The sequence below is a fragment of the Pseudonaja textilis genome, chromosome 6 (genome assembly GCF_049901715.1).
Source record: "Pseudonaja textilis isolate UNSWEBS1 chromosome 6, rPseTex1.2, whole genome shotgun sequence".
NCBI classification, from domain to species: Eukaryota; Metazoa; Chordata; class Lepidosauria; order Squamata; family Elapidae; genus Pseudonaja; species Pseudonaja textilis.
Window position 1 is genome coordinate 42496242 of NC_141995.1, and position 72089 is coordinate 42568330.

At 35.6% G+C, this 72089-nt stretch overlaps 2 protein-coding genes and 1 long non-coding RNA gene across 7 annotated transcripts; 2 read left to right on the forward strand and 1 right to left on the reverse strand.

Moving 5' to 3' along the window:
- Positions 1 to 1467: 1467 nt before the first annotated feature.
- CEP44 (centrosomal protein 44) lies at positions 1468 to 12929 on the reverse strand. 5 transcript variants are annotated; one of them, XM_026699685.2, is made up of 11 exons: positions 12597 to 12929; positions 10633 to 10763; positions 8852 to 8999; positions 8299 to 8445; positions 7582 to 7689; positions 6276 to 6428; positions 5344 to 5553; positions 4186 to 4258; positions 3225 to 3346; positions 3074 to 3111; positions 1468 to 2294 (listed from the first exon to the last, which is right to left on the reverse strand). In XM_026699685.2, the coding sequence occupies exons 2-11, from the start codon at positions 10719 to 10721 to the stop codon at positions 2219 to 2221; spliced, it is 1164 nt and encodes a 387-aa protein (XP_026555470.1). In that variant the 5' UTR covers positions 10722 to 10763; positions 12597 to 12929; the 3' UTR covers positions 1468 to 2218. The 5 variants fall into 5 exon arrangements, with proteins under 5 accessions (XP_026555470.1, XP_026555471.1, XP_087792535.1 ...); XM_026699686.2 differs by having other exon boundaries at positions 8852 to 8922; positions 12597 to 12873; XM_087936409.1 differs by having other exon boundaries at positions 5344 to 5541; positions 12597 to 12873.
- Positions 12930 to 12972: 43 nt separating this feature from the next.
- On the forward strand, positions 12973 to 34173 carry FBXO8 (F-box protein 8). The gene is made up of 6 exons (XM_026699687.2): positions 12973 to 13237; positions 23141 to 23474; positions 28834 to 28960; positions 30307 to 30425; positions 30999 to 31195; positions 31829 to 34173. Exons 2-6 carry the CDS (start codon positions 23149 to 23151, stop codon positions 32014 to 32016), a joined length of 957 nt encoding a protein of 318 aa, XP_026555472.1. The 5' UTR covers positions 12973 to 13237; positions 23141 to 23148; the 3' UTR covers positions 32017 to 34173.
- A 10779-nt stretch (positions 34174 to 44952) lies between these two features.
- Positions 44953 to 47986, forward strand: LOC148125459 (uncharacterized). Its single transcript, XR_015744147.1, has 2 exons — positions 44953 to 46562; positions 47284 to 47986. It is a non-coding gene; the product is annotated as an uncharacterized LOC148125459 (long non-coding RNA).
- The last annotated feature ends 24103 nt before the right edge of the window (positions 47987 to 72089 follow it).

Here is a 72089-nt window from a genome sequence, read left to right on the forward strand (position 1 = left end):
TTCTCTTCTTTAGACTAGCCAGGCCCAAAATCTGCAGCCGTTCTTCATATAGCTTAGTCTCCAGGCCTTTCATCATCTTATCTGCTCTTCTCTGAACTTTTTCCAAAGTCTCAAAATCTTTTTTGTAGTATGGTGACCAAACTTGTTTGCAGTATTCCAGGTGTGGTCTTCTGGAGTTTATTATAACATTATATAAAATAATACATACATACATACATACATACATACATACATACATACATATATAAAAATAATAATATACAATAACTTTATATAATAACTTTATTATAGCCCAGAGGGATTTACAGTTTTGTCATTTCTGTGAAAATGTTATTATTACATTAGCAGAAGCTGATAAATGGCAGAGGAATAAAAAGAGCTGCAAAAATCATAGTAATATGTGTTAAAAAACTTTCTAGCTATTATAGCTATCCATTAGATCGTGGGTGGACGGATACTGAAGAGTGGAGTCTCAAGGGAACTGCAACCATGGGTGGCATTCTACCAGTTTGCACTGGTTTGGTTGAACCGGTTGTTACGATTCCCAGTAGTTCAGAGAACGGGTAAAATGGGCCCCTGTCCTGTCTCTTCTTAAAAACAGATGCATGTTTCTTCTGCCCAAATTTGGTACACTTCTACAAAATGTCTCCACAGATTTGAAAATCATGATACAAAACTGTGAAGTATGTTGACATGTTTTATTAGAGGCTAAGAATAAAAAATGCAATAATTAGTTCCTCATAATTATATCTGTTATTATTTCTCAGTTCTGCAACTATGATTCTTTGGGGCTTATCCCTTTGATTGCTTATGAATTTTAAGAACAATTCCTTCTGATTCAAGACTAAATACAGGTAATCCTCAACTTACGACCTCAATTGAGCTCCAAATTTCTGTTGTTAAACAAAACATTTTTAGGCAAGTTTGCCCCATTTTACAACTGCTTGGAGGGTGTTCTGGGTTAATGGTATAATTTTCAGACAAATGGGGCAGTATATGATTTTATTCCAGTGGAGAATCACTTGCAAAACCCCTCAGTACATCCAGTTCCTTAGCTTGCAAAATAGGTGTTTGGCATTTAACATTTAATATTTATTAATATTGTTTAAAAGGTCTTTGATTTGAGGGATATCCCTATTACATTTAATGTAAACAGGGAAGAAAAAAGCCATGCCATAATCCTTGGTGGATGAGCTGAATTGTTAAAGCATATAGTGCCAAAATTCATCTATGCTAATCAGCATTACGTTTGAACATAAATGAGATCTATCCACAGTGAAAAGTTACGCTTTCTGATATTAGTGCTCAATGTTAACAGCATCATTATATAAGGAAAATAAATATCAATTAAATGATTTAAATAATTTTAAAAGACCATCAATGATAAATGTGATATTTAAAGATTTTTCCATGTTAACATATGGAAGTACGATTAATATAATGAAAAACTTCCCAATGTAACACGAGTGTGAAACAACTTAAAGACGTTAATTCCTTTCCCCAATCCCTTGGGTATTTCTCACCCAAATAAATCGCATTTACAACTGTTTTACATCAATTTTAATCTCCAAAGCATTATTTATATGGCTTCAAATCATGTAATTTTTATATACCAATTCAATGGTCTCCATCTGTTCTGCTGATCTTAAAATGTGTTAGATTATCTAGCACTAAAATATTCAAGACATTTGCTAGTCAAAATTCAAAATCTTATTTATTTGAATAACTTTTTATCAAAATATATTTTACTTTATCACACACAATGAAAGCTGAAATATATTGCTGCTCTTATCACAGATAAATATTAAAATAGATCTGCATGTATTTAATGTATGTTAAAAACAATATATATGTGTGTATGTGTAAAAATATGTGTGCACACTTTACTAATGGCATATACATATTTTCCTTAGGCACAATATGCAAGCCCCAGCTAAAATATTTCCAACAAAGTATAAAATATGAGCCTGTTCATTGAGCCTGTTCTTTAAAATTATATGCCATTTAACCTGATGTCAGCAAAGTTTGTTACAAAAATGGACTGTGGGTAAATTAATGTTGCCACATATTGAGTTATTTGTAATATACATATCAATGGCACACACATATATAAAATATATATTTTTAAAAAGGAACAGTTTAAATAATTTCAATCCCAAACACAACAAAAAACGATCCAAAGAATTCTAAAAAAAATCATGGACACACATAATCAATTTCAGTTCTCAGGTTGAGTAGAATACTCTGAAGAGGTGTTACGTGAAATCTTCAACAATTCTGAAGTTTCCTCAACCCTTAAGACATAAAATACGTAAACAAAGTTAAATGACTCTTCCAAATAATAAAAATAGTAGCAATTTTTTATCTATATTAAACATTGGTAAATTTATAGATATGATTGAATAGACATATTCATTAGTTAAATGAGTTAATTTTCCAAATCATTAGCACTTTAAATTTTTATCTAAAATATAAATAAATAAATAATATAAATATAGCAGTGTTTTACTGAAAAAAGTAATCTTGGATTAAGTAGTAATCTGGTTTGAAAAAGCAGTGATGTTTTGTTGGAAGATAACTCATTTCCAGAAAAACAGTTTTGCAAATCAATACTTTAAACTTTATCATTAAAGCATCTCATATTGTCTTCCAAAAATAAAAATATGTCTCATTTTTGTTTTTAGAAAACAATATGTGATGCTTTAATAATAAAGAACTTTAGTTTGATTTATTGTCTAATACAATTTTAAGCAAATACTACCTCAAGGGAGTATGGCAAACGCATGTGCAGCTCATTCATAATTTGATGAGGAAAAGGAGTTTCAGTTAAAGTGGAATATCCACTAAATCTGAGTAGTGTGTACAAGTAAAACTGAAATGAGATTTTCTTTGAGCATTTGTATGCATTTATGCATATGTAAAATAGCAAATAGAAGTTTTTGCCTGCACATAATGAAAGATTCTGTTCACTTCATCTGATATTAAATCAGGGTCCATTAAATTGTTTTCCATATTCTGTATCTACATTTGAAATTTTATTTGCTAAAAAATAATACTGGATCTTCTTACTTACATTTTGCTTATTCTTTCCATTTTTTGAATTGTTGTTTCCTACAATTTAAAAGCAAGAATTTTAACTTCGTACACTTGCATTACCAAAGACAAATATAACCACAGATTTTCTATAGCTCTGCCAAAATATATATGTGCCAGTTTTAATTTACCTTTGAAATCTCTGACACATCATCATCAACAGCCAGGACTTCGGGAGATGGATCTGCAGATAACAACGAACTATATCCAGATGACTGATGAGGATTGTCTGGCAATTCTACTTTCTCTTTATCTGTGAATAAACTCACTTTTTAAAGATCAGCTTTGCCTTTACACATTTTAATCATATAGTCTGATTTACAGAATATATTCATAAAAGAAGCTGATACAAACTTGTAAAGCAATATTCTCAGGTACATTCAGAAGTGAATAGTAAAATATTACAGTACTTATAATAAATGCAACCTGATAAATTACTTTACTACCAACATAAACTTTTTCTACAGAGTTCAAAGAAATACAATTTATAAGATGTAAATTTTTCTGCTTATGTTAAGAAAGTTTTTGAGGTAGCTACAAGTTGTTTTTTTTTTAAAAAAGCTCTATATGGGAATGCCAATCTTTTTATATTGAGAAAATAATAGTTAATTCTGTTTAAAGGGAGAAAGTGAATTTTATTATACTTCAAAAAAATTTCAACTGCCACATACTAAAATTAATTTATAAGTTGATACTTCTACAGAAGTACTGTAACTTACTATCAAAATATAATGCTTTAGAGAATAGGAAAATTCTATTTTTAGTAAAAAATATTAAACAATACAATTGAAACCACAGATTAAATTTGTTCCCGATTCAGACTCTTTATCTGAAAGAATGTAAGAGAACATATTTGCCAGCAATTTTTATTTTTATTTCTTAAAATCTTATTTAAAACATTGAAATAACTAAAATATAAATAGCAAGTTAACTTGCTAAATAGCAATAAGACTGTATTTAAAAATTTACTACACTATATGCTATAATAACTAAAATTCAGTTTGACTACATTTCCATGCAACATAACATATTTAAACAGATAGCATTTTAGAAAAATAAAAGAGACTGAGAAAAATTGCAACAAGTACTTACCAGAAGATAGAGTTGTGTTTCTGGTAGAAGAATCTTCTTCACATACATTATTTAATTTTGTAGACAAATCAGCCTGAAATTGAAAAATATTTTACCATTAATAACTCATGAATTATTCTGTAAAACTAGTTATTTTGAAGTTTTCAGACTTACGTCTGCAATAATGTTATATTATAATCATTTTATAACATATTAGTAGCATACTTAATAGTCTTCACTTCCAAAAATTATTATTCAAGAATCAAAATCTTAGGAATAAAAATCCAATCTTCCTGTTTTACTGCAGTTACAGTATCACAATTCATGAATTGGCATTATGCGATTAACATAATTTTGAAACCCTGAATTCAAACACTATCTAACCTGAGATAAAGTGATATTTATGTAGATCATGTTTCAAATTGGAATACATCAAATATAGTAACAACTGCATAGCTTACTGCTTATGTCTCATTATCAAAAATTAAGTACTATGCTATTGACATTTGATAGTATAACATTTATGGATTAGATCTACTTTTTCTATGGTACAAAAGAGTTATTGGAATATTTTGGGTATAAACTCAAAATCCTTGCATTAAAAAAAAAAACTAATTAAATCCCCAATGTACTTTCAAACACTAAGAGAGCCAGAAGGGTAAAAATGGCTAAGATGGTAGACTATGAGCAGGAAGACAGCTTCTAATTCTCTGTCAGGCACAGCTGAGAGTCATTTTCTTTTAGTAGTATCAGACTCTGACCAGCCGACTGATAAACTATCTCTTGCAAAACCAATCACACCCTGAAACCATGCAGGCCAAACACTAAGAAAAGCAAAAATGATCCTATCATAAACATGAAAATAATGCCTCGTTATACATTCTCTAGTTCAAATCTACAATTTTAACATAATGCTTTGAGAAGCAGAAGCCTGAATGTCATTTTAGCACAGCATTAGAAATGTGAACAAATTACTTAAAATAGAAAAATTTCAAATAATACAGAAAACTGATAGCTAACACAGTAGTATTCCACACATTAACAATTAGGTTCATTAATATGAAGTAATAGTAAATGTATAAATAAAATTTGGAATGGATAACCCTTAAAAATAAAAATGTAATATAAAATATTAGATTACTATATTTCTAATACAGGAAAGTTCATAATAAAACATACTGTTTTGGAATGAAGTAACAGTTGTGTTTCAAGGAGGAGGACACGGCTCAAAAGATTATTCCACTCATTCTCTTCTATAACAATTTTCCCTTGCAGTTTTTTTTCTAAAGTCTGTAACTTTTCGTCCACATTGCTCAATGAATGAAACTTTTGCTGCAGTTCAACAAGTTGACTTTTCAAGTCTTCTAATTCATTGTCCTTCTTTAAAACCTGAAAATAACATTTTTTTCATTCACTATAGTCAAAGCACAAATTTAGATTTTTACTAATTATATGAAACATGTAAATCCCCTCACATGAAATCAGAAAGCATATCCACAGTGCTGGTTCATTCACTAGAACCTGTGCACTAGCACTCACACCACAAAACAAGTATAAATAACAACCGGTGAAAGTTCTAATAATTCACATAGAACCTGTTGCCAGTTCACATTTTATTTTAGATCTCCTCTATAGAAGCAAGCAGGATAGTTGGCAAAACATTCATTACCTGACATATTTGAAAGATATAAGACAAACATTCATTACCTGACATAGTTTGAAAGACATAAATGATAGAAAATATTATCTTTTCACTGATCCTATGGCTGAGTTACATTTGAGTGCAACTGGATTTCCACAGGACAAAAGTGGAGCGAGGCGGGAGGGGAAGGTGATTAATTTTGTCATCTTTCATTTTTTCCTACACCATAAGATTACCTTGTCAAAGCAGCAATATTTATAGAACTCTAGAAGCAATTTTTTTTATATTTATTTATTAGACATAATCAATTTGTTCAGTTCAATATAGTAATGTAAAAGCTTTTTATCTAAATAGCTTCATATTAATGTTTATTCAATTATGATTTGTCTCCTATTACTACTACAAATATTGGTTTTCAAACATCATTTTAACAAGCAGGAATTGCCTAAGAAAATAAGAATGGTCTTACCTCTACATCTATATTATCCGAAACATCAGTGTCATAGTCCAAAACTTCAACTTTATTTACAACGTAATCTTTCACTTCCTGCAATGTTTCACTGATGAAATCTTCAGGGATATGCACGCTAGTCACACCTTCATGACGTTCTATTTGAGGTTTCTTTGCATGTAAAAGACCCCACCCAAAGTAACAGTAAAGAATATATTGAACAAAATTACTGATTCAATTAAAAAGCACTTTGATTTAATGTATCTATGGAATATATTTGCACTGATATTCACAACAAATGCTTTCTTTAATATTACACAGACAGGTAATCTCAAGCCTGAAGGACAAGATGGGGCCAGGTCACTTCCTCTGTTTGATTTAACATCAATCCCATTTGTATAGTTGTGAGAATCATTTTAAATTCAGGTTCATACATCCATAAATTTCAGAGTATGTGGTTAGTGATGTTAATATTATTTGTTAATATGCTTTCTTAAGAAAATTTATTTTTATTTTTAAAAACTCATTCATAATTGAGAAATCCACTACAACCAAATATCTTATCCTGTTCATATTAGGGTTTGAAAAACAGTCAACAAACGGTGCGCTAATAAAAGAGTATATTTTTAAAAAATATCAATTGTAATTGTTTTTTTTAATCTCTATCTCTGCTGTATATTAATCAGAGTAGAGTGGAATAGAAATGTTAATTCTCCTAGGCAGCAATCTTTGTATGACTGTCTAATTCAATGAGAAATAATCCATTAGCAGGCTGTTAATATAAGAGATGAGATGACAGAATTGTCTGATTCAGTGGTTTGGGGGAAAAATAAATAGATCTTCATTCTATGACCTCAATCATTGATTGATATACTGAAGGATTCTTTACACAGACTTCTTAAACAGATTAAGATGCAACATAGAACAGATCTATATTATGAACAGCCACTGATAATCCACCACTAATCATCATATATTGTCTGGGTTTTTTTAAATTTTTATCATTATTGTTTTTAATGTTTTTGTTTGTAATTCTGCTCTGTGACTGTAATAAAAATTAATGATTATATTATGAATAATTGAAAGTCATCTTACAGTACGAGGATGGAAAGTTAAAAAGAAATTATATAATCAGTTTAGTAAGATGTCATAAACCAGTTCACATCCTCCCTGAACATTATTAATAACAAAGCTACTTATGCTGAAAACAAATAAAACATATAAAAATAGTATCTGGGAACACCAAAATATCCATAAGGATAAATATTTTAAAATGTCATGAAAAATAATTAATACTTATAGTAAAAATATTGAATATTCCTACCTGCTGCAAATCCATAGTACTGATAGCTACAGTAACAGACGGATTGGAAAAACCTGTGTGGGATAGAGATTTAACCACATGGGCTTTCTTTTCTGATTGGGATTTTATCTATAAAATATAGAAAGTCAATATCCAGAGTTATGCTAAGAACTGCATTATATGCAAAACAGAGTATGTTTATTACATCAGTCTACTAAAATTCAGGATCTTAAAAGTACATGATGGATGGTACATAATTCATACCAATCATATCAATACACTAGTGGAATGCCACAGGTCAGCAGATAGTATGGGAGGAAGGACAACGCTCTCCAAAAACTGTTCTGAGAAAATGACATATTCTGACAATTTTGGGGGAACCTATATGTATACATGGAAACTTTGACATACAGAGCTATTAATGCAATTAATTTAGTAATTATTAAAACTATTGCAATTTTAACTGCAAGACACATGTAGGAAAAGAAATGAAAGAGTGAAATAAATAAAATTGTAATTTTCCAAACATCAGAAAGAAAAAACCCTCTAAATTATAGTGTGTTTAGTAAGTGGCATATAAATTAAAAGATAGGCAATGATTTAATTATTATAAACATTAATAAAAATGTGAATTATTAAACAGTTCAATATTAACTAGCTTTTTCTTAAAAATGCTAACATTTTTTTATATTAACTAGTTTTTTCCTTTAAATTGCTAACAAAATTAATTTTCAATACCTTATTCATGTTACTGAATTCTTTGTGCCTTTTATAAATGTAACTAATAATATCACAAACAATCTGTATTTTTCTTTCTGCAAAGCCATATTGAAGGAACTGCTGTTTTGACAGGACTGGTTTGTACTGAAATTGATCACGAAGAAGCTGCAGAGAATAGATTTTTAAAAAAAGGAATTTATTTTCATAATAACAGTACTTATATGTCTGCTCAGCTACAGTGGCCTACTTCTTTCCCTGACCCTTTCTCTGGATGCAGAGGAATTGCTCTAACCCTCACTTTCTCTGAACAAAAAAATGACCACTTTTCTTTGAGCATAAAGAATAAATAACCCAATATTTTAGGTCACACTTTGCGGAAGAAGGCATCGTCTTTGTAGAAATGTTAGCTAGAGGACAGCATATAGAAATTCAAAGTTAATGGTCTTATAACACTATGCCATAATGCAGTAAAATTTAAACCAATGTTTAAATTGCAAGGTATAATGACGCTTTTACTTCTTCATTACTATTAATGGTAACATTATCAGATTAGCATATTTAAGATATATACCTTATACATAGCATCAACAAAACGTGAATCATTCTTTGCTGTAAGTTCCATCCCTGAATCCATTACAAGTTCTGCAATATATGTTGAGAATGATGTGAAACAGTAGCTAATGATTGGTAAATATACAGATGGATCACCCTTTGCCAACCTGTAACATGGAAAAAACTAGATATTACTGATAATTCGAAACCTTTACATCCCCCTTTATCACAGTAGTTTTATTTCTATATTTCTGAAACACTATCAGGAGACCATGGCTACATTTAATTAAGACTATTATATAAATAGTTTTCTGAATCATTAATCTACATTTTTGGGAATGAGTGCATTATTACTGTTTAACATGTAAAAACAACAAAAATTGAAACAGGGTTGTTTCTTAAGTCTTTCCCAAAAGAAGACTGGATTTACTTTTTAACTTTAGACAAATCATTTACTGCCTAGGTAAGATATACTAAGTTTTATTAAAAGGTTGCAAAAAGTGATTTTTATATGGAGAGATATGTTGCAACAATAAATCACTGTGCACTTGATATGGGCTGTCACCTGTTTTAAATATTGTATTCTGAATTTCACTGAAGTTTAGGATCTTAAACAAAATGTAGGAATCTGTTTAAACAACAATAATCACCAGTTTCAAATAATCTAGCAGTTAATGTAATCTTAGCTAAATACTTATTGAAAAATAAATGTTACGGCATGGAAACAAATTATCTATTTTATTATGATTCATTTATAAGTGAATGGGATGACAAATCTGCTAGAACAATTTTTTTCACTTTACAAAACACAGAATTCCTTAGACTCTATCAAATAACATTTTATTTCTAAATTATTTATTTTTTAAATTATAATTAAAATTATATTTTAATTATTATTTTAATTAATTATTTTTCTAATTATAAGCCACTAGAGCAGACAAATTGCCTAATAATTGTAACATTATTTTTGTTAAAAGAATACAGACATTCTCCTGTACCAGAATGGGACAACTTGGCGCAGCCAACTTGGTATGGGCAGTGCGCCACCAAGTCTCTTCTCCCAACTCATTGCTTCTTAAGTCATTGCAGGATAACTCAACACGGCCAATTCACTGCAGAGACAACTCACCAGGGAGAGCCAGGTGAGTGAACAAGCAGCCAATCAGAGTGCAGAGCAGCAACGGCTGGGGGCTTCCATTTTTCATACACCACTACCATTGCTGCACCAAGCTCCAAGCTGTTTTGAGTTTGGCCTATTCAAGGATAGCAGGCAAGCGGCAGAGACTGGATGTATCCCAATTTCATATCCCTGCCACCACTGAGGGCCATTTGGCAGCAATGGTGGTGTTTTGGCTATTTGGGGGAGTGGGCAGGGCAGGTAATTTTTTTTTGCACAAGGTTTCCATTAAATCAGATTCTCTGGAAACCTAAAACAAAGAGTAATACAGATGATATAATTTTTTCATTAAACAATGAATGTATCCAAAAGCTCATTTTCATGTCCATAGAATGATGCAGCAAAACATCTTCCCATCATTTAATTTTAGATCAATATCACATAAATAATATTACTTCTTACATCCAGAAAATTCAAGAAAGGAAAATCTTAAACAAATCACATGCTCCCATTTTAGTTTGTTTTGATCAGAACAGACTGCTTTGCAACATTCAGATAATACTGTACATTTATTTAAAAACAAAGAATAGAATGGTTGTTTGCTGACCAGAAAAATTCAATAGGCGATTCACCAACAAGCCATGTTTATACTACAAATTGGCTACTAATATGCTTCCACTTACCCCATATAATCCACATCACTAGGATAATTTATAACCCGGAGTTTTTGTTCTATCTTATGCAAGTTTCCTTTTAGGTCTCCTGTAGCCATGGTATAATTATTCTTTTAATTATAATACATGCTCACTGTGGCCTAGAAAGCAGAATAATTTTATATTACAAACTTTATGTATTTACTCATTCATTCATCTATCAGGTTCAATTAACATTAAATACAACACATTCTTAAAAACAATATAAGTAAAATAACAATAGAATGTATAATTCTGGAAAACACTGTTCCATGACATGTGGGACATTACAGAAAATAGTTCTTTCTGTTCCCATTTTTTTCATTTCAGAACTTTACTTCACAAAGTTTTGCATAAGGGACAATAAAATCAGACAGGATAGTTCTATTTACAGAAGGTAGTTCTGAAGTCAAGCCATGTAAAAATTAAAAGCATCACTTTTAATTGCACCCTTAAGAATACTGAGAATTACTTCAGTGTCTCTAACATTGGAATCGTACAATTTTAGCTGTTCTCACTTTCATTATGTTGGCTATTTAATATGGCACTTAATAGGCTTTGAGTCGTCTTCAAAGACAGCCCCTTGTAAAGTGAATACTCCCAGTGACCGACAAGGCAAGCCACTAATAAACAAACAAACCCCACTCCTTTTTGACACTGATGATGTTACCTAGTTTGGTAATGAAATGTCTGCAAGAAAGCATCAAAGTTCAGAGAGCACTAAGGACCCCAAAGAATGAAAGTGCTCTAACTAGGGCTTCCACTTGTTCGTCTTTCACAATCATGACTCCAAGAGTATCCCAAATCACAGATCTGCTTCTCCAGGGGAAATGCCATCCTATCCAAAGTTAACAGAGAGATAGATATCCAACTGTATCCTCCAGCCTGGCCAAGGATGGAGATGTAAAATAAAGAAATCAGAAAACCAACCCAAAACCAAAGGTGCTTTTTCAGGAGGCAACTGGACTTTTCTGTTTTTTCTTTGAAGACGTTTCTCTTCTCACCCAAGAAGCTTCTTCCAGCTGAAGAAACTTCTTGGATGAGAAGAGAAACATCTTCAAAGAAAAAAACAAGAAAGTCCAGTTGCCTCCTGAAAAAGCACCTTTGGGACAACCATGACCTCGGTGACTAAGAATCTCTACAGACTTTCAACCCAAAACCAGCATGCAAGTTCTCCCAACAAGCTTATGTAAACAGAGGAGAGTAGACTGAATCCTAGGGCATCCCACAAGACACAGCCAACCAGTCTGACCGCCTATTCCCCACCTCTACCAGAACCACCCACTTAGGAAAGAGCGGAAACAATGCCACAGTGTAGTTGATGCCAGTTCTTACGGTATGGCCTCACTGTCTAAGAGTGCTACTGCTGCAAAGACCAAATGGATAAGAGAAGCACTCCTTTCCCACTCTCCAAGTTCTGACAGTTATCCCCAAGGAAAACCCTCCAACTACAGCAATGCTGTTAATTTTAAACCCATGCTGGGTTGACTGTTTTCACTGCTTATTTTAAAAGTGGGGAAGCTTTGGATTCAGTTGCCAGTAGGAAAAAAAGACCAAAGTTGGATAACGAAATTCCAAATAGTTTGGTTCCCACAAAATTTCATGGAAGAGATCCCACACTTGGCGGGAAGATGAAAGAAAGAGCGGGATAAGTTAAGACTCTATTCGCTTCTTTCCATTTACTTGCCCGGGGGAAGCAACAACCTACAGTCAACCACTTTTCATTCTCCCAACGCTTTAATTTGCGGAGTCCTTGGTCCTCCCTAAGCTTGACTGTTTTCTTGCAGACGTTTCATTACCCAAACTAGGTATCATCGTCAGTGCTAGCAGGGAAAAACCCCACGATCCTTACTACCACGATGTAACCTAGTTTGGATAATAAAACATCTGCAAGAAAACAGTCAAGCTTAGGGAGCACCAAGGAGCCCTAATTTCAACTCTTGATCGGTACTTACATTTGCACTGGCGACCTTCTGGAGGACTGGCCAAGGAGGACGTTGGAAAGCGCCCGGGGATACCTTCAGTCCGGCCGCTTCGATCGAAAGAAGGCTTTAACCCGCCTTGCCCTGGCGCGCCGGGTTGCGCCTTCACCTCCAAGCCGAGCGGCAGTTTAAGCACTCCCGCGGGCAGCCAAAACTAGTTTTAGTTTCGGGTCCACAGACTCCTGACCCCTTTATTCCAGCGCCTGTTTAAAAATGCTCTCCCCAGCAGAGGCTCCTCCAGGGGCGTCTCAAAAGGGTAAAACAACGTCGCTCTTCGCGATCGCTTCAGTTGCGCCGATCGAAAGTGCCGATGCGGATCTACAGAGAACTTTCCCCGCCCCGCAAGATCCGATGCGTCACTTCCGGTAAAAACAGATGCGGCGGCCGTTGCTCTAGTAGCCGCCAGGAGATCGAAAGTGAGTCTGCGGGTGCGGGCGGGCGTGGAAGAGGTGACGGCTCCTGTTTGTGCGCATGGAACCGGAAGCCCGCTGGGAAGCTGGTTTGCTCCAAAGGCTGGCAGAAGCTGCGTGACGCCGCGCTCCCTCGCTTCGAAGGCTCGTACCCGACTGGAAGCCGAGTCGTCGCGGCGGCGGTTGGGACCTCAGCTCGTACAGGTAATGTGGGTCAATATCCAGCCCCCTGGGGGCTTTTTGTTACTGCCGACCTCGGCTAGATCATATTCCTCAACTAAAGGTGGCACTGTCTGTTGCTTTTGCTTCCACTCCTGTAGGAAATTAAAGAGCTTTTGTAAACAGGTGCAAGATGCTGTTCGTTTCTCAGCGCTAGTGTGAGTGTGACAGGCTACATTTCCTAATTGTGAGATGTTGGCTTTTAAAGTAGTTTCCACATTACAGTTTCCACTGATATATGTCCTTCATCTATTCCGTGTGGACCATGGCAATTGCAACTTGGAACGTAAGAGGCATAAAAGATGGGAAGTAAAATGGGTGAAGTGAAAGAAAAACAGATGCATGTTTGGAAACGGTGATTTAAAACAAAAAATAAATAAATCAGTGTACGAATATGTTCAAAGCAAGACTGGCTCGCAAGGATAGAAAGAAATTGCAAAAGAGACAATGAAGTTGGAATAAGCAACATTTAGTTAAGTTTGCTTTTATTTCATGCTGCTAATTTGCTTTGCTTTTTATTTTAGTTATATGCCATTTAATAATTACTTCCAGACATTTTATTTTAAAATTTGCTTTTGAAAGCCATTTTTTAAAGCAAAATGCTTCAAAAGTATTTGAAGGGGCACTCTAGCAAAAGTTTTTGAAAGAATTCTAAGAGTGTAGGCAAAAGACAATATCCTTTTATTACAAATGGGATTTCTAGCTTTTTAATACTGTATATCAAGATTACTTTGAGATTCATACACTTCTGTAATGGTGTATTTTTGTAAATCCCATAAATAATTTCATCATCACAAATTTAAGACCATATAAGTGATCTTTTTCTGGTATTACTGATCATTCATAAAATCTGAATAGTTCTTCAGTCTTGGAAAATTAAATATTGCAGTATAAAATATACACAACATAGATTTTTAAAATAACCATTCTGAATGAAAAATATATGAGAAAACTGATGAAAAATTTCTACCAATATTGTTTTCCTATTATGGTATGTAGCTGGTATAGTATAAATACAAAATATTTCTCTTACCTTTTGTGTACTGCCTTTGTTCTCTGAAATTGTGCATTTAGGAATAAGAGATATATGAACTTAAATAGTTAGAAAAATGTTTGGTTAAGATGTTGGACTGAGTTTGTGAATATTACTTGATGACTTTAGACCAGCTATTCTGTCTCCAAAGTCTACAGGACAGGGTTGTTTTAAAAACAAGAAAGTAGTATTCCTGAATAACAGGCAGGATATACATTTAATTATTTTTATTAAATGAAATATAGTTCCCTTCTTCCAATAGGAAGAACTTGCATGTTCTTTAATCAAATTTATAGCTTGATTTTAAAATTGTTTATATACTCATATCTGTAGCTGCTTAGCTTATTATTTCTGCTAATTATCTGACTTCACTACCCATTAGTATGGGTGTTCAGAGAAAGTTCCTCTTACTATTAGAACCTATATCATTGGGGCTTCATCTGAAATATAACCGTTAGCGATATTCTCCCAAACCATTATATTTTGCATATAATGATATTGCAGATAGAATAAAAAAGACAAGGATTTTTTATGTTGTTCTTTCACACCTGGATAATCTTATATGTACTTTTGGCATCTTCAACTGAAGAAAGATAAACTATGTTCATTTCAATGTTGCTTCCCTTTCAATCATAGTAAGCTAATGTTCTGATGACTATTTAATTTCAATAGTATAGTTCAGCACCAATTTTGCAAAGTGTGGCTACCACTAGTACTCATGAATGTGTTTATTCAAAATAAAGCTGCATAGTAACTGAGTATTAAATTAATACAAATTAATTTATTAAATTAAAATTAAAATGCTGTTGATGCTACTGTGGAATCTTTTTAGTTTCTTTTTAGATATGTAATATAACCCAGCTACACTTTGCTTGTTAGTTGTCTAAAATATAGAATCCCCATATTTATAATGTTTTTGGCTATTTGATAAGGAATGGTTTTTCGAAATAAGGATGCCAACTTTATTGCAAAGTCTCAACTATCCACTTCTACCTAACTTATAAATGTTTCTCAGATAACTTGTAAGCTAAGTTGTGTAGTTTTTTATTTTTTCCTGAAATAATTTTTCTCTGAAATAATGATGCTTTTACAATAATGAAATAATATATTTACCATAATAGATTTTTCCAACTGTTACCATAACAATTCTCTAAATGTGTATATGTTGCACATTGGAGTGGATCAGTGGTTTGAAATTAGGAACTGTACAAGCTTTTCTATCTATACAAGATTCAGTAAAATAAAGAGGTTTCGTCATCACTTTTATAAATACATATTGTTGTTAAAATGTGATGCCTAACTGCCTAATATACAAGGTGACTGATTTAGATTTCAAGGAGGACAGTTTTTAATTGCACTCTTATGCCCTAGCAGAATTTTTTTAAAGGCAGTTGGGTATCTCAGTTCTTGGTTTTAAAGCAAACAAAAGGGTTTTTTTAGGTTTTAGTAAATATTTAACTGGAAATGGTTCTAATTTTCTTAGAATAGTTAAGTTGATTAATCAAAATTTATGGTATCTTTTCAATTAAGATATTTAAATTAAATTATTAAAGTAAGAACTTACAGCCTAATATACACTGCTTTAGTTTTGTCAATGCAATTTGATCATTCAGGCAATTCAGTATGAGTTTGCTAGGAAATCAGTCCTGTTTATAAGTAACTTTCAAAGCTTTGTATTTCATAATATGTACTGATTCACCCCTTCTTCTGGGCACAATTTTTTTTTTGCACATTGCCTTTCAGGGATCCACGCATGGACATACGAAACACATTTTTTTCTACTACCAGCTTCCTACATCTGTCCAAAAGTTGTGTATATGGAGAAAAAAATGGACTAATGGATAAATGTTCAGAGTAGCTTTTCTGGTACATACCATAGTTGTGCATATATGTTTCTTTTGCAGTAATAGGCAAAATAAAAAATATTAGGTCTACATATTACTATTTTAATCTAATATGAATGTGATGAAATTTTGAAATTGAGTTACGTCTCTGGGCTCACAGTAAAATATAACAATCTGCAAAAGAAAATCAGAATGAACTGAGAAGATATATTTTCTATTTGTTTCCTGAAACTGAAGAAATCAATTTATATTCACACTAAATATAGATGCAAAATGACATGATTTATAATAGATCTGTAAAGTACATTTCAAATTTTCCAACATCTTTTCTAATGCTTCAAAGTACTTGTAAATGTTACATCTATATTGTAGACCTATAGTTATTATAAGTAGAAATGTGTTGTTCTGCAGCAGTATTCTCTCTATTTTAATCTATGGATAAATAGTCATAGCTTTAATGTACACTGTTTCAAATATAAAACAAATGTTTCATGTTGAAAATTTCCTATTTGAACCATTTTGGAATGTTTCAAGCTTCAAAACATTTCCAAAATGATTAAAACAACATTTTAAATAAAACATAACATTTCATACTCTAAAAGGACCGTTTTCCATTCAAAATGTTTTCTGTGACAATAGTGAAAACCTACTTCTTAGTTCACTTAGCACCTGAGATACATGCAAAGTATATTAGCAATCAAGAAATCTGTCATAATTTCATTAACATATGGATCCACTCTTTCCTGAACAAAGATTATTCAGCACTATACACTCTGCACAAGAATAGAAGTTATAGAATTCACAAATTGTGAAACATGAAAAATATTGAAAGGTTGTGGAGAGTGACAAAGACTTATTTTCTGTCTCATGAATGCTATTTTTAACTGTTAAAGTCAGATTCCTCATGCTGTTTCTCAATAATTTTGGTAATGACTGGACTGTTGATCTAACTTCATCTTCTGGTACTAAAAGTGCTTGTAAGTAAAGAATATATTATAAATTATCCTGAATGCTGACATCTCTATTCATAGCGTTTCAGTTTATTTCTTTGATTTTCCTTTTATCTCCCTTGAGTTGATTACTAACTGTGCTTACTTTAGCACAGGGGTCACCAACCTTTTGGACCTCAGGAACCACCAAACTCATACTTTTAAATCTGGAGGACAACTAATATGAATTTTTTAAAAAAGATAATATATTTAATATAAAATTTTTATATTAAATGTAAATGTACTGTTTAAAATATATATATATATATTTATTCGTAAATTTTCATGGGTACAGGTATGTAGGTCTAGGTGTGTTCGGGTCTTTAGCTGTGTAAGATTAATCTTATACTGGAAAAGACCCGAACACACCTAGACCTACACATACATACATACATACATACGTAGGTCTAGGTGTGTTCGGGTCTTTTCTGAATACTATATATAGTATTCAGCTTTGTTCGGGTATTTTCCCACGTCATTATAGTTGTGCTTTTAAAGTCGTAGCAACGTTTCGGCAGAATTGCTACAACTTTAAAAGCACAACTATAACGATGTGGGAAAATACCTGAACAAAGCTGAATACCATACATGTAAGTACCCACGAAAACTTAAGAAAACATATACACACACACATACACACACACACACAGTATATTGCTTATTTAATTAGAACAAAAAATATAACAAGAAAAGCAGAGCCCCCCCTCAGATGTGGTCTCCTGTCATTTCATATCTCCCCCAAGTCAGAGGAAACCTCTTCCTCCTTTGCCAGGTGTGGCTGCCTGCCTGGAGTTGGGGGAGGGATGGAAGGCTGGGCTGGAAGCCTCCCCCCACCCTGGGTCTTTAACACCTGGCTTGCTTCTCCACTACTGCCGCCTCCTCCTCCTCCAGCACCTCCTTCTCCGGATAGAGCAATTACGAACTAACCGAGCAGCTACACTGATACCACAGCTGCTCTCTTTCCTGTGGTAAGACTTGGCGTGTGGAGAAAGGAGCTGGCAGCTGCTACTTGGTGGTCCCGCAGGCGAGGCAAAGTCATCCCGGTCCCAGTTAAGACATACCAGTCACAAATCCAGAGCCCAAGCCGAGAGGGGTAGCTTTCCCTGCTGGGAAGAGCAGCGGGCATGGGCACGGGCGTGCACGGTTCAGCACAGTGGGCAACCTCCACTTTAGGCTGATGATCCACATGCTGAAGACCAGATGGCTGTCAGGAAGGTGGGGCAACTGGGTGATACAGTGGATGGACTCATAAGCGTGGGAGATCGTGGCATAGGCCTGGCCTCGAGGTGGTGGGGGTGAGGGGAAAGGATTCTCTGAATTGGTGTCACCTCTGCGCATCGAGGAGGTTGAGCAGCTGCCAGCGATGCCCTGAAAGGAAGATATTGCAAGGTGGAGGCCTCCCGCCCAGAAGCTTCTCTTCCTCCTCGACAGAAGCGCCCCTCTGGCCCCCAATAAGCATCCTTCCCGCTGAGCATGTGAGTGCTTCTGGCGAGGAGGAAGAGGGGGTTGAGCCTCCCCCTCTCAACATCTTCACCTGAAGGCAGCTGCTTCCTGCAGCTCATGAAGTCCACACTCTTCCCACTGCTGCTCAGCCTCCTCGATGCACTGAGGCAGGACGCAGCAGCCATGACACGGGAAACTGCAGGATTGCCCCGCCTCAGCATGCTGCGGCCCACCAAAATTTTCTCGCGGCCCACCGGTTGGCAACTGCTGCTTTAGCATACCAATTCAAGGTTTAAACCTCTTTCTGAATACAGAGATTGTTTGAAAGATCTTCCTTGTTTTTCCATGTCTGTTTTCATGTTCTATTTCTTCACATATGTTTTTGTAATACTGTTTCTTGTTTCTTCTAATAGCCTCTAAAACAATTTGCTAAGTTTCTTTCTGAGAGTTTGTTTTTCTTAACCTTGGCTTGTCTCCTCTTTGCTGTTTGTTGTTCGCTTTCTCCTCCTCCTCCTCCTCCTCCTCTTCCTCCTCCTCATCCCGCTTCTCTCTCTCTCTGTTCCTTTTTGGCAATCTCTTTTCACATTTATCTTTCTTTAAATCCTTTCCATAATTCCTTGTTTCTTCTGTCAATAAAGTTCAGGATTCACTAGAATGCATAAAGATACTTAGAATCTTTGCTGGAAATGTGAACAACATGAAGAGACTTTTTGTCATTTTGATGGACATGTAAAAAAAGCCAAAATATTTTGAATACAAATACATACATTAATTCAGAAGATTTTAAAGATAAAAGTACAACTCAAACTATATACTTTCCTTTAGGGACTAATGGACAAGCAACTAGAAGATAAGTCACAGAACTTTGTTTTCTATATAATGACTGCAGTGAGAGCATTATATATTCCACAGTGGAATTGTTTGACATTATCCATAGGATTTTAATTATATCCTCTTTAATTAGAGAAAAACAATATTTTTATAATTGAATGGATAACCCTTTTTATAAACTTTTTGCATAAAAAACACACTTATAATTTTTGGTGTTGGTGAATAGAAAAAACTGGAGAAAGTGAGACGTTTTTGTAATTATAGAGTAACAATTTTGTAATTGTATTTGTATTTGCTACAAAAGAAATTAGAAGCTTCTTCCTACTTTGTTGTTCTTTCTGAGCTTTTCTTTTTTCTTTACTGCTCCTTTTTTGTTTGCATTAGTTTTTATGTGTTTTATAAAATCATTTTTTTAAAAGATCAATTATTGGAGTGCAGAAATTTATAAATCAGTTTCCTGCTTCATTTCAGCTTCCTTAGCTATACAATGCAACTACATTTTAGTCTTTCATATTTACAACTTTGACCTTCCAGTCTTCAATCACAAGCAGCACTTGCTTGCATGTTCTGTCATTTTCAAATTGGATGTGATCATAAAACCCACCAACCTCCTCTTCTTCTGCATCAGTGATTGGAACATAATCTTGAATGTCTATTTGGTTATTGATTATATTGTAGCCAAGTATTGTTATTGCTATGCCATTATAAAAGTAACACTCATTTCTTTGTTTTTCATGTCCTGAGTAATAAACAGTCTGATATTCTGAATGAAAATGTCCCATCCCAGTCCATCTCAATTCACTGATTGTTCTGATGGTAATTTGTAGTCATTTCATTTCATCTTTCATTGTGCCGAGCTTTCATGTACACATGCTTCTTATCAGTAGTGGGATTCAGCCGTTTCACACCAGTTCAGTACAACCAGTAGTTAATTTTTTTGTTGAGTTTGGTGAACAGGTTAGACATGTTCCAGAAAATCTGTGTTTTTCAGAACATGTCTGTTTTTGTTCAACTTCCTTCCAGGAAGGGAAAAAACCCTTCCCCAAAAGTCCAAGAGAGGACTGATGGAAACCTTTGATCACATCAGTCAGGTGAAAACTGTCTTACTTTACAGCAGGTGGTGGGGCAATACAGGGCCTGCGCATAAGGTGACAACCCAGGGCCAAAGCACCAGAGGGTCAGGGAGGGTGAGCATCCAGCCTGCAGCATCCATTTGGCCCCTTCCTGGCCAGAGCTGGAATGCCGCTGCATTTAAGTGCTGGCCTCCCTTCCTGTGGGCCTGGGCAACTGCTAGAGAGGGACGGGCCCCCAAGCATTTCTTTGATGCCCTTGCTTCCCCCAAGCATTTCTTTGCCAATCCATCGCGGTTTTTTGTCGCATTGCTTGCTGTCATGTGTAGGGAAAGAAAAATTTGTGGGACTAAAAAAAGGGTTCAATCAATCAATTCAACTTCTTGCAAAAAAAAAAAATCTCGCGGAGTTGGAATTGACTGAACTTTTTTTTATTCCCGGAAACTTGTTTTCCCTGCACACATTGACACTGTTGCGGGAGGCTTGTCCTGCATATGCGGCGGAGCCAGAGGATGGGGATCGGCCACGCTTCCCACAACAGCCAACCTGACCCTGGACGAACCAGTTGTTAAATTATTTGAATCCCACCACTGCTTTCTGTGTTCCTTCTGTAATTCTATCTTTGGAGCTTTGGATTTTGTTTTCCTGATGGCAGCATCAGCAACTAGACATCTCAAAGGCTTAAATCTAGCCATGTCATAAACACTATTAGTACTGAACATAAACATTAATTAGTACTCAATAGTAAATTGAATGTTATCTGACCTGAGAGACTTATCATCCAGCATTATATCATGAATCATTTTGTATTTTTTAGTCATGTTTTTTTTGTAAAAATGTAAGAGTCATTTAACATTGCATTCTTTTACGCAATATGAATTGATGTCTTTATTAATGTGATGAAAGTGATCATCTGCCTCTGACATCTTCCTATATCTCTGCTGTCAACAGTACAGGGACCTGTTTGCTTAACTGGGCAGCTGAAATGACCTTCACACCTTGGATATCCCTGCTAGGAATATATACTCTTGGCATATACACTTAAACTATTGTAGATCTCGTAATATAGTATCTTTATAACAAGGAACTGCTATGACTTTCTTTTTAAAAAATTACAAGGAAAACTAACGTGAAATTGTTTGATAAATTTTTTACATTTAATATATTGATAATGTATTTATTAATGAAATCCATGTGGCTGCCCATCTCACAGAAAGTGACTATATAGATGCAGATTTATAGGTTAAATAATTGTTTCTGAAATAAAGTGTATAAAGTTATGTCAGGACTAAACAAGATAATTCATTGAAGAAAAAGGTAGGTACAATAACTGAAATATTTTGATTTTTTGGGCCAATACATATATTGTCAGAATATAATAAAAAATAAAAAGCAGAAAATCAATGTAATAAAACCTTCAAAAATCAAAGATAAAATTCAAGATAAGTGTCTACAACTTTCATTAGAGATGAAGGCTCATTGAAATAAAACTACTTTAAGATGTTTGGAACCTTGTGCTGAGATCCACCTGTTCTTCTTAGGGGGTGGGGGGTGGAATACTTTTCTATACAATAAAGGCTACCTTATGGCTCACAGCCTTTTTACCTGCCACTTCTCCTTTAGATGTTCAAACAATTGAGTCTGGCATGGTTTTGCCTGATATATCCTAGTGCTGTGCTAGGTAGGTCTTTAACAGTAATGAATGACCAGTATGTTGAATTGGGCTCAGAAACCTGCCGGTAGCCAATACAATTATTTTATCATAGCTGTAATTCTATCCAGGTAAGATTAATCTTCTAAAAGTCTTGCTACTCTTAATTTCTGAATAGGTTAAAACAAAAGCCCCACATAGAGTTTATTACAGTAATCCATTTGGGTGGAGAATAGGGCATGGGTTACAGACATCAGGACATCCATGTCTAGGTGGATCATAAACTGATATGTTGGTTAAAGCCAAGGAAAAAACAACAAGAGCCAATAAATAAGTTCCACAAATCATAGATTCCCATCTTTGTAGTGAGTAACTACTAGGAGTGCTATTATTGAAGTCCCCAAACATTTACTAATGATTCCATCTTGATAGAAATTTATCTGGTTTTGTTTTGCCTCACCCAGATTCCCATAGGCACTGTCTAGTTTCATGGGGTTTTTTCACTTAGAATCTCACATTCTTTATGAATCTATATCTCAAATATTTATCTGAATTATTTTTATAGCTGTGTCTGTAGTGGAAAGAGAAACCCAGTAACATTTCCTCCTAGTTCATGGATAGAAGAATTGTTTTACTGAGGAAATTGATTGAATCCAAAATGCACTTCTAGTAGATTTTGATGATGTCATATGAATCACTTCAAGTTGTTTAGAAAATAGTGAATCATGTTTTTAAAACACTAGTTTACATTTAATTAATATTATGAAATTTTTTTTTCTTTATCTTTAATATTTGCAGTTGATCATAGCTATAGATAAAATATTAAATTTGTTAACCTCATATTTCTCTAGCTTTGTAATACTTTGCATAGAATCACCAAATCCTGTCCATTAATATATGTTCAATAGAATTCAATATAATTAAATATATATCTACAAACTTTTTTACTGTTATGATTAACAAATCCTGTTGTTCTTTTTAATGAAGTAATTTGTATGTCTTTTTCCCTTTTGTTTACAACCTACAGGCTTGCAGATGGGTCAAGGGTTGTGGAGAGTGGCAAGAAACCAGCAATTACAACAGGAATACGGAGGACAAAGCTGTCTTTCCAGGGAAAATGGTAGAAGGATGACTGTTAATAATGTTCCAAATACTAATCACCGGAAACATGCCCAAGGAGGAATTGACATTTACCACCTGTTGAAAACTCGGAAGTCAAAAGAACAAGAAGGATTCATCAACCTAGAAATGTTACCTCCTGAACTTAGTTTTACCATTTTGTCATACCTGAATGCAACAGATCTCTGTCTGGCTTCATGTGTGTGGCAGGATCTTGCTAATGATGAGCTTCTGTGGCAGGGGTAAGGTAACAAGGCGGAAAAGGCAATTAAAATAAAAATTTATTGTGTGTGCTTTAAAAAAATCAGGTGAAAAATTACTATGAACAATCATGTGAAAAAGAAAGGACACCCTCTTCGAGTTTCATGATGTAATGATAACTGATGACTGGTATGTCTTGTGTTGTTTGCCAGGGTAGATAAAAATTGGATGATTAAAAAAAGTTGGATTTTTTTAAATTTTATTTTTGTTTAATTTTTATCAAATGTATTTTAATAAAATGCTTTTGGAATAAAAGTCTATCTAAAGATAGTTTTCTATTTAAGATATATTAATAGTTTAGTTTATTCAGCATGAAATGGAGCTTAGTTATGTAGCATGAGGCTATATACTGTATTCTGCAATATTTACATTTTTTGTAAACTCATTCATTGAATCCAAGCTCTGCAAGTAATATGCATTGCATTGATGCATTTCCACAAAGCAGAGATGACAGTTACTCTTTAAAAATTATGATTTAAATTGAATTGAATTGATTTAAATCAAATCCACCCTGGGTATTGCGCACCTAAGGTTGTATTTATCTACATTTAAGAACTACTAAGGACCAGATTATTTTTACTAGGTCCTGATATAACTCAAAGAGGGTGTAATTTCTTTTTCACATGACTATAGTTCGTTAATTATGCCAATATTTTGGCTTTGAAAATGTCAAAATGTAATGAAAAAGTCTAAAAATAATGGGATTCAGTAGCCATTAATAAAAATATGAACTTGAATCATAAAGCAAATCATCTTATAATGTAGGGGCTTTCAATTTCTTCCAGCTCTTTTCCACTATTAAAAAAAATTGTTTCCACTACTAAAAGTTTTGTCTAAAATAATGTACGTAGTAGTTTGTGAATGACAACAAGATGTTTGTTCAAGGCCTTAATGCTTTTATCAGTATCCAATTGTGTCTTCTTTCAAAACAATTAAGTATAATATTAACAAGTACCATTCAATTACTCAATAAAACATAGGAAATAATCTTACTCACTTTAAGCAGTAAAAATGTGCAAATCAGCATTTCAGGAAAAAAATTGAAGAAAATTCTAATTCCAGTTGATACTGATTGATTATATAAATCACTGAGCTTTGGAATTAATAAGAGTTTTATGTTTTTGTTTAACATTAATAGGAAGAAACAGTAATTTCTCTAATTTTTTATTTTTTAATTTGACAATCAAATAGATTTCTTTGAATCACTCAGTGTAGGATGTTTTAAAAAGCATTTTTTAAATCTATACACCATGATGCAGGAACTATTTGTGTTCTGTCCTCACTACATGTTAGTCTGTGTGCAGCTCGACATGGAAGTAAACCCATCTATCCTCCAATGAAACAGACAGTGTGGTAGATCTGAATGCTTTATTGAAAGAACATGATATGGTGAAACTAGGGAAAATAGGAATACATGCAATAAGAACCAAATACAAGATAGTATTGGGTTAGTGCTGAACTTAATAATTAATAAATACAAGCAATCTTATCTCATCAGTGTATGGAATGTCCTTGGGTGACTATGTGCCACAGATTAAGATAGATTCTTCTTTGTGCTTCTGCCTTCTCCAAATGCTAAAGGAAATGGAGTCAGCCTTCCTAGTGGGCACTAGTTTTGAGAGTGCAGGGTAATGGGATGGGGTCAGCTTCAAACAATATACTTGGTATTTGTCTCTTTGGCCGCTAGATGGGTCTAGAACACAACAGTGTATAAAGATGGTATGTGGGCATATTTGTTCCTCCGGCCACTAGATGGGACTAGAGAGCAACAAAAGTATATAAAAGTTAATGCTGGGGCATATCAACTTGTAATATACTTTTATTCTATTGAATATATAGCATAGGTATATAATGTACTTTGCATTTATTTATTTTATCCCACTTGTATTGTTTTTATAAATAACTTAGGATAGCAAACATATTTAATAATCCTTCCTCCTCTCAACAACAACCAGTTCTATGTCTGCTGATGTTTTTGCCCACCCGCCTGCCGGGGCTCTTACCTGACCTTTATTTCCTGCGGTTTCAACTTCAGCTGCCATGCGAGGCACAGCTGCAGTTAAACAGGAAAAAAGTACTTTTTCAAGGGCTGCTTCTCGGCACGCAACGCTGCTTAGCTGTCCAGGCACCAGGCTGATGATGATTTACAGGTGTGTGCTCAGCTTCCAGGGAAGCACATCGTAAATCACCGAACCTCATAAATCACCGAAACGTTAGTTAACCCTTTCAGATCCCACCCCTGGCTGAGAAAGAGCATCCCAAAGTCACCCAGCCAGCTTTTATGACGAGACTAGATCTTACATTCTCCTGGTTTCTAAAGTAGTACTTTACTTTATTGTCATTGCATCTTGTACAACAAAATTAAATGCCATCTTCGGTGTACATTGTAACTATAAAAATAAACACAAACACACATTCTTCACATTCTATTCAATTGAATTGAAAACCCCTGATACTGCATTAATATGCACTATACAGTAGAATTCAATATAGTTACTGCTCTGGGATAGAAGTTATTTTTCAGCCTATTTCTAGGCAAACATCTTAATTTAAATTTATGTTAAATTTAGTTTCCTTTAATCAGAATTTGTGGAAATGAAACATGTTATAATAATTTTTAAAAAACTATAAAAATAACAACTTTGGACAATCTATCAGCCTCTAAAAATTCATGTTTGAATGAAAAGCACAAATGCAGATAAAAATAGGTATCTTGTAAAGCACCTCTTAGTTCAGTTGGGTTAGTGCCAAGATGCTCTTAGTTATTAAAAACAGTAAATATATAGAATTCAGTGCCTAATAAAATAAATCAAAATCATTCATAGTCACCAATATCACATTCCTGCATATATCCACTATATGTGATACAATAATTTATTGACTTCATTGATTGTTATTACTAGGTAAATGTATGTTATGCTTATACCCTATAGCATTATATTCTATATCTATGGCTACAGTAAATGGTTCTTTTATTTGTAACCCTGTATTTCCCTCCTATGTAACACTTACTCAGAAACACACGGGATCACATTCTTTCTCTGTACAATGATTGATTTACTGAAATGTAAGCTGCTTTCTAATATCTGGTAGGTTTATTACTTTTACAAGTCAGATTAAGGTGAACTGATTTTTAGATTTACTTACTTAGGTAATTTGAAATATTAATGCAGTTATTATATAAATACAAGCACTAGATAGCACCATTCATTTGTCTTTTTATCCAGCACAGACTATCCCAATGCTTACCTTCATGTTCAGACTTCTGGGTGTGAATTTAGAGTTGTTGCATATTTGCTAGGCTTTTTCGGCCAATACTGCATCTCTTGTTCACTACCCAAAGTTTAGAACAATTTTGGAAGATTACAACAGCATTATGCTAATCTGAATTTCAACTTTTATTGTTCTAATTAGGGAAATCTCTTTCTCTATCAAGACAGGAATAATAACATCCTCTTAATTTTTTCCTTATCTCTTTTATGTTTTATATATTCTGAGATATGTCTAAACTGCTTTGTTTTTAGAAAAGCAGCAAAATGTGATAGCTATATTGCTATTTATAAGATGGTGATATAAGAGATATATAATAGTAATTACATATTGCTAGTATATTATGTGATAGTCACATTTCATTTTATACACACACACACACATACACACATATATAAATATAAATTTTGTTTGTGTGTGTGTAATACACACACCTTTTCTGACAATGACACTTAATAAAATTAAAACAGTGAAACATAATATAAAAGATGATGATGATGGTGATGATGATGATACATAAAGGTATCTGTACTACAGAAGCATTATATGAGGGAGGGTTTCTCAACATTTGTATTACATCTTTTCCTACAGTAGCATCTTATCCCCAATACTTTTTGACATCTGCATAAAGCTTCTGTATAGAAGGGCCAAATACCGTATTATAAGAAATCCGATTGAAGTGTTCTGTATCTGTATTTCTGTTGCATCAGAATCAGATGAAGCTTTTTGTGCCTTGGTGCTTTACATTCTATCTGCATGTCCTAAAAATCTAAATGAGATTAAATTAATTAAAATTGAAAGTAGATAAGTCTCAAGTTTAGATAATTAGTACTTTTTCACTGTGGCTGACCCTCTAATGGATTATCTTAATAGTACTTAAAAAGCCTAACAGAGAATGTGTCTCCACCCACAACTGTTGACAGTGGCTTTCTCTGAGAGGCAAAGAATTTTTTCCCCAAAGGAATGATGTAGTGAGTCACAAGGCAGCCGACACAGACAGGTTCTAGCTTGTATGTCGAATCCTAAAGAAATGATTAGTACCTAGATAAAATTTTCGGTCAAAATGCGTTGATCAGCAAATCCAATGAGTTTCAAAACAGTTGAGTACCAAGGTACCACTTTGTTCCCCCCGCCCCCTTTCCAGATACAAGTGCCAAAATTTGCACTCACTAGAGCTCTACATATTATACTAACTATGAAAAAGCTTGTGGTTTTATTTCTGCTTCTGTTTCCACTTTGAGCTATGTGGTCAGGGTTCTGCATTAAATCACAACTCTGGGCATTTAACCCCATATTAAGCCCTTATTTCACTTGGCAGAAGACTCTTAGACACAACCTAGCTACTTTATAATACTTATGCCAGACAAGCCTGAAGATTACAGTGGTTGTTTTTTCTATTGCCCCATCTGTGTTTCTGTATGTCTGTCGATCCATCCATTCTGCACAGTTTAAACTGTAGTCCCTTTTCTTTGTAATTTAATGAATGCTTGAAGACCCTGACAATTAAAAAAAACCTTATGGAATATCTTATTAATGAGATGAGATTGGCATATATAATCAGACTGTTACAACTTCCTTTCCTTCCATTCAGGCATTTTATTTTGCACGCATTTCTTAATTCTTGCATATTGAGCTGCTGGTCTTTTTCTATAATTTCAAATCTGAAATCCGAAAAAGATATTTGAAATAAAACATCATAGTTAGTTTTATACTTGTACAAATAGAAGGTATTGAAATTACTTGGTTTGTGTAAATCTTAATATTTGTGTGCAGTAGCATTCCTTTCTGTGTGTGTGTGTGTCACACAATCAACTCTTTTGACTCGTGGAGGAGTCATTATATATAATACCATTGCTTGTCAGGGAAAAGAAAACATAAAACACATTCCTCAAATTACTATCTTAGAAAAGTACTATTAAAGTCTATTGGTTACATTGTTTGAGAATTTTACATACTGCATTTTAGAATATTTTGTAAGGCAATTACTTGATGGTAATATTCAGGAAATGGATCCAATCCTAAAATCTTATGTTACATTTTTATAGCTAACAGACTTTTTTTACATTGTAGACTGTGCAAATCCACTTGGGGTCACTGTTCCATATACAATAAGAATCCACCTCTTGGGTTTTCTTTTAGAAAACTGTATATGCAATTAGATGAAGGCAGCCTCACTTTTAATGCCAATCCTGAAGAGGTAAGTAAAATTCATATATCATTGATACTATTAGATATAGTGATGATGCTATTGTTTATTTTTCAACTGTTTTACAAACCCAAAATTATCCCAGAAGTGATAACCTAAGGAAAATATGTCTCTTGAAGAACAAAAATGGCATATAACTTTTTAAATAAATTTGATTAAAATCCAAACAAATATAACTGAAATTTAGTGGGTTTATGTGCATAAAGAGACTTTGAATTAATGTTATTTTGTGACAGATCATTATTGAAAGACCTGCAGTGCATGAAATGCAAAGTCTGAGAATTTCTTGGTGATTATGTTGATAGAAGAAGAAAAAAAGTACCTAAAAATCAAAAGAGAGTAAAACAAAACCTCAAAATAATGCTTGAAGAATTTAATTTGCATTGTATGACATAAAGAATAAATATGGTTGAATTATACACACACACAAACACACACACACACACACACACACAGACATACACGAGTCATAATTTCCATATGGAACATAGCCAATAAGTTGTAAAACATTTGAAATGTGAATCCCTTACTCTAGCTCAGGGGCAGGAATCATACAGAAATATCCAATACAGTAATGCAACAGTTACAAAATTTGAAAACAACAATAGAAAAAATATGAACATTTGTGTGGTAGTTATATTTCAAAACATATTTTTTAAAAATTATTTTTATCTGAAAAATTACATAGCCATACCTTTTTAATAGAATTATGAGGTTCATGAAAATTTAAAGGTTTTTTTGTTAATTGAAATAAACATCAAAGTTTATAGAAAGTAAATATTTCTATAATAAGGAAATGATAAAAGAACTAGACAAATAACATTGTATGACACTTTCTAATGAGCGATTTCTATGCACGCAGGTTTTACATTGAGAATAGGTTTTGTAGTTTCAAGACATGTACATGTATTTATAACAGAATTTGAGCATATACATGCAAAATCACCCATTTATTAGAGAATGACTTTACACAACAAAACATTAAAATGACTATCATAAATTACATTGATAAGATACATATTTTGGCAATTTCTTTTCTAGAAGGCCAAATTAGGAAATTATATGTGGATCCATAGGCATCATAAATATGCAGCCTTGTGTCACAATTTAAAAGAATAGAATTATTTGTGGAAAGATTCTGTTCCCCTGCTGCTTTAGCATATATAAATCTTAACTATAATTAGACTAACGCATGTTTTATTTACATGTCAATTAGATTCAACATGTTGAAATCTATCTCATAAGATAGAATTACTCTGTAATTGTTAAGATTTGTTCCATATGAAATACTCTGGGTATTTAAAAATATAATGTTCCATATAAAATCTCTCTCCCAGGGAGTTAACTACTTTATGTCCAAGGGAATATTGGATGATTCACCAAAGGAAATAGCTAAGTTTATCTTCTGTACAAGAACTTTAAATTGGAAGAAACTGAGAATATATCTTGATGAAAGGTAACTTGATTATAAAATGAGAAACATCACATTCCCTTGTATATATGGGGATTTCTTATTAAAACATTATGAAATAACGAGATACTGTTACTTATTTCTGTATTACTTCATCAGCACCTTCATTAATCAAGAATTATACTCTCCGCATTGTGGATAAATCTACTGTCTGTTGAATCCCCAAAGGAATTTAAATGGGAGACACCTGATTATGCCTATCTGTATCTGAAATCATATTCTCTCTCTCTCCCTTTCCCTCCCTCCCTCCTCTATCTATCTATCTATCTATCTATCTATCTATCTATCTATCTATCTATCTATCAGTATTCCTTAGCATCTTTTCAACTATTGTATTAACTCTTAAGTTAGACAAGGATTATAATACTGTTCTGCTATTCATATGTTCACATTGTATTAAATTAATGACTGATTACATACAATTTGTCTAGTTTAATAGTTTCTGTCATGTATAACAGTGAAAGCAAATACTTTGAAAAGCACAGCCAGAAAAAACAGAATATTTTACAATGTATCTAAAATATAAGCAGTTTAAAGTATTTTTCTCCTTTAAATTAGGCGAGATGTTTTAGATGATCTTGTGACACTACACAACTTCAGAAATCAGTTCTTGCCAAATGCACTGAGAGAATTTTTCAAGCACATTCATGCCCCCGAGGAGCGTGGTGAATATCTTGAAACTCTCATTACAAAGTTTTCACACCGATTTTGTGCTTGTAACCCTGACCTGATGAGAGAGCTTGGCCTTAGCCCAGGTAAGGAGGAGCAGCATGTATCTATTTTACTTGATGGGTTGACATGCCATGTTGTATTATAAAATTTAAAAGTTTAACATATGTGATATTCGTGTTTAAATCTAATAGAGTAGAGTTGAATTGAGTTCTGTATTGGCCAAGACACACAAGGAGTTTATTTCCGGTGCATAAGCTCTCAATGTACATAACAGCACTGAGTTGAGCAAAAGCCTTAGGCTTCTATGTTGTACATTCTTGTTGTAAAGCTTGAAAGAATTATTAATTGACATATGTCTTATAGATACTTATTAAAAACCAGAGAAAATTGATTCAGTGTCCATATTGCTGTAAAAAAGGGAAGGAAGACAGACAGACAGAATTTTGATATAATATACTAGAATGATAGTATGTTATCCCTACATGTGACTTTCCCAAGGAAATATGGCTAAAATTTAAATACATTTTAACCTTATTTAGTAATGCAGTTCTTTTGCTTTTATACAGTATTCTTTTTTTTATTTTACAAATAAAGAACATGAATTCCTAGAGTCTTGTCCTAAAGAATTTAAATCCTTTTACTGTAAAATATTGTGCAGGTTTCTTAAATTGTAAGCAGGCTTCACAAAATATTTTCTTATTCTTTTTTATGCTTAGATGCTGTTTATGTATTATGTTACTCTTTGATCCTGCTTTCCATTGATCTTACTAGCCCTCATGTGAAGAATAAAATGTCAAAGAGAGAATTTATCCGAAACACACGTCGTGCTGCTCAGAACATTAGTGAAGATTTTGTTGGGCACCTGTATGACAATATCTACCTTATAGGCCACGTGGCTGCCTAAAAAGCACAGTTTGTTAAGACTTACCATTTGTTGTTAGAAGAAGTCAGCAACTGAAGGAATTTTATCTGTTGTAGATACTGTATAAGGGTTAAATTAGTGCTGGTTATTCTAACCTCTTTCTGCAATCAAAATGTACACAAGCAACTTTTTTAGCAATTTACTATGGAAGCTGAAGAATTTTTTGCAAATTTTTTTTAAACTTTGCTTACAGTTTGCACAGAACTTTGCAATTAGTCTGACATATTACCATTTCTGAATGTTAAACTGACATTATAGTTTTAAACTGACAAGATGGTGGACTTGTGCAGTTGATTTGCTTGAACACTTTAACCAGTTCATTTTTTTAAAAAAAATGTAATATGTACATACTGTATTTGACTAAAGAGATTTATAACCATAATTATTTTATTGTAAAATATTTTAAATAAAATTGTTTTTTCCTCTTTTCTTCCTACTAGAAGATATATTGGATAATTTATTTCTTCACATAGTGAGATGGTGCACGCTCTTTAAAAGTTTACTTCACAGATGCATAACCAGTTATAAACTATAATATTCTATGGGTTTGGGCACCTATGGTTCTTTTTTGTTGTTGAACTATGATTCCCACAATCTTCCCCATTGGTCGAGTGGGGCTGTCAGGCATTATAGTACAGCAGCACTTAGAGAGTTACAGGTTCCCCACCCTGATTCATAACCACCAAACTGGAAGACAGGGTATCAGTCTATCCTTGTGCCTCAATATCTAGTGCCTAAAATATTTAAAAGTCAAGGTTGGATGCTTTTATTATTGTTAATGTCTAGGTATGCTTTCTAACAATCAAGGTTTGGCAAGATTTATTTGCTTGCGTTAATCATGCTCGTTTTGTCGTATCTAGAGCAGAAAACGTTCTTTGTGAATTAGATTAAGAGACTGGGATACAAAGGATCTATCTGCACAAGCCTTCCCACCTCTTTCAGCCTGTTCTTCCTGCTCCCATGATATCCCCAATGTGCACTGTAGGTATAATTTTCCCTTTTTTTTTCCCCCACTAGAATTTTCTCCTGCCAATCCTATAATTTTTTGTCTAACAGGCAGTGAAACTTGGCTATGCTCTAATTCAGCACTTGCAATACAAGAAGTGGCCTGAGCAGACATGGCTAAAGCAGAGCCTTTTGAATGAATAGTGGGGGAAATGTAGCACTGACCCCAACATTGTTTCACTATCAGGTATATTTGGGTCTGTTTCTATAGACCCACAGAAATGGTAATTTATAAGACCATGGAATGCCTTCTGATATTTTTTCTATATAAATAACATATTGTCCTTGTTTAAATTGCTGAATTGGTATATGATTGGATTAAGACACCTTTTATTTGAATGGGGGGAGTATCATTTAAAAGCTGATAGGAGTAAAGTTAATTGTGGACTATAGACTATCTGCATTGGCTTCAACTATCTGTCAAAAAAAATCTCGCAGTCCAGATGTAAAGAAGTGTATAATATAGCCAATGTTCAAAGTGAAACAACGTAAAGCTAGTGGTAGAATCCGGTGTTGGGCACCACGATTTCTCTGTCTCTTCTGCATCTCCTCTCATCGTATCAGGGGACTAAGTAAAATTTTCTAAAACCGTGAATCAAAGTTGAAGTGCACAACTGGATTCCAGCCATAGTTCCTAAGTCCAAAACTATATATATTTTTCAAAGCAAGTTGAATTTAATTATCAGTAACTTTTGAAGAAGGTTAACTTGGACATTTCTCAAAGTTTAAGAAATACTTAAGAAAATCTGATAACTAATATGTTGAGTTGAAAGTGGTTAAGAACTTGTGCTTTAAATGATGGATTTGAAATGCGATGTAATAATGACTTTAACTGTGCTTGATAAAGTTACTTAATTATCACAATTATTTTTCCAATTACTAGAATGTCTATATTTTGTTTTCCATTTTGAATTCTGCATATTTGTTGACAAATCTGAAATTGGTATTACTCTTCAGCTGACATAATTATGTTTTGAAAAAAATCAAAATTGCACTGCAAATATTGGGGGGTTTGGGGTTTATTTGGTTAACTTTCTTGTGAAATGCAAATGAAGGTTAAAATGCAGATTAGTGAATTATAACTCATTTCTTATATATTATTGTTACTTTAAATAAACATTTCACTGAATAAAATTTAGAGTCAGTTATCAGTTTTTTTGTTTTTATACTTTTCTAAATATCATTAAGAAAGGCTGTACCATTAGTACTTGTAAATAATCAACTACCACCTAATTTTATAAATATTTACTCAGAAGTTAGTTTTTCCTAACCTTTCCTAACCTTTTCTGGGTAAATATGCCTAGAATTGCTTCTTTAAATGGATGGGTTTCAGTATGAAAATAAAGATTATATTTTAAATGTTCAGATAAAAAGTAGACACATCTTTTGAAAGGCATACAGGAGCTTTGTTATGTATAAGAGATAAAGTATCAACTGCTCGGGGTGTTTTTTCCCCCCTGAAACTATAGAACATGGATTGGCCATTCTGAAGATTTGAATGACCCAGATTCTTAACACAAGAACATGAAATTTGCCTGTATCCCTGTACAATTTATAATGAACCATCATATTTAAATGGACAACTGGAAAGAGCCACATTCATTTCAGCCCACTTATCCATCAGCTTTGTAGATGTGATGTGGCCCGGGTGAGAGCAAGGTGGCTGGGTAGTAGAAATAGGGCAGAGTGTGTTTTGGTGGTGGATGAAAGGACCAACCTGGCTTGCATCACCATACCTGATTGGGTGCAGAGAGAGGGATTCTCTTCAGTCCTATACCCCCTCTGATGGTTCAGCTGCAACTTCAAAATAGAGGTGGGGGAGTGGCTATTGTCATCCAGGAGTCTTGGTGTCTTTTGAGACTCTGCCGCAGATATGAGACAATGTGAAGTTGGACTGGAGGATCAGCTGGAATTGCTGCTTACCTGCCTTCCTCCCTGAAGTGTAGTAGCATTCCTACCCAAGCTCCTGAACTCTGTAGCCAAGTTGACAGTGGAGTTCCACAGATTTAATGTTCTTCAGTCTGCCTTTGGACTCAAAATTAGTGGTGACTTGGGTGTCCATGGCCACTATGGCAACAAAGGCCTGGTCCAAGGGCCCCACTCATAACAGAGTTTGCACAGTAGATTTAATTTTTATTTTAGAGTGGTGGCATTATGATCTGGATTGGAGGAAGTTAACAGTTCCTTCCCATGGACGGATCATTCCTTCTTAGCTCTGTAGTTCTATATGACTACAGGGAAGTGGAGCCTGTTCCTTCAGCCTGGACCATGTAACTTACGGACCCAAATAGATTTCAAATGGAACTCTTTTTTTCTGAAGCTGTGGCACATGGTTCAGCCAAGGCCTTAGAATGAGCATACTGCTAGTGCCTGGATATGGTTATGTCTATGTGAATGTTCTGTCATTGTGGATTCCTTAATTCTCTGTTCTTACTGCATCTGGCAGTCCTGATTGATTAAAATTTATTGGCTACCCAACTCCACTAGATAGCATACAAAAGGAAGGAAAATATAAAAACAGCAGGTAATTTTTATTAAACATTCTGTTGTTTTTATCCTAAAAAATAATATCTTGGAAACAGCAACGTTCCCTTGACCTATAGTATATCCAAAATTCATGAGATAAGAATACATGTAATATGTTCTTACAGCTATGAATTTTTTTCTGGGAATCAGAATAATTTAAATTTGAAGATTTGCAGCAGAATGTCAATCCTGCTCAATTAGCTTAGATTAAGTAAACATGAGTAATATAAAGACAGTGTAGTTAATGTTTTCTTATGTTCCTTTTTTGTTTTTTTCCCCTTCCTGACCACTTTGGTGGAATATATTAAGGACACAAAATAATTAAATAAAATTTGGGAGAGAATTTTAACTGGTATAGTTAGAAATAATTATTTCCTTTCTAGATGTGCTTTTCAGATCTGTTTATTTGGAAAGCCACAAGACTCACACTGAATCTTTTTGCAAAAGAATTTTCATTTATAAAAGTTAGTCTCCCTTTGGCCCACTGAGTGAAGAATGTTGGGGTTAATTTAAAATGATTAATGAGATTTTTGTCAAACTCCTGCCCTCCACTGCCACTGCAGTATGTCAGCCCAATAACCTGGGAAACCCGGACGCCATTCTGTCGCCCCAGACAGCTTTTTCAAAAAGGAAAAGAGAGAGAGAGAGAGTTGAATAGCTGTTGCTAGGTACTTGTCAAGGGTTGCTGATAGAGGCTCAATCACAATACTTATATGGTCAGAACATCACATTCTGAATGATGTAAACAGAGACCATGAAGGTCTCATACTTAGATGTATATTTTAGCCTAAAACCAGATCACTCATTTTTCATCTGAAAAGTTATATAAAGCTCATCTCAACCACTGGCTGTTATCTTCTGCATCATTAATTTAATGCTGTGAACCACGAGAATCATATTTTTGCAGAAATATAAAATTTGTTGAAATAAACAGATATAAAATACTACTTTATTACATTTTAAAAATTACTCAGCATTGATCATCAGTCCAAAACATGAATTAAGTCACTAATGTATGTCCACTTGTTCTGATCAAAGGAACTGTCTACAGAAGCAATTGCATCTTCAGCAGCAGAACACCAGGTTGGGAAGGCATCTTTTATATTTCTAGATAATCCATCCTCCCTCCCTCAAATTATTTCCAGTTTCCCCCATTTAATTTGCTTATGCGCTTACAAGGAAAAAGTCAGTGGGTAGCCAGAAAGAAGTTACAGATCCAAGGCAACCAGGCAAGTATCTGCTGATGAGTGGGGAAGGAAATGAGGGGATGTACTGGGGTGTGGGTCAGGAATTGCGCATGGCAATATGCAAAAGGCGCTGCATGGGTTGGGAAGAGTGCTTGGGAGTGCATAAGAGATGCCATGTGGGTTGAGTACAGCCTGAGGGCAGCATAGCGCAAGAAGGGTATGTGGAGTATGGAGGGCTATGTGACAGCTGCCACACAAGTCAGGGGGGATGTATGGATGTATCATGGATCAGATAGGGTGCATGGGGGTGGGGAGGAAAACTAAGAGTTGCTGCATGGCTCAGGAAAGGCAGGGGGAAATGCAGGGGTGCACAAGAGTTGTCATGAGATATGGAAGGAGCGTGAGGTTGTGTTGCATATCGAGGGTGTGTGGGGTATGCATGCGTCAGGGAAAGCTTGCAGAGGCTAGCATGGAAGTGTGGGAGAAAGCAGCATGTGCCGGGAAAGATATGCAGGGGTTCTTTCTCTGTTCTTCCCTTTTTTTTTTTTTCTTCCCTCACTTCTCTTTCCTTTCCAGCAGGCAGATAAGTGGTGGCGGCTGGATATAGGAGTGAGTGAGAGATTGCAAGATTGTCTGAGAAACTGTCACAGAATGTTGAAAATGAAGTTAAAGTGATTGCAGTAGCAGCCAGTAGCACTGAAGAGCTACATCTCGAAATGTTATTCCCTTGGTAATCATGTGTCCCAGATTTTGCACACATTCTGAAAGTCCTCGGTTCAAAAATTGTTGCCCTATGATGCACCATTTCACTCAGTTAAAAATTGGCAAGAACCGGGTTTAGAGTCTATAGATGGAACAGTATAGTTGCACTCAGCTGTTCAGTAAGAATTTTAAACATAGTTCATTAAACATTATGATTTAAGTGCAAAGGCACTGGAATTATTAACAGCACTGGGATTGTCTATCATAAAAGTTAAAACAAAAAAAGGAAGTGCACTTTGAAATTTGTTAATTGTATAATTCAATCCCAATCATTATTTAAGCTGTATTTGAAAAAGAATTCGGTCTCATTTAATGATCAGGAGGTGAACAGTTACTAGGATAGTAGCTTCTTCCATGTTAGTTGGCAACTCCTTCAATTGGAGGCTATTGGCAGATACCTGACACTTATTGTGGCTTTTCTGGAAACTATTCCAGGAAGACTGTAGGACAAATAGGAAGGGAGGATAATAATTCCGGGAGAAAAGAAATATGATTTCCCACAATACATTCATATGTTGCATAATGGTTGCATACATACTGGATTATATTTTATTATTTTACTGTTCCGTTTTTACAATATCTATCGCACAGATAATTGTAATTTAAATCTTTTTTTTATCCTTAAACACTAGTTCAGTTAAAAAAATATTCACAAAGATAACTAGAGCTGCAATTTCCATACAAACAGAAATTAGCAGGCCCTGATTCTATTAATGGTATTTACTGTATAAATATAAGTGCTGGAGAAATATAACTAAGGAAATAGTGGGGTACATTTATTGGATTAAGAATTGAAAACATAATCCTTATTTAAACATGCATTCATACATGGGCATAAGGCCAAAGCAATGTCTTTAATAATTCTTCAAGGCATTTGGATAGTGTTTTATTCCAGGTTCATGCTCTGTTCTCATGTTAATCTTCCTGTCTTTTCTGAAAAGAACAGACATAACTTTAAATTAAAATGCCAGTTTTTACTTCACTACTCCATGTATTCAGCCTGAATTTGTGCAGTCATATACATATACCCCCTAATGTATTTTGATTCAGTGAAAAACAAAAAAGCCTTGGAAATTTGAGGCAGGCGACTTAAATGTCTAGCTATTAGACTAAGAAGTAGACAAGATGAGTTTCAGTTGTTATTTATTCTGCCTTAAAGGAGTTGGGTATGTTGAAATTAGTTGTAGCTCATTATGCTCCAAACAAACCCTTGTGCATGCATTTTTGCAGTGGGAAAATTTTTTTTCAATTTGTTCCAATGAGAAGCTAGAGCCTCTTTTCCATGCTCGCCCCCCCACCCTCAAAAATATCAGATGTATGGACCTGACCTAGAGCACAAAGAAATTAACTCTTTTATCCTGCAATGTGTTGTTCTAGCTAAGAGGAAGAACTTTTTTTTTTCAGTCAATACAGAAATTGAGAAATGGAAGCATTGCAAGGAAGAGAAGATAAAAAAGGTATCTATCCTGCAACATAGTTACAGATCTCTGCAAGCCAGTGGTAGGATTCAAAAAATTTTACTACTGGTTCTGTGGGCATGGCTTGGTGGGCGTGGCAGGGGAAGGATACTGTAAAATCTCCAGTCAGAGGTGGTATTTGCCGGTTTTTTGAACTACTCAAAATTTCCGTTACCGGTTCTCCAGAACTGGTCAGAACCTGCTGAATACCACCTCTACTGCAAGCCACTTCCAGCCAACAACCTGGATAGTTAGTATTCTTCGTATTCAGTGAAATAAATGAATACAGGTAGTCCTCAATTTATAATCATTTGTTCAGTGACTGTTCAAAGTTACAATGGCACTGCAAAAACTGACTTCCTCTTCCTCTCATGACTGTCACAGCATCCCCCTGGTCATATGATCCAAATTTGGCTACTTTGCAACCAGCATGTATTTAGGACAGTCATCGTGTTCTGGGATCATGTGATCATTTATGACCTTCCCTGCATTGCTTTTGACAAGCAAAATCAATGGGGGAAGCCACATTCACTTAATGACTCAATGGTTCACTCAATAATTGCATAAAATTGGGCATGACTCACTTAATAATTGCCTTGCTTAGCAACCTAAATTTTGGGCTCAATTGTGGTTGTAAGATTAGGACTTACTGTTCTTGGCAACAGTGAACTAATATAATCACATATATAATTTTCCCCCAGAATTTCAAAATAATTTAGACTAACAATATGCCTAAATACATTGATCTTCTTCTTTCGTGTCTCCCTAGGAACTTTTTGAAAATGGATTAATCTCATAACTCCCAAATTGGCCATGTTCCTTCCAAATTGCTCCCTAAAGCACTATGAATCTTTAATTGGCTTCATCTCATTCTTCTAAAACAACACATGTAAACAAATAAATGTAGATTTTAACACATAAGAATACACATTCAACTTTGTAAAATTTATTTCCTCAGACTTCTATAACACCATCCTTTCCTTCGCAACCTGGTCATAAGCTCTCGTAGGGAGAATTGTCAAATTGGTCTCTTTTCTCATAATATTAATGTCAGTTAAAATGTTTTTACTGCTTAGCTGGATATGCTGAAAGCCCACTAACAAAAAAAGCAATCTGGGAAGCTTGATTTGAATCAGAATCCAGCACAGGCTTAGCCTATTCTTCATTTTAGCATCTTACATCTTAAATACTCCTATGTAGACATTCTTGCCTATAACCAAAACCTCTACTGTGCAGTGCTCTGTTGCACAGAACATATAGTTGGTAATATCCATTAATTAACCCAATAACTTCAAAATCTGCCAGTCTCTAATACATGACAAAAGCAAATTAATAAGCAAGCAAGCAGAACAGTACATGTATATTTTTAAAACATAATCTCTAAGACATATCATGACATGGTATAGATTCATATGGACACCTAAATATAAATGCACTGCATTTCTAGTTTTCACACATTTTTCAGTATCTGCAACATGACAATATTTTTTATTATTATTTAAATTATGTATATGGGTGCCCAACTTGCAACATACAATGGAGAAAGTAGTAGCAATCCAACTCACAAACATGATGTGAGATTAAAAGGTGGGGCTACAAAGTACTTTATACTAAGACTGAAATCAGATGCACATTTCATAAGAACAACATATTTGAACTAAAGATGTATAGATTGTTAAGATGAAAGTCAAAGATGAAACTTTTATATTTCATAATAAATATCAGTTTACATGTCTTTATATATTCCAATGGAATAAAATTATTTATGTACTAGAATCTTAAAGAAATGTATTGATTGATTGATTTATCAAATTTACATGGCCATTCATCTCACAAAAAGTTATATTGGGTGGTTTACAGGAATCAAATAAAAACAACACATTTATAAATAATCATAAAAATGTAAAAATAGTATGAAAGGTTAAATATTTATAAGAATAAATATACAAACCCCAGACAGAGAGAATGAGTTTATCCACTTCCATAGGGGAGCCATCCACACGTATCTCCGATTCCCTGGTGAACTTTAAGAACTTCCAGATTTGTCCCATCCTAAATAAGTTAGCCTTTATTAGATGTAATGCAAGGCTTTGTTGCATGACTGTTGGCCTTTTCAGTCCTTGTACACCTGCAATTTCAAGATGGAGAGACTCCAGCACAGTGCTGGAATCCAGTGCTGGAATCGATGAATGTCATGTCATCCTGAAATTCAAAATCCATAGGAATCAAGCCAATTTCTCCAGCTTTATGAGTCTGCCAAGTTGTGAAGAGTAACTGCTGGATTTATTCATTTATAATTATTAAATCATTTATTCAGTTTTCCTTATCTGCCTACCTCCTTCTCATGTGGTTTAAATGCTTGGTGTTCTGACTGATCTTTTGCCCTGAAGTCTCCGTTAAAAAAAGTGGTAAGGGGCATTTGTCTGCTTCCCTTTCTCAGAGTGCTTCCAGTTATCTCTAGGAGCATCAAGGGCATGCCTTACTGCCATAAAACAGAGTTAAGCAATGCAGCCTCTAGGGATTGCAACTCTGCCCCAAGAAAAATTAATCATTCTGTCTGTTCTACAGACTCTAAGCCTGGGAAGGGCCTTCTGACTTCAGAAGCTCCCTAGTGAAGAAAGGAAAACTCCTTATCTGCAGACCAGTGGGAAAGAGCAGATACTTTAAAACTTTGATCAATCCAACACAGAGAGGAAGCCTTTGGCCCCCAGCACAATTAGGAATGATTCATACAACCATCAAGCATGCATTGGCCACAGGAAATCTCATCCAAATTAGATTAGATTTAGTTAGTTCCCTACCTGTGGTATGTACAATTCAGCACCCAGGCAGGGTGCATGTGCTATATGCCAACATAGTTATTATTTCAGAGGAAAATGGCCACAAATAAACCAGTTTTCTGTGACTTATCTAGAAAGGGAAAGTTTTTTTTTCTTTTCTCTTTCTCTTCCAGTAGTTACTCAAAATTCTAAATCATCCAATTGTTTTAGATTTCCCCACAAGTACATCTATAACATTTGAAGGATGTGCCAATCTTGTTCTCTTATATAGTTGTGGTATTTTTAACTGCATGCTGAAAATTTATGTAAGTACTTAAGAGTTGACCAACTGATATATTCATATTTTAGATACCCTTCAAATTGTATCCAGTTGTGTGCCACAGATGTGTGGTCTTGATTATTGTAAATTGTACTACAACGTATGTTACATTTTCTATCTTGTTAGAGGAAATGTTAGAATTAAGTCAATTATACTTTATATCTAATTAATCAAATTGTATAGCTGTAGTCCTTGCATAAGCTCAGCTCACAAATTCTTTTATGTGATATCACTAGTGCATATGTATTGGTCTGTATGTAATCTTCTATTTACGACCACAATTGAGTCCAAAATTTCTATTGTGAAATGTGTATATTTTAAAAAGCATTTATTTATATCTTTCAAGTACTATTTGTATGTGAATTATAACTATGTTTGCCCAATTTGAATAATTGGAGAAAGGGGCTAGTTAGAATAAATGTGATTTGGTTATCCAGAATCCTGTGCACCAGACAAATAGTATACATGGGTTTGCGCTCTCTCGCTCTCCTCTGTGTGTATGTGTGTATATTATCTTGTAATTCAAATATGAGTCATATTTTAACCTGGTTAAATTATATCAGGGTTATAAAGGCCTTTTTTCTACCCTGCATTAGGCTTTTCTAGAAATAATGATTTATCATCTCTGGAAGCAGAATTATTTCCATTGTATTATTAAACATTTTTCATAGTTTGTCTGAGTAAAGAGCATAATTTTATGAGAACTGGACATTTCTCATATTTTGTCTCAGTAAAGAACATAATTTTACAAGGACTGCTGCCACTGAATAAACTCCCAACAATTGAGCACTCAGGTTAATGATTTTAAGTGATATTTATACCAAAGTATGCTATTTGCAAGAGGGAAAAAAAAAAGACTCCCACTCCCATCTTCTTTCAGCTAGATAGCAATGAAGCTTAACTCAGGCGATCTTACATATAGGCCTAATGCCATCCACTATACTTAGATATACGTTAGAGAAATTGCTGAACACAGTGGTATCACTGAATTAAAACCAGAAGGAAGGGCAGCAGGCAGCTCCCTATGGATTTAAAATCAACCTATCCTAAAACACCCCATGTGTTCTTTAGAATAGCTATGGGTTATGAAATTTATTCTTCAAGATGGATTTGTGCAGATCTTAAATTCCCCAGGCGGATATCTATGCAAATAGAGCTCCTTTCTGTCTTTAGGTATTTATGGCCACCATTTCAAAGTCTGTTTTTTCTAGCAAGCTTGGTCACTTAGAATAGTCACAACTGCTAGATCTTCCTGTGACTGATACTAGTTATTTGAAGCAGGTTGGGGTCTGACACAATCATATCCAGTTTGATACAATAGCAAAATTGTCAAGGTGCCCAACAGCTTCTTGGTAAGAAGAATCCGGATATGGTTGAAAAAGAGGAAAAAGGAACTCTAGTCTTTAAAAGCTTATGTCAAGTCTGAACTTTGTATTATTCAGTATCTGAACTTTGGTGTGAGTCTTGAAATAAGGGACTTCTAATATTATTTGTTTAAAAGGGGGCACACGTAGCTTTTTATAACCCACCCTCAATAAACTGAGCTGCTGTTCTAATTTTAAAAATAACTTTTCTAAAGACTCAGTGTAGTCTCTCCAAAAGGAATTCAAGATTTTTGGATGCTTTGAAAGCCCAAAGGGATTTTTAAGACAGTTACTGTCCTCATATGTAAGTCCCCATATGTCCTCACATATGAATGTATGTAATAAGTCTATTCAATATTTGAAATTATAAAATATTCAAAAATTAAGACAGCAGACTAATCTTAGCGTACAGTATTACATATTTCATCTCTCCCCACGTATCTTGCAGTGGATTTCAATAATCTTTCAATAAAAAAAGACAACAGAGTAAAATAAATCAAAATGATTTGACTTAAAATGCGGCTCAAAAAAAATAAAATAAAAGAGGGCAGATGACAGTGTTAAAATAAGCCTTTATGCTTCTGGGCCTTTCAACATTTTAAAATAAACTTAGTTTGACTTTGTAACCGATTAAAACAGATAACTTGATTAATTCCCAGCTCCCGCGGCATTTTCAAACAATCCAAGAAACTCGTTTTCGCGTTCTCAGAAGTGTTTGGTTAGCTTTAAAGGGCGCAAAAGGAGCCTTGGGGGATGTGCTGGTGAGGTTGAAGGGCAAGTTTTCTTAGCAGTTTATTTCTATTCAATCAGCAAACATTGGCTTCTTCTCAGGATATAGGTTGGAATCTCGACCCTCAATCCGACCACAGGTTTGCCCAGGAATAAGACTCAGTGGGATTTTTTTCTTTCGACCAAACAGAACCTTCGCGGTTTCTCTAGAAAGTCTTTCGTACCAGCCTCAGGCCCGTTGAGTTCAGGGGAGGGAAAAGAGCCCCCACGGCGACCTTCTTCCCCCCCCACCACCACCACCACCACCACCATTCGCCCCAAACTGAAGAAGCGTCGACCGGGATCTCGCCAGGTCGGCCGAATTGTGGAAAGCAGGTCTTCGCGGCTTCCTCGGAGGTTGTCGTCCCCGCCCGTCCGTTTTGCTTCAAGGGTTTCCTTCGCTTGTGCGCTCAGGAATGGGGCGGCTGCTATTTAGGATACGGGTGTAAATACGCCGACGAGGCGGTTTGAAGGGAATGAATTTAAATAGCTGGAAGCAAAACGCGGCAGGCAGGCTGGATGATTTCTCAGCTTAATTTAATAAATAAACAAATACATAAATACATAATACATAGACAAATACATAAACAAAGCGACGGAGCGGGAACAGGCAGGGGAAGGAACAGTCGAGCTCTCCTTTTTACCTCAGGGGTCCCCAAACTTGGCACCGTTAAGACTTGTGGACTTCAACTCCCAGAATTCTCCAGCCAGCAAAGCTGGCTGGAGAATTCTGGGAGTTGAAGTCCACAAGTCTTAAAGTTGCCAAATTTGGAAACCTCTGTTTTTACACACTAACTAAACCGCTGCGTCGTTCGTTTGAAAACGGCGAAACAAACGAGAAGCGCAGAAAATTGCGTCCTTGGCCCCGGGAGATCCCGATTCTCCCCCTTTTTGACATCCGGCGTTGTCTACCTAAGGACAAGATCAAAGAGCTTGGAGAAGGCCTGCAAAAGGGTCGGCTCGGATTACAGCAGTCTGGGCAGCCTTCACGTCCGGACGAGGATTTGACAGGCGATGTGCGCGCGTCTGCGTGGGTGTTAACCGGGAAGGAGGGAGTGAGGGGGAGAGAGAGAACTTCAGCACACGCGTGGAAGGGCTCCTTCGTGTTTTTAACCTCCCGCGCGCCCAGGCCAGATGGGAATCGGTTTGAAATCCAGCTCATTCTCTCGGGGTCGCTTTCTTCATTCAACTGCCGGAGCTGAGAGGGAGGACAGCTTTCACTTGAAAGGAGCCAGCTGCCCGATTAAAAACTGGCCGTGACTGGCACCGGTCTCCCAGATTCACTGGAGGAAAGCGAGAATCTCTCGGAAGTCAGTCAGTCAGGCTCGATTCCATCTCCACGACGCCTTGCAGTTTTGCTGGCGCAAGCGGCAGGGCGAAGAGCAGCAGAGAGGACTTGTAACTTGACTTTTCTGGACGGATCTCGGGCTGGAGGAAGCGCCTGAGCTGAGCTCCCTTTGACTTGCGGGAAGGAGCAGTGGGGGTGGGGTGGGGGCTGCGGGGGGGGAAGAGAAGCTATTTCTTTCAGTGTTTTGAATTCCTTCCGATTAAAACACGGCTGAATGCAGAGAATTATAGCAAGGTATTTGTGCTCCTGGGCTTAATAATGGGAAGTGCTTGTTATCTGGATGGCCAAATGCGTTATTTGTGGATAAATGTCATTTGGCTGTGAAGAAGAAGAAGAGGAGGAGGAGGAGGAGGAGGTAGAGGCGGTAGTAGGTAATGTCACTTTTAATGGCTCCTGGCATGCATGCTAGCTCAGGGAGTTCATTGATGAGTCAGTATCTTATCTGTTGCTACTCCCTGGGAAGTCACTTTTATCAACCAGATTGCCATTTCTTGGATTATATACGGGATTTTCTCCCCTCCTCATACTCTGATCCAATTGCAAAGACCCATTCCTTAAAATCCAGAGATCTTTTAATTCATATGTGCAACTGGTATTGTATTTCAATCAAAACTCTGGCTCCCCACCCACCCCCAATTATTTACCTTATATTCACACAACCACATGAGCAGTTTATTGTGGTTACAAGGGCACATTCTTTCTAGAATTTCAGTTTTTATTTGTTGTCTTGCTTAGAGGGAAAGTGGAGAAATTTTATTTAGACCATGATACAATGAATTATAGCTTACAAATGTGCATTCTTTTTATTAAAATATGTCTGAAAAGTCGCTTCAAGATTCCTTCTGATTTGGGGGGTCCATGGATTAACACAGCTCTTCTACAATTTGGTTCCACTTAGATTTCCTTTGTTGCATGTAGAGTTCAGAACTGAGCCTGAACTTAGTTGCAGATGTGGGTAGAGTATGTGCCGAAAAATCAAAGATATGGCATTCAGGGGTCAAGCAAAGTTTCAGTAAGTATAAAAAATCTCTTCACAACATATTGATTGGCCATCTTTACTGTACAATCTTTACAGTAAAAGTACCATCTTTACTGTTGCTTGGAAGACATCTGTGTTTACATGTTCTAATTATTAAACAGAATCAAACAGTAGGATCCAGTTATTTCTAAGTTCATTGTTTGCAGGCAAGGCTGACTTTAGTGACTCTAGACTAGCTCTGTTTTCAGAATTTAGACCTGTCTTCATTTATATTCATGGCACAGTTATGCCCTGACACTTATTATCTTCTCCCTTGATTCAATGATTTTGCATTTCTCTAGTCCCTAAAATGGGTTTAAAACATTATTGTATCAGTAAAAGTCTCCCCCTTTATCCCAACTCCATGGATAGCCTCAATATTATAAAATATATAAAGGCATGTCATACCATTCATAACTTTGAGAGCAAGTTAGATGGCTCAACTGAGACTAGGAAGAGAAATGATAGAGGCAGGACAGGAATCAGCAATGAGGATAGCAAATGTTATGCCATTGTGGGTGGATGTGTTTGTTTTTTGTTAAATAAATATGGGTAGATACCACTTTAAACCACTAATAGGGAAGTGCTTTTGCGTTAAATTTAGACTTTATGATGGAATAGTTTAGCAGAGAATAATGATAGTTTTATGAGACTATATAAATTAAGAGCTGTTAATCTTTGATTTATTAATTCTTTTTTGTCTATTCTTTTCAAGTGGGCATATGTTTACTTCCTTCTCCCTCCTTTGTCTTCCAGAAGCAAGCTCATGATAATTATGTATATGTTTTTATTATGTTTAATATTGGTTGCTATTCAGAAGCATATATTGGAGGTGGGCAGCCTTGTAAATCTGTAAATAAATAAAATTTAAGATGGGAGAAAGTAACCAACTCAACGTCAACCATTGCTGATGCTTAGTGGTGATATGAATGTTCAACTCTCTGAGAGAAGAAGGCCAATATTATAAACTAACCACAGGGTTATTTGTTTCATATGTATTTTGGAAGTTGAGATATTATTAGGTTGGAACTTGACAATGCACTGTTATTCAAAAATGTTCATGAATGTTTATGAGTGTTATTAAAAATGTTTAAGAATGAAAATTTATTTAAAAAAAATAACTTTAAAAATGCTTATCATGATTAAACTATCAGAATAAGATGGGGAAGAACTGAATTTATCTTTTCCACTCAGTTTGGGCTCACAACGCATATCTCAGTTATTGTATCTCAGCTAGATCAACTGCACTAGACTTGTTATGAGAATAAAAAACTGTACAGAGTCCCTTTTGCTATGTTTCAGATATGGGGAGAACCTATCTGTAATAAATAAATATCCTTGCTGTTTAATTTATGATATACTGCATTTGTCTGAAGGAAAGACTAGTTTTTCATCAAATAAATTATTTTTTTTAATTATTTTTTCAAATGGAGCAGCAGCAGCATTCTGAAAATATTGAAAACAGATAATTCTTTGCCTGATTAATCTTCCTCGTCGTTTTTTTTAAAATCCAGAGATATTTCTATTGCAAAATATAACAGGCGTGTGTTCCTAGGCTGTTCAAGACCCATACAGCCAATATTCGCAGAGATGCCATGGCGCCGAGGAATAATTCTGTACTAATGTTACCCTTCCGACTTCAAATGCCATTGTATGTGATTTCATTTTCTTCAAATATACGAAGCCAGTCCTATTAAAACAGCGGAGATAGGCGTTTCCCATGAGGTGAGGTGATGAGCCTTAACGAATCTAGCAGACGATCTTCAATCTTCTTTCAGAACGGGAAAACCAGCTAGCAGACAACGTCGCGGAGTTTCCTTTCCTCTTCGCTCTGTTGCAAAGACTTCCAGAGCAAGGGACGAAGGGGTTTCTACAAAGGGCCCGCTTCTGCTTCTCCCTCCCGCCCCCGCTCCCTGTAGCAGGAAATCCGTCCTGGGATTTTTAATGCGGGGAAGGTGGTTGCTCGATTTCCCCGACTGTATTTCTGCACAAAACAGAACGGATATGAATTACGGTATCGCGATCTGGGGGTTGTGCATGACTTTGCTTGAAAAAATCAATCCAGGGTGCTGTACATTAATGCCTCAGAGAGCGAGATTTTGGAGGGTCCTGAAAAAAAAGGGCTATCCTGTGTTTCCCACATGCATTCCTTGCTGCTCTCTGAAAGCCAGGGATCGATCCAAGGAATAGAAAATGCCTTATCTGAAAAGAGAGGCTGGGCGGCCCGGATGGATGGAGGAGAAGTATATGCTGATGCCCTTAGCTTGCAAACAATACAAAATTACTTCAACCATCCATTATATAATAAATTCCAGACGTACATTCCTTCCTCCCTCCCTCACCCCCTTGCATTGTTTTTACAAATAACTCAAAGCAGCAAAAATATCCAACGCACCTTTCTTTTTCTTACCCCACAAAACAGCCCTGTGAAAGTGGGCTGGGCTTAGAGAGAGTGACTGGCCAAAGTCACCCAGTTGGTTTTTGGAAGGTTAGTCTTTGCTCTATCCCTTATAAAATACTACTACTATTGTTAAATCTGCACACCTAGTAAAATTTAAGGAGATCATTTAAACATATTTATTTTGCTGCTCTCTGTACTCTAGCTCTTTGAGATGACACATGCATTGTGATTGAGATCACTTTTGTGAATAGTGATTTCTGCAAAAGGGTCCACAATCCAAAACAGAGGGAGATTTATATTCTGGATTCTTTTGTTGTATTTTTATTTCATTTCCTTCCTCTGAAACCGATCTTGACCATCCTCTTTATGAGGAAAAGCAGAGTCAAGTTGTAATAAACAAAATAGATGCGAATCAAGAATTTGCATCTATTTTGTTTATTACAATCAAGATGAAATAATTGTGGCTAACAGAGGTGATGTACATGCACTCAAAATAAAATCCCATTGAGTTGACTCCCTGATACAGAATGGTTACAGAATCATCACACCTCGTTTAACTCATGCAGGTGAAATAAATCTTCCTTAAATCAGCCTTATTTACACATTCATATAAGCTTCTGTGGAAAGGGAACTTCACGAAGACAGTAGTGTCACAAAAACAGGAAAAGTCCAAGGGGAACATCAGGTCAGCCATAAAACAAACTTACATAGGAAAAGGAATCAAATAAAAAAGGTATTAAAGAATCCCTATAGACAAAAGCCTAAGTATTTAAGAAAACTAGACAAATAAGAAAAGGAAACAAAAAGATAATTTAGAAAACCCTTACAAACACAGGACTTAACAAATAAGCAAAACAAACAGACAAAAGACACAAAATATAAATTACAAAAGGGACAGACAGGAGATTGGCACAGAACAAATATGAAAAACTATCTTAAAGCTAAAAGAGATTAGAGAAAACCAATAATACAATCTAATCACCCCGCGGAGTTTGCCTTCCACACCCCGCGGAGTTTGCCCTCCGGTGGGAATAAAGACAAACTCAAACAGGATTTGAAACATTAATCACAAATACAAACATTCATACAAAATCAACTTACAAAGGGAGAAAAGGGTATAAAAAAAACAGGGACTTAGAAGCTAGCTAGCCCAGGAACGCAGACTTCTCACTGTCCCCCACCTTCCTGAAAAATAAAAAGATCCAGCTTTCAAGCAGTTGTCCGTATCCTTGCACTGGAGCTCTCCCGGTGGGAAAATCGAATCCTCGAAAGAAAGGCATTTTGACACCTTTCAACAATTGGCAACCACGAAGGTTTCCCAGCCAACCCTGCCACCGGACCGGTCCTTCTGAAGGATGTAAGAAAAACCGAGTGAGCTGCAAAAGGAACTGGTGTTAGGAAATAAATAAAAAGCAGAGGAAAAATAGTCCCGGTGCATCCCGCAAGCAACGCCCTGTGCATTTAGAAGGGGCCCGTACCGGCTGCTGGCAAACAAAATTGGAAATAGTTTGTCTAAAAGAAGCAGAAAAGGTCCTTCCAGATCCCCACCTTTAAGGGAGATCTGAAAACTTACTGCTGAGTGTAGGGAGGGGCCCATACCGGAGCTGCTAGGGGACAGACGGTCCTCCAAGATCCCCGTTTTTTAGGGGGGGTCTTAAAACTGATGGCTGAGTTTCCCTAAAAGAAAGGGGCCCGTACCCCGTGTGTAGGGAAATCAGAGTCCTTTCCAGACCTTTTTTGTCTGAAAACTGACGGCTGTAGCCTGGCTAAACCAAAGTAACCCCCACATCAGGCAGGGAATATGGGAAATTGTAGCTCGAGGGCAATGGAAGAGACCCCCTTGGATAAATTACTTGAGGCTTGGGACGAAAGGCAAGTGCCTGTCCTGACTGGAATTCATAAAGAAGAAGCAAAAAGAATTTGCAAAAAGTGGGCTTTATTGCGAGATGACACAGGTAGACAAATTTGGCCTGATAGCGGTACTTTAGATTATAAAACCCTGAAAGCACTTAGAACACGCATTAAACCCAGCCAAATACCCTATTGGTACTGCTGGGCTGAAATGGCTAGGACCAAAGACCTGACCGAGGGAAAAGATCAGGAAAAACCTGAAACCCGTCCCCTGGAAGGAAAGACTGAGGCACGGATTATGACTCTCCTTTTAAGTGCCAGGCAGAAATAGGGGACAATTAGAATACGTTTTAACCCACACTCCCTTCTCTGCCTCTGACTTGGTCATCTGGAAAAAGGATACCCCAGCTTTCAGGGCTGATCCTCAAACAGTAATTCAAACCCTGAAATCTATCATAGACAGCCATAATCCATCCTGGGGTGATATGACCCAGCTGCTACAAGTCTTTCTGACTAAAGATGAACTTTTAAAACCATTTGAAAAAACAGACCAAATATCTAAACTACCAACTATCCCTGGACAGGCAGCCCCAGCCCGCATCGCATGGCCAGTACATTGCCCTGACTGGGACTACAATGATACCAATCACTGGGATGAATACACAAGAGCAAAAAATAACTTACTAGAAGCTTTAGAGGGAATAGGTAAAAAGCCTTTAAACTGGTCAGAATTTTAAAAAACAACACAAAGAGAAAAGGAAAACCCTGATGCCTTTTGGGTCCGCCTGTCAGAAGCAGCTATTGCATATGCCCATCTAGACTGTAGCTGCCTGAAGGATCAAAGGATTTTAGCTTCAGCCTTCATGGACCAGTCCACCATGGATATCAAAGAGCATTTCCACCGCTTCGTCTCTAACTGGCCAACCTTAGAAATAGCAGAGTTGCGCAGGATCTCTAACTTTGTCTATGATCAAAGAGACAAACTGAAAGAGGAGGAGAAAGATAGGAAAAGGAGGATAGAAAGACATGAGGACTTAAAAATGTTTGCTGTAATGCAACATGATGCCAGACAAACGCCAGATAAAACCCCCTATAATTCAAGGAAATGCTGGCATTGTGATAAAGCAGGATGGTCGCAAGACAAATGCCAGCATTGCTATAGGTGCGGACAGGAAGGGCATTTCAGCAGGCAATGTAGGCAACACCTTTCCCATAATCGGTATCACCCACCACCTAGAAACATGAAGCCAGGCAATAATCCAGTCCATTACACTGAACAACAAAGCTTTAATCATCATGCACCATCCAGCGCTCCTTTTCCTCAACTAAATCATAACAATGGACTTCAATGGGAGCAAAGAAGGGAAAATGACCTGCCCCTTTCCTGACTAGAACATGAGAATGAATTCATGGCTACCTTTAACGGGCTGGCTATTCCCCTAAAAAAAAAAAACGGCCCTGAAGGGTAACCCATTGTCACCTTTCTTATAGGAGGAAAAAAAATACAATTGCTTAGTTGACACTGGAGCCACCTCCTCATTAATTACTGAATCATCATAATCCCTGTAGAATTTACCCACAGCGTAACAGTAGAACTAGGACCTTTCACAGTAGCTCAAGGGGCTGTCCCTGCTTAAGAGCTGTGGTGGCTACAGTCGAACTTGTGAAACGATCTAAGGATTTAGTACTAGGACATCCACTATTGCTGAAAGTCCCCCATGAAGTTTTTGCGATTCTCTTAAAGAGCCAGACACAAGCCTTCACTCAGCAGCGTTTGGCTCAATATGAAGCTGAATTTTTTACCTCTGATCACATTATGTTTGAGAGATGTAATACTCTAAACCCAGCTACCCTGCTCCCCACAGAACAGGAGGAAGGTAATCTCCATGATTGCCTCCATTTAGTGCATGATGCTGAACTACCCCACTCCGATTTAACAGATACCCCACTACAAAACCCCAACATTGAACTCTTCACAGATGGTTCCTCCTACATGCATGAGAACAAAAGAGTAACAGGAGCAGCTGTAGCCTCCCTACAAGAAATCATCTGGGCTTCCCCCCTTCCCCCGTCCCACAGCGCCCAAGCAGCTGAGCTTATAGCTTTAACTAAAGCTTGTGAAGCTGCAAGGGACTGATCTACTAACATCTATACAGATTCCAAATACGCTTTTGGAGTCTGCCATGCAACAGGAGCTCTATGGAAACAACGGGGCTTTTTAACTTCAGCGGAACAACAGATAGTATATGCACCATTAGTAGCCAAACTATTAGAAGCCATCCAATTACCACAAGTGCTAGCAGTCATCCATTGTAAAGCCAACCAAACAGTTGACTCTACAATAACAAAAGGAAACCAATATGCAGATGCAACAGCCAAATGGGTGGCAACCAAACCTCTACCTCACATCATCATGACACCAGCCTTAACAACTAAACCAGAACTACCATACAAACAATTTCTAGATAAAGGGGAATCTGAACAATGGGGAAAAAATTTTCAGCAGTTTTTGAGCAAGGATTTTGGAGAGTCCCAGATGGCAGACCCAGGAACGCAGACTTCTCGCTGTCCCCCACCTTCCTGAAAAATAAAAAGATCCAGCTTTCAAGCAGTTGTCTGTATCCTTGCACCAGAGCTCTCCCAGCGGGAAAATCAAATCCTTGAAAGAAAGGCATTTTGACACCTCTCAACACTTTTCAAAAAGGACTAGGAAATGGCTTGCCAGTATCATTTTCTCCCTCCAGCTTATCCTACAATTCTGAGATTTCCTTGTAGTCTTCTATCCATATCCAAGTACTAATCAGAGCTAGTTATATTTTCTGGTTCAGTTAAGGTTGACTAGATGCTATCTATTTGGATTTAATATTACTTCTGGATAAGTATATTTGAGGTTGGATTTGACACAAAGAGGAGTGTGTCTAATGAAGTAAAGTCTTTACTTCATTAGACACACTCCTCTTTGTGTGCAGATGACAATCAGTGGGATAAACCAGTTTTAGCTTTATATGTTAATGAAACCATGTAATAGCTTTTCTTTTTTTCCTTTTCCTTTGCCCACAAAGAGATATTCTATACAATGTTAGATTTATTTGTCTCAATCACAACTAGGGTTATTTGGTTTTGGATTAAGATGCTGTTTGAAGCCAAACATTGTGTTTATAAAACTTAGTTCATGGCTTTGAGTCAGGATACTAGAGTTTATCTACTGAACTATGCTTAGAAGTAGTGGCTTTGCATGTTAATTGAATTCGCCTGCTTTGATATTGGGAGTTGAGATAGAAAACATGTATTCTTGGAGAGAAGTAACTCCCTTTGAAATAAAGTATTTTTATACGCACTTCTGTATTTTGGAGAGAGAATATGAAAATAATTAATTCTACAGGCAGAATATTTACTGACAAGTTTATTTCTGGATTCTTTCATATTTATTTTATTACCATTCTTTCATAAATAGAATGTAATAAAAGAGATGCTATAACAATGTTCCTTTCTCACATTTATAATTGATATTCACTTTCCATCTTAAAAACCCAGCTCATTGGAAAAGGTTCATTTAATCATGCCTATGAAGTAGATAGGCAAGCTTCAACAGATCCTGAATGTGGTCACACTAGCAGTGATAGCTTGCCCAGTGTGCACACATAACACCTCATTTATATAATTTAAATACAAATTAGGTTTAGAGAATAGTAAATTATGACATAACATCAAAAACCTGAAGGTACAATACAACTGCTTCAATTTATGAACAAGTAGCCTGATATTTGTGGGGTGCTGCTAGAGAAAAGTCCTTCTCCCAGGTATCTTCTCTTGTGAAACAGAATTACAGTGATAGATGACATTTGGTCTCTAATGAAAAAAAGTTGACCTTTCAGATAAACTAACCCAAACTTAAGGACCTCTTATTCTAAATGTCTATATTTGGTCCTTAAGATGGTAGGAGATCAAAACTGACAATTGTGCTAAGATACTACTTGAGCAGCTGCAGCCTTTAAAAGATAATCATACAAATTAATAAAATTATTACAGAATAATTATTACAAAATTTAATTACAAAAATAAAATAATTCGTAAATGCTCTTTGGTTATTCATGTGCACTGACAGAAGCCATACAATTATTTACATTGGAGCTTTTTGGTGCAACTAGCAGTTATTTGGTGTGAAATAGAAGATCTCTATAGTTCAACAACATTTAATCTGACTCCATTTTGATGCTGCTGCTCTAGATTACATACAGGTTCTGTATGTTATCCTCCATTCTGATACTTGAAGCTTGCTCCATCAGAAATAAAAATAAATAGCAAACATGACCGCAGACTGACATGAGCTGCAGCTTAAAATGCTGTCTGTGGATGATAGAACCACAAAAGTAAATAAATCTTCAGTACCTAATTGAAAGGAAGAAGAAAGCTGTTTGTATAAATAGAGCTTCAGACGGAGAAAAAACAGAACCCAATGCCATGAGACAACCAGCGGTCCATAGGCACATGTGCAGCTACAGGATGTCTGGGTGTGCTGGACCACTTGCTTAGCCAGCTGGGATGGGCTCGGCCTGTTCAAAGGGAGCAGAGCAGCCCTGCTTTTCCTCACATACTGAAAGCACTGTCATAAGAACCTACAATGGCTTTTCCATCAGGGACTGAGGATCCATGAATAATTAGCCCAATGCTGGCTTGCATTCGCTCAAATGTTGGCATTGAGGGCATGTTTGGACAAAATTGCTATTCCCGGGCTTAATTTCTCAAGGTTCCCAACAAGGTGCAACAAAGATGTTTCTGAAGAAATGTCTATCAGAAAGTAAGATTTCAGCTCTTGTTGAAGTCCACTAGTCTAGGAATGAACTATTAATGTGTGGCTGCAATAAACCTTATTATTCCGGCAAAAGAGCAAGAATCTTCCTCCACTGAGCTTACTTTTTTTTTTAGGAGCAGGAGAAGAAGGACATAGCCAAAATTTTTCAAACAAAGGCCTTCCTCATAGATAACACTAAATCATAGTGGTCTTTTCATATATATACTAAGCTAAAAACAAATAAACCACATTTTTGCTTTATACAATCCTTCAAATTATATTCGCACAATATGGAAAACATTGTTTAGCTGCTTTGCAGATTCCAAAGCTTAATTTTTAAGTGTGAATCTCTTTACTCCAGCTGTCCTAAAGATGTTCATTCATATGTGCTGAATGTTTCCCTTTTTCAGTTTTACCAACACAGTAGGAGAGAAAAATGAAGTTGCTTTGGAGGACTCATACAATATATAAGAGAACCAGCCTCACTGTCATGTTTTCCTTAGTCTGGACATCCTCCAAAGGTAGAGATTTCAACTTCCCAAGCGACATGCCTTTTAGTAGGAGTTCAAATATTGGTATGAGAAATGATGGAATCAATTAATTGAAAAGGATACAAAAATAATGTGCCCCAATCATAGAGACCACATTTACAAGAAATTTTCTATTTTGTTACAATGGTAATTAGCAGTGGTGGGATTCACCCTTTTTTACTATCTTCCCCCAATCCTGGAGGGCTCTGAGACAGCACTGTCTTCAGTCCCTGGACTTTTCATACGTTCCAGGTAAGATGTGCCACCCAAGGGTGAAATTCAATTTTTTCTCTCTCCCAGCTCTGTGGGCGTGGCTTGGTATAATAGTAATAGCACCCAAGGGCGATTTTTTACCGATTCAAATCGTCCCTGCCACCCAGTTATGGGATTCAAATTTTTTTACTACCGGTTCTCTGGGCGTGATTTGGTGGGCGTGACTTGGTGGGCGTGGCAGGGGAAGGATACCATAAAATCTCCAATCAGAGGTGGTATTTGCTGGTTCTCTGAACTACTCAAAATTTCCACTACAGGTGCTCCAGAACTGGGTAGAACCTGCTGAATACCACCTCTGCTACCACTTCTCCCAAGCCAGGCCGAGGTGGTTGAATTTCACTCCTGGTGCCACCTTTTCAGATGGTCCTGGTTCCTCTTCTTCCTCCAAATCAGAATCTGACAGAACCAAGACAATAGCATCCAATTTTTAAAATAACCTTTCTAAACCTTATTGATTTTTATCTTGCCTCCCACATATAAAAACATACTTAATTTATGAGGAGTCTGATTGTATAGATTAACCTGATATGGATAAATTCCCTATCCACTTATGAGGAGGTATGTGATTTTCAGTAATGATTTGCATTGGTGACAGCAATGACAAATTCACTGTCTGCACATTTCATTCAAGATGGTTGTTATTGATCTCAAAATTACATGAGGACTGAGTACTGTATTGTGTAAGCAAATCAGTTTCCATTGTAGGATAGAATGGTTCAATTTTCTGAAAACAGCTGCAGAAACAATTAAAATTTGTAAACTTGAAGTGAAAGGCAGAATGCCAGATGGCGACCAACCAATCACAGATCAAATAAATGTCTACAAAGGAACAAGGGAGAATCCTATAGGGAGAGCCATATTTCATGCTATGGTTGCCCAGATCCATTTTGATCCTCGTAGAAGACTGCAGAATGGTTTGTACTTATATTTGACCAAGAAAAGTCATCAATCCAACGCAAAGCCATTTTCAAGTCTGAGATGCTACTTAGCCCACCAATGTAATTTTTCTTGTCTCTTTTCATAATCTGTATGTAATCCAGAAGCAGCAGTTAGAAAGAGACAAAATTCTGTTTGTTTAATTGCTTCCCTATAATTTGACAGTTACTATTTCAGTTTCAATGGTTAATCCATATTTAAATAACCCTACTTGTCAAAAGTAGCATAATTGTTTGACTGTATTGATTTCCAAGCCATATATCATCCTTCCAACAGACTCAGAAGTGGCCATTTCTTTTCATTTATTATAGAACAACACAGCCAAGGTGAGTGGAATTATTTCAAATTGAACAATTTGAGTTTTACAAAATTGCTTTATTAATTGCTTTATTGATAACTGTATTATTAAATCAAAAGAATGTGCCCATGTATTTCATTTATTGTCCTTTTTTCAACATTTAATTTAATATTTCAAGAACAACCTCCCACTATGCCTGGAGAGAAAAGTTTCTGATCAGTGTGCTCTAACCTGCTCTAACATATGCCAGTAAAACATGGACACTAGCCTCACAATTGATACAAAAGCTAAGAGTGGTGCAAAGAGCCTGGAAAGAGGCATACTCTGCATTACAAGACAAGATAGAAAGACCTGCACATGGATTAGAGAACAAACAAGTGTATACAGTATCATCAAGAGAGTAAAAGAATTGAAATGGAAATGGGCTGGTCGCATAATAAGAACTGATGGCGGACCAAGGTAGTCATAGATGGCCAACTTAAGGTGGACCAAGGTATTCATAGAATGGATCCCACTTGATGAAAAGCATCCACAGAATAGATCTAAAAGAAGCTAGATCAATGACATCAGCAACTATTGCAGGTCCAATTGACAAAAGAAAGCTTATATTGGTTGTGGAAGAGACCTTCATCTTGCAATGGACAGGCAATGGCTAAAATGATTATGATTATATTTATAATCTCAAAAAATCTGTGCACCATTCATTGCAACTTAGATTTGGATACCACATCCACTCTATCTAGCCTTGTTTTTTTTTTAAACCAATTATTCTTTTTTTAAAAAAACTAATTCACTACAATCTGCTAAGATTTGAATGTCAAATTAAATTACATAATACAGTTTTGGAGTATGTGACGGCATGCATGTAATACTTGTCTGCAATTCTTTAAAGCAGCTGTATCTTACCCCAGGATGATACAGCAATTGTAGAAGGTAACTGTACGATCTCAAGAAAAGATGAAGCTGAAGCTTAAAGGTTCAAATTAGATAAAATAAAGTTTGCTTAATTATAATTAATATGATCCAAGCAGTAAAAATGATATATATTGGGGTTTTATATAGATTCCTCTTGCTATACAGCCTGGAGGAAATCAGATAAATTTTGCTAAATTCTATGGATTCCACTGTAATGTGAATGTAAATTCATTTTAATTTCTTCTGGGTTAAGGAATTAAAAAAAAAAACAACCCATATTTTAAATCGAATTCCATGTATAATAGGAATGGACCCTTTTTTAACATATTCCATACATATATAAATAATAAAAAATTTGGAAAACAACCCCACAATTTTACCTCCTATCAATACACATGTATCCTGTTGAAAAAAGTATATTAGTCAGTTTTATTTATTTAGGAGTAACCTTTCTCATTTTTCTGGATTGTTACCAAATGGAAATTTGCAGATTGGGGATATGTATTTAATTATTTATCCCCTTCTCAATATGAGTTTATTGAATTCTGATAAGTTATATTAATAACAGACAGCTTATGTTTCTTGATTTGAGCAAAGCTTTGCAATTATTTATGACCCATTCTTTTTAGAATTCATAGCATAAAAATCCATTTGTTCAGTTCCAAGAAATTCCAAGTAAAATTTAACCTGATTTCCTGCTAGAGTAAAGTGGCCAAATTCATTTTTCTACTAACACATGTTTATATGTGACGAGGCAACAGTCTAGTAGTACGTAAAGGTTTATAGTTTGCATATATAAAATAATGATTAATGGATATAAAACATATTATTTAGTAAAGAATGAACTAGGCTTTCAGACTTAACATGTTTGAGTTAATGGTCAAAGGTAAGTCACTTATGGTACTTTTAATTTCTATATTCTCTTCTACCTTTAACTGATAAATCAAATTATCCTTTTCTTGATTATTGTATTTGGGGAAAGTATGACTATGGTGTTAAATGAATAAAAAGATAACACCAAACAGATCATTAACTATAACAATATTCTGGTTGTAGAATGTTTGAGGCACTAAGAAGCATGGCAAGAATTGCTCCCCGTATGCTTGAATTTATTCACATATATGTAGTTCCACAGGCCAGTTTAATTGTTTGTCCGTCTCTAAGAAGAAAGCAGAGTTGGCACCTTGATATTGAGCCTTCAGCTTCAAAAAGGAGGATTCTTTCCTAAGATGTTAACGATGGAATAAGATTAACAGGCTTCATTTAGAGGACATTTTAATTACACCTTTTGTCATTTTCTTTAAAAATGCTGGTTGGGATTACTGCTCGGAATTAAAATCCCAAATAAAATATGGGAAGGAGGAAGGTGAAGAGAGATTATATAGTGTTATATGATAAAAGGAGACAGCAATATTTAAAATGAGGTAAGCGTTGGATCGATTTATGATGTATTTTATCTTCTGGAGGAACCCAAGTTTATCGTACTGTCATTCAGCTTGAACCATCGGCTGTATATCATTCTATCTCTCACTGCACTTCTGGGTTGAAAAGAAAATCTTTGCTAAGATGTATGAACTGGATCAAATGCTTCATACAGTTTTGCCCTTGGTACCAACATATATTTTCTTTCTAACACCTTCTGTTACCAAGCATTAATCTTGATCAATTGAATTGTGCCAATTAGTCATCTTCTTTAATATATCTTTCAAACGAGAAATTAAAAACATGTTTTATGAAAAAGCACTCTCTTAATCTTCCAGGCATGTATTGTACAAAAACTGGATCGCATTCTTTAGATTTTAACTTTCCCAAGTTTCTATGCAAAAAAAAGTTATACGAACACTTTCGTCACAATAAAACCAAAGAGGAAAAAAACCTGAACCCCAAAAGTGCATTATTTTACAGATCTCTATATCACCAGTGGGTTTTTTTTTACTTCATCTTTGCACACTTCTACCATTACGGGCAACACTCAAGAAGTACAACAAGGCCAACTACTAATTGATTTCATATGACCATGGATGGAGTGCAATTCAAGGAGTTGACACAAGAAGTTAACACAGATGAAAGAAGCCTGCAGGTCAGAGGTAGGCTTTGAAAAGATCATCACTCTCTTCTGCTGCCCTAAATGGATGTTATATTGAACAGCAGGGATAAAGAAGGTTCACCAAAGCTTTAGATGGCCATCCAATATTTCTGAATATTGACATTCCATGGAGAATGGTGAAATTATTAGATAAATAATCACATTACATGAAATGTTCAATTATAACTTTAAATTAATTCCAATTTAGCTTTACTTGGTCACACACTTTTTGGGGAGTACAATTTTCATATTCCTGTCAAAATTCAAGTGTATTCTAGGCTTGAAAACAGAATGTAAAAAATTCATATGATCTTCTCACCAGTTTAAAATAAATATGGAAAGTAACTTTTAAAAAATCGTTAGATGGTTGATTTATAGCTAAAACTTTGACAGCAGAAGTGAGTGCAAGCAGTTAAGGAAGTGACCCACAAAGTATTATAAGCATGTAGATGGCCATTGGCTGCCTAGAGTCCTGAAAAATGGATCAAGCCTCTTCAGGGATCTTGGTTATTAGCCTACTGGCTGCCTACTGCTACCTGGTCAACAGAGGAAAAGATAGTAATGTAATGCCAGTGGTTTTCTGTAGAGGCTGATGAAATACCAGACACACTAATGTTTTTGAGGAGACAGGGACGTTTGGGAAATCCTGTTACCTATCATAATAAGTATGTATGACACAAATAACTTAAACACTTGTCACTGTTTAATTTTTAACCTTGATACTTGTTTTTTTTATGAGTTTAGTTAATTCAAGAAACACACTGAAACAAGAACTGGAAAATTCATAGGCGTTTTCATCGTCAACTAATCATCAGGACAGGATGTTTGGTAGGTACATTTATTTCTATTTAAATTCACATTTCATAAAATCACAGGGCAAATGGGAACAATAAAATACAATAAAGTCAATGGTCAGCAGAAACCTTCCCTTCCCTTTCCTTTCCTTTCCTTTCCCTTCCTTCCCTTCCCTTCCCTTCCCTTCCCTTCCCTTCCCTTCCCTGAAAAGAATTATAAATATTGTTTATTTTATCAGCAGAATAATTTTGGAAGTTGCTGCCAAGGAGTTCTCCAATTGTGCATCTCTGAAGCAATGCTGGTCAGGCTATATTTTGAAAGGATGTGTTCCCTCTGCCCTTATGACTAACCTTGTAATACTCAGTGGCTCCAGTCCAAAGCCTGGTTAATACATCTGTCCAGAACACATGATTACTTGGTCATAACATTTCCCCGGCCACCAGCCAACAAAACAATCAGCATTTCTTTTTCAAACCATGAAAACTTTTGCTGTGTCAAGCTATTTGAACTTTAGGCTATGTGTTTTTGAATGTACATACACACCACTAGAATCTTTTAATGTAACTGACTCTTTTCTACTTCTGCTGGCTGCCAGCTGCCAGAAGTTTGGCAGTTTGATTCTCACCAGCTCAAGGTTGACTCAGCCTTCCATCTTTCTGGGGTTGGTAAAATGTGGATCCAGATTGTTGGGAGCAATATGGTGATTCTGTAAACTGCTTAGGGAGGGCTGTAAAACACTGTGAAGCAGTATATAAATCTAAGTGCTATTACTATCGCTTTCTCATGCAAAATATCTTGAAAAGCAAAAGGCTTTTTTAAAGTGAGATTGGTAAAGCTAAAATTCTTCCTTATGTTTTTAACGTTTATTTTTTACTGTAGATTCTGTGAAATCCTGTTCGGAGCTATTGTCTTGGCCCATCTGAGGCCATTTTCACCCTCCTGGAGGCTTGAGGGAAGCCTCTGCAGCCTTGGGAGGCTGAAAACGGCACTTGTTTCGGCACTTCCAGTATTTCCAGAAGGTCCATTTTTTGGCTTCCCGAGGCTGCAGAGACTCTCCTTGAACCTCCAGGAGGGCAAAAATGGCCTCCCCTGGGCTCCAGAGGCCCTCTGGAGGCTGAAAATGGGCACTTCCAGTATTTCCGGAAGGCCCATTTTTCGCCCTCCTGAGGCTGCAGAGGCTTACCTCAAGCCTCCGGGAGGGTGAAAATGGCCTCAAATGGGTCAACAATCAGCTGGGAGGTACGTGCATGTACAGTGCAGGTATGTTTGGCTAGGGCTTGCATGCCCGCACAAATAGCTCTGCATGCCACCTCTGGCATGCATGCCATAGGTTCGCTGTCACAGATCTAGATATTGAGTCTATCTTCTGCAGTGTTGGCATTCCTGCCAGTTTACTGTCATCTGCAAGTTTGATGAGTTCTCCTTCTATTCCCTTAGTTAAATTGTTCATGAAGATGTTGAAAAGTACTCGACCTAAAATGGGACCCCACTTCATACTTCTCTCCATGTAGTTCCATTAAGGACTATACATTGAATGCAGTTTGTCAGCCAGTTATAAATCCATTTGGTATTGATGCTGTCTATTCCACATTTTTTTAGCTCACCAAGAAGTAGGTTGTAGTCTACTTTGTCAAGTGCCTTACTGAAATCTATACTTTGCCGGTCCACTAATTTAATCATTTGATAAATTAATAATATAAAATTTGTTTGGTATGATCTGTTTTTACAAACCTATGTTGGTTCCCGGTTATAACTTTGCTTGCTTCTAGGTGTTTATAAATCTGTTGATTGATCATCTTTTCCAGGATCTTCCCAGGTATTGATGTTATGCTGATTGGTCTATAGTTTTCTGTATCCTTTTTTTGGTCCTTTTTTGAAGTTAAGAACTACATCAGTTTTTTCCTTTGGTGTTTCCTCAGCGCTCCAGGATTTTTGAAAGATATAGTTCAGTGCAGAGGTGGTATTCAGCAGGTTCTAACCAGTTCTAGAGAACCAGTAGTAGAAATTTTGAGTAGTTCATAGAACTGGTAAATACCACCTCTGATTGGAGATTTTACAGTATCCTTCCCCTGTCACGCCCACCAATCCACGCCCATTGAACTGGTAGTAAAAAAATTGGAATCCCACCACTGGTTCAGTGGTTCTGAGATCATTCAACTCTGGGATATATTCTGTCAGTCCTGGTGATTTGAGCTCATTGAGAGTGAACAGGTTTTCTCTTATTGTTTTCTTGCTTATTTTAATTTGTATTCCTAGTCTGTCTTTTATAGTTATGTTTTTGGCTGTATTATCTTTTTGCAAGAAGACAGATGCAAAGAATGAATTGAGTACCTCTGCTTTCTCTCTACTGCCTGTTACCTCCTTGCCATCTCTCTCATTAATGAACCAATTGTTTCTTTGACTTTTTTCTTGCTTTTTTATATGTTGAAATAAAACTTTTAAAAATTATTTTTGACATTTGTTGCAAGTCTTACTTCATTCTGAGCCTTAGGTTTCCTGACTTCATCTTTGCAAATTTGGGCTATTTGTTCTTATTGTGTCTGAATTATGTGTCCTTCTTTCCATTTTTTGTACTTATCCTTTTTGTCTTTCAGTTTATCAGAGAGTTATTTCTGTAACCATGCTAGTTTCTTCTGGAATTTCTGGAATTTCTTTTTTAGTGGTATTGAGGTAGTCTGGGGTTTTGTAATTATATTTTTCAGAGTTTCCCAAGCTTTTTGTTTTCCTCTTTAAAATTTTCATCTATAGAATCCTTTCCAAGCTCGCTCTTTAACTTCTTTAAAATCAGCTTAGTCTAAGGTGCTGATTTGATTATGTTATATCATCTGTAATTTGAGAGCTGTGTGATATATATATATATATATATATATATATATATATATATATATATATGCGTTCATGATGTAATAACAGTTTTATCTTGCAATCAGAAATCTAGAAATACACATCTGTTTTGGGACATTTGTTACAATTCACAATACGAAAGAAAACAATATCTTAAATCTGTTGAAATGCACTTTTAGCCAAATGTGAGCCACAAACCTATGAGTAAGCTTTGCATTTTGGATGAACTTTAAACATTGTTTTTGATGCTCCACTTATTCATCCTTTCATGTGGGAAATCCGCTGAACCACAGGAAATATACATTGCACCATTCCTTGCAATCTAGGCATCTGCATCTATATATTATTACTTTTTAGTGTAACAGGAAAAATAATAAAAAGATATAAATAATATGGATTAAATAAAACCACTAGAACTAGGAAATTAAGAACATGGAAATTTCAGCCTTTTTCGTTTAGTGGGATTTTTTGCAGGATTACCTTTCCTCCCTTCTCAAAAATGTGGGACTAGAATTTCAAAATTAAATGAAAATTCTGGAATTGTAACCCCAAAATTTATGAAGATATCAGATTGAATGTTGTTTTAAAAAGAGATTATTCAACGGTAAAGAATTAAGTGTGGTGATTTATTGAGTTGATGGAATTATTCCACTTCAGGGATTTTAACTTCATTTTGGTGTATGTGTGTAGAGGATTTCCACTACTTCGCCTCCAACTTATTTTCTGGCATAAGATTTATGTAGCACTTTCAAAATTATCATGAAAAACATGTAATTTTCAGGATTAATCAAAAGCCTGCTATATTAAGTCCCTGATTCTTGATTTAGTGCCTGGCCTTGTTTAATGCATTGATGTTGATCAGCTGGTGTTTTCTTCTGTAGTCACGGAAGTCTGCTCTTACTCATATTTTTGTTATGAAAAAAATCTTATTTGGATTTAGACTGACTCCGTTATAAAGCTGTGAGAATACTCATGCATGACTTATGCTTGTCTATGATCTGGGCAAGCAAATTCTTCAATTGAATCTTTTAATCTTGACCTTTAAAAATGTCTTAACAGTAACCTTTGAATGAGGGACTTATCCCACTGTACATGTTGGGAATGACTTTCTGATGGGCTTTAACCTTTTTTCTGTCTGGATTTCTTCTCCAAACAGATATATTTCAGTAAGTGGCCCATTAGCACTACACAGAGGAAGTATCCAGTTTTCTTTTTCTTTTCCATTGCTTCCCCCTTTGTCTTTTTTTGTTTTTTGGGAAAAAACCCTCTTCAGCGTTTGCTAGATAACACTAGTGTTTAGACTGATGTTACAACCACTTCACTAAATTGGAGCTCTTCAGCCAATCTTTGTTCCACATCAGTGCCAGCTCCAACTGAGGTAAATGCTCCGCACTGTTTACATGACAGTAATCAACAAGGCCAATTTGGAATGCAACTAGAATAAATTGTGATAAATTTCCTGCCTAAGGATAAAGATAAACCAGTGGCTAAAGTCATGGTTATCTCTCAAAGAACAGGAAATTGATGAACATACATTTTTCCTCTCCAGGCTATCATTGAAAATAATAATAATAATATCTGGCATTTGCAGGAAAATTATAGGCTGTAAGGCTCCCATGAACTTAAATGGCAAAAAGAGATGCTTTCAAATGATGCTTATCTGCAATGCTTCATTTAGAACTCTACTTCTTGAAATTAGGAATCTTTTTAAAGTGGCTTATATTATGAGTTTACTTTATAGCTTAGCTTTATCCCAAGAATTTCCTATGTTTAAGATGACGCAGAGCTCTAAATTGTATCATAATTAGACACAATCTAATCAATCTTCCCTAGTCATAAAAATCAGATTTATTTTTTTGCATCTCAAGATAAGACTAGATACATTTCAGCCAGAAATCCTGTCAATTTTCATAATACTAGGTCAGATGAAATAGTATAAAAATAATATAATTTCCCATGTATAGATATTGAATTCTAAATTATAGACAAATCACAAATTTAGCAGAACTTGAAATAATTGTTTTAGGCACATTGGTTTGTGGTGCCAATTTTTGCTTTGAAGTACATTAATAAATAACAGTAATCAAAGTTGTTATGACAATACATTATTCATCTTTTATCTTTCTCTAGATTCTTGTGATTTTCCTAACCTCATTGAAAGAAATGTCATTGAAATCTCATTGATGAACAAAGAATCAACCTCATTATGAGAAGAAATGATTCAAGTTGACTTGAAACAGTTACTTTTAAGATGCAAAAGATCTTGATAACTAACACATCATTTTTAGCATTCTTTTGGGTATAAATTCTAGAATGATTACCTAGACCCATTTCAGTCAGGATTTAGGACCAGTTGTGGAGTTAAATTATAATGAAGGTCTTAATAATTTCCATCCATTCCCACAACTAGACAGTACCCCTGAAGGTCCCCACTTACCAGCACATGAAGAGCCTGATGGTGAGTGAGGCTATGTAGCAGCCCTAACTTCTGCGACAACTTGCCAGATGGTCCATTCATAAAAACTTTGAACACTGAGAATTATCCTGGTATTAGTTCTTAATTTTATTAATTTTAGTTTTCATTGTTTCAATTTAATTTTGATTCATATCTCCGTTTTGATACTTAATTCCTGTAAATCATTTAAAGTCTAGAACCATGATGACACTCATGCCACAAGTGGCACACAGAACCATTTGTGCTGGCATACGAGCCATAGGCAAACTTACCTCACTGCGCATGCATGTGCCTCACAGTGAGGAAACAAGCCTAAAAAGCCTTGCAGAGGCTTTTTCCAAGCCTTTCGGAGGCTGAAAAAGGCCTCAAACCAGCCCAAAAAACAGCTGTGAGGCACAGTGGTAAGGGGGTGGCGGAGGGGGGGATTGTGTGTGCATGCTCAGGGGGCATGGGGAGGAGGGGCACATTGCATTCTGGGTGCTGGCACGCAAGTGCGTGCACGCTAGTGCAAGCACAATTTTTGATATAGGAGCCCAAAAAGGTTAGCCACCACTGGTCTAGAAGGTTTTAAGGATTAATTAAAACTTACACGTACGTACGTACATACATACATACATACATACATACATACATACACATATACTTCTGATGGGAAAATTGGGTGCAATCTTATGTATTGCTTCTCTGTGAACCGTAAGCAACAGTTGATATGGTTCTTTCTCTACAGATCTGTTTAAGTAAGCTGCTTTCCTCCTGTCAAGGAAATATGATAAGATTCAGAATCATTGATTGAGCTGAATGTTTATAGAAGCTGAATGAATAAAATAAATAAAACTGTGCTGCCCTATGCAGACAGAACTTTTGTCATCTTTGGATGGATTTTCAGAGCCCGGGAGTTTGCAGCAATGTTCCTGGCTTCAAAATGTTGGATGTGACGAGGCAACCAAAATCTTACCTCTTTTTTACAGGCATGGTGTGAATTTTATGCATTCAAAAAAAAAAAGAAAAAGGGATAGGGTGGGGAGGATACTTTGATTAATTGGTTGCATCCACCATGTTGAAATTAGCATCCATCACTATACATGCCAAGATCAGGGTATTTTGATGGAATGATTATACTGATTTATCTAACTACCCATAGTTCTCTTGCAATGGTAGATAAAGGAAATTAATAATATTCTTTAAATGTTAGACATGTACATTTAACTAGGAAACACTAAGCTGTTGCAATAAATGAAAAACAAAAAAGGATAGAAACTAAAATCATAGGCATAAAAGTAGAAATAAAAATCTGAATGTATTATTTAAATAAAAATATTCCATTTTCCCCAATATTTAAGGAAATGTAATATAATCAGACTTGATTCTAATTTGAGTACACCTATGAATGGAACAGATTAATTATGGTGAACTTCAAGTGATTTTAACAGGTTCCATCATCATTTTAGCTATTGTCCATCCACTGCAGGATGAAGGCCTCTTCTGCATGTTTCCAACCAATATGGTCCTGAGCTTTCTTTTGCCAACTGGGTCCACAATACTTGCTGATGTTGATGATCCATCTTGTTTTAGGTCTCTTTCATGGACACTCTGTGTCCATTCTGTGACTTAACAGATTTATCCAAAACAAAACTAAATTTGGCTTCATCTGGAATCTGTAATTCCCAGCATAGCTGACTGGGAAATTCTAACCCTAACTCTAACCCTTTTCTAACGATTCTCACTTCAACCTGAACACTGTCTATAGGTGTAGCATTGATGGACAAGAGGGGGGAGGAAAGAAAGCCCTCATAATTGCACCATTCCTCCGATCTCTTTAGCAAAAAGAGAAATTTGAGGTGCAAGTTTTGAAGTCCACCCCTGTATATATGCACACCTGTATGAAACAAATAGTGAAATCAAATAAGAATCATTTGTCAATCGCACTAAAATGACACAATATACAGGATTTGAAATCACTGCCCAATTTGGGGATGAGAGGAAAATACTCTAACAAATGATTCATTACTATTGTTTGGACATATCCATGGAGTCACCAAGAATTGAGTTTAGAACTGGTTAATTTTTTTTTTAATTTAAGCATTGCTTTCATAGCACAATACCTGCTGGACCACCTATTTCCACTAGAACCAAACCATTCAGTTTTGTTCCTTGCAGAGGACAAGGCTGAGATTGCTGCCCAGTGAAATCATGCAAAAGGGAACAAGGTCATGTATTTTTCTGCACATGCTGTCTTATCATATAGTAGTTTATCACCATATATTACATCTGGATTACTTTCTAACAGTATTTTGGAAAGCAGTCAACATTATTTTTCCACGAAGCTTTTAATTCACAATGATTAATAGGGAGTTGGCTTTATGGACACTAAGTTGATCAGGCTTTGCTTGATGGTTTTCATGGATTCCCTTGTAAAGGGCCAAGGGTCTTGTTAAAACAGTGACGTGCACATGGTGTTAATAAATAACTATTTCACCTTTTACTCAGGAGTCACCTAGTAAGTTCCATATTCAAGATAGAAACTTGAACTTGGAACTTCCTAGATTCAACAATCCACACTATACAACAGTGCTATTTTCAAGGATCACTCTGCAATTATCTTATGGTACTTAAAGGATTTAAAAAGGGTTAAATATATTAGTTCCATATTACTTCAGTAATTGAGTTGGTTTTTTTTTAGTTTAGTTTACTTTATTGTCATTGCACCTCGTACAATGAAATTAAATCTTCAGTGCACATTATAACTATAAAAATAAAACACAAACACACATTCTTTGCATTCTATACATTGAATTGAAAACCCCTGACATTGCATTAATATTGCACTGTACAGTAGAATTCAATATAGTTATTGTAATGTATTTTAATGTAGTCTATTTGATAAAAATAGTAAGGATAAACCAGCCACCCTTTTTCTTAAGGGTGTGAACTTTCATTGTTGAAAAGAATCTACTTTCTTTGAAGCAGCAATTTAGAAAATAGAATGAACACTAGGTGGCAGTAGAAACCCCTGGAACAGGACTGAAAATGCTAACCTAAAAAAATCCCAACAGATTGAAACTAAACTTAAAAGAGAAACTTTAAATCAAGCAATAGTTATAGTTTGATGGGGTGCATGTTTGTCTTGTCACATAAGAGAACCTTCTACATGAACAGGCAACAGATGGACTGTAAAGTGCTTCCAACTCCCTGCTATTTTCTGCATTTTCCTTTAATTCTGAAAGTATTGCCTAAAGTGTTTAATTCTTTAATGGAATGGTGGTGCAACTGCAAAAAATGGGAGAAATTAGCCTGAAACATATCGTACATATGAACACATTTCTTTTTTCTTTTCCATCCTGCCTGGGGATAGTCTCTTCTCTTTCGCTTTGAAAGGATATTAAGAAATTCCATTACAACTTTTATGTTTCCTCAGAGTAGTAAGTAACACTCTTATTATGGGAATTTGATGTTGTGGTTAGGGGTGGATGTCCAAGATGTAAAGAGGGGGTTTAGGGAGAGACTTGGTCTAACTCTATAGGAATGCCGTTTGTGTTAATTCACAGTTGAACTCAACCTGTTATGCTCTCCAAGTAAATAAAGAATTTGGTATGTATCCTCAAACTGAGGCAAGAACAAAATGTTTCATTTTGAACAAAAAGGATAGAATAGAATAAAATAAAATAGAATAGAATTATTTTATTGGCCAAGTGTGATTGGACATACAAGGAATTTGTCTTGGTGCAAATGCTCTCAGTGTACATAAAAGAAAAGATACGTTTGTCAAGAGTCAACAATCATAAGGTACAACATTTAAATAAAATGTAAATAATAAAACAAAATGTTTTAGAGGATATAAACACAAAATCTAAACTTGTCTCATAGTTAGTTAAATTTTTAATTTTTCTTCAACGTCCTGATTTGTGTATTCTCTCACACAATGAAGAGTTTTGTCTCTTACATGGTATTTTTATTGATCTAATAAAGCTATTTCTTTCCATTGTGGATGTTATTTTCTTAATTGGTTCACTATATCTTCTTATAAATGTGTACATGTCTTCATCTGTACATATGCAGAACTAATTTTATCATTTATAGCACTTACTTTTTGGTTAAAAAAACAGTATCTACTTTCTTGTCCAATTGAGGGCACATTAAATCCCCAATTAATGTGTGGGATTATGTGCCCCTAATAAATATGAGATATTGATTTATCAAAGACTATTCTTTCTTTTAAAGCTGTTTATGCTAGCTTTACATTAAAAATGCTGAAATCATCAAAAACTTAAAGTTGTTTTTCCCTAGCTCTGAGATAATAGTGGTAAACTCTAACCACATCACTAATTGTTGAATAAGTTGAAAGATCAATACATTCTATTAGCAGAATAATATATTTCAGAGGATAAAAACAACATTTTCTTGTGAATAATCCCATGTCACACATTATCTGACTTTTCTAAGTAACAGATATTTATGGATCATAATTATCATAATTCTGTGTGAGAAGCAGAAATTACAAGACTGATTCCTGAAAATACTATGCTCTTCCTCCCACATGGAAAAAAAAAGAGATGGTCGCTTATCTTTTCTTGTTTGTGAAAAGGAGGAGTGTGGTTTTTTAAAATTGAGATTTAATTAAAGCATAGGAAGCCAAGGCAGCTGTACACTGCAGAAGATATAATTATAGGATGAAATAGACTCTTATGCAACTTTCAACCTCTTCTTATTATACAAGAACTCAGAGTACACCAATGAAAATTTCAGCCATTTCCCCCCAATCAAATATGAATGAGAATTTTGAGAAAATGGAGAGGAAATTTTAGAAACAGCATTAATTTCTTAGCATTTCCATTTTTCATTTTAAAAGGGTATTTATTAGAAACAGGTTGCATAATATGAAGAATATTGTAATGTCTTTTTAATAGTCTCTGCATATGTTTTTTTCTCTGTCCTTTTCCTGGCTTGTTATATGATTCATTTGAAACACACCAACATCCAAGGAAGTCAAATGTGTATCTCTCTGTCCTGGCTGTCAAGTACAGCTTTTTCACTTCCTCTGGTGTTGATTGAGAGTTTATAAAAAAAAGTGGTCAGTACAGTGTTATTTCTAAATACAACAGGAACAAATTGAACAAAAACTGGTAAACTGAGGGTCTATTTAAAGGTTCTGCTTAAGCTTGAAATTTCTTCCTAAAATGAGATCAAGAAGAACTGAATTAGCACAGCTGGTTCAGGGAAGTGGTTGAACAACTGCCAGAGGTTTGTGCTCAACTCTATTTTCCTGAAGAAAAATGTTGTTGGAAAGATTCCTACTACAGCTTTGCTATGAAAACTGAAACGATGACATCCAATTACAATAGAAATTG

What these genes read in the sequence shown, in the direction of transcription:
- CEP44 (XM_026699685.2), bottom strand. Translation starts at nt 10,721, where the DNA reads ATGGCTACAGGAGACCTAAAAGGAAACTTGCATAAGATAGAACAAAAA. An exon ending in TGTTACTTCATTCCAAAACA is followed by an intron (nt 4,259 to 5,343) that starts GTATGTTTTATT and finishes TTTCAATTTCAG; the next exon opens with GCTGATTTGTCTACAAAATT. An exon ending in ATGTGTCAGAGATTTCAAAG is followed by an intron (nt 3,112 to 3,224) that starts GTAAATTAAAAC and finishes TTTAAATTGTAG; the next exon opens with GAAACAACAATTCAAAAAAT.
- FBXO8 (XM_026699687.2), top strand. Translation starts at nt 23,149, where the DNA reads ATGGGTCAAGGGTTGTGGAGAGTGGCAAGAAACCAGCAATTACAACAG. An exon ending in GATGAGCTTCTGTGGCAGGG is followed by an intron (nt 23,475 to 28,833) that starts GTAAGGTAACAA and finishes TTTACATTGTAG; the next exon opens with ACTGTGCAAATCCACTTGGG. An exon ending in AGAATATATCTTGATGAAAG is followed by an intron (nt 30,426 to 30,998) that starts GTAACTTGATTA and finishes CCTTTAAATTAG; the next exon opens with GCGAGATGTTTTAGATGATC.